We start from the raw sequence: 65596 nt of genomic DNA, 5'->3' as shown, positions 1-65596 counted from the left end.
AGAGCCCAGGCTGGCCTCAAACTTGCTATGTAGCCAAGGAGGACTTCAGACTTCTGATCCTTCTACCTCTACCCACCTAGTGCATGGACAGCCAGGAGGGTACCACTATAACTCTGTGTTCACCATACTGGGATCGAACCCAGGGCTTCCTTCCTGTTAGACAAGCCCTCTACCGAGTTGTATTCCCAGTCCCCAAATCACTCTTTTTCCAGTCCCGACAACTTGTTCTCAAGTCTTTACTTCTTTACTATGTTTTTGTTTTTTGTTTTTTGAGACAGGGTCTCACTATATATAGCTCTGGCTGTTCTGGAACTCACTATGATGACCAGGTTGGCCTAGAGTGCTCAGATTAAAGGTGTATGCCACTACACCAAGCTATTTAACCTGTTTTGAGAGGCAAGGTGTTAAACCTAACCAGTGACAGCACAATAAATCAGATTCTTCTTTTGAAAAATATAAATATGTATTCTGAGGCTTATATGTATCAATTTATTCATTCTTAGAACTAGTTTCTTCTGTAATTAAAATATTCCCCCCCCCTCAGGATACTTGATGGTTCTTCCTTATCTAATGAATTTTAAATCATCAATATTTTTATTGATTAAAACGATAATTGGAAATGTTTAAGGGAGACAATTTGATATCTTGATGTAGATGCACAATGTGGAATTGTTTAAACCCAGCAAACAAATATCTATTGTCTGGTTGATCTATATAATTTTTATGGTAAGACTTTTGAAGTTTACTTTCTTATTTTGAAATGTGTTATCCATTATCATTGACTGTAGTCATTTTTCTGTGTAGTAGATCTTAAAATATTCTCCCTGTTCATCTGAAATCCTATGGTCAACTCTACATCTCCCTGTACCCCGTCCAAATATCTGGAAACCAACATTTTGCTCTCAACTTCATGAGTTCACCTCTGTTACATTACATCTATAACTGTGATCAGACAATATCTTTCTTTTTCGGTATTGTAAACAAAACTGAAACTTTTAATAGATAAATTATTTTTAGAATTTGAAGTATTCCTCATGACAGTTGATTAGAAATTGTGTGTGTGTGGTCATGTGCACAGGTGAGGGTGCACCCTGTGCATGTACATGTGTTTGTGGAGTTCAGAGGGCAGCTTCAAACATCATTCCTCAAGAGTGATCCACCTTGTTTGGGGGACAGAGTCTCTCACTTGGACCTGGTGTTTGCCTTTTAATCTAGTCTGGCTGGCCAGCAAGCCACTGGGATCCGCCTAACGCTGCCTCCCCATGCTGGATTACAAGGGCACACCACGTATTTTGCTTCTTATGTAGGTGTTGAGGATAGAGCTCAGGTCCTTTCACTTTGGTGGCAATTACTTTACCGTCTGAGCCATCTCTCCAGCCTCTTCATATTAATCAAAGGTTAAGAAGGTTTAGCACCGTAAAACATTTCCACATATTTGTTCTAAAAAATGTGTATGGATTTATAACCCCTGAGCAGTGAAATATCTGTTATCAATGAAAACTATTTACCTGTTTGTTAAAGAACAAATCGTTGTTCACTTAAGAATGTGTTTAGTGGTTTGGCTCAGTGTTAGAGTGCTTGGCTAGCATATGAGTTTGATTAAATTTCTATACTTGAGAATTTTGTGTTTTACTTGTTGATAGTGGGATATTTAAAATTTTTGATTTGTATGAGTTTGTATACTTTTTAAAATCATTGCGTTTTCTAATTATTAGATGTTATTATGAAAGATGGATGAAGGACTAAACACCGCAAGTATGGCAGAGGTGATCCAAAGAGAGATCATAGGGATTTCTCATACTGAGACATTTCTGTGTATGAAAGAGAGAAACTATTCATGGATAATCAGATTGGCCACCCTTGGGCTGTAACTCCCTCCATTTGTTACCTTAAGAATTATTACCGTCACTCTTCCAGGTTCTTTTGGTAAGAATCCTTTTATTGCACCAATGGAAATGTTAATACTGTCAATTAAGGAAGGATTATTGGTGGCACTGTCACTCATAATTGCCACGTGAAAATCTTAGTATCTCACGATAGAGTGACAGTCATTGTTTCCTTATTGCTCTTGTGGAACCTGATGCAGTAAGAACATAAGTGACCAAGTAACAGAACTGTGCAGCCAAAGTGGTAGAAGGGTAGCCTCAGGCTCTCTGGTTTACAGAGAAGGCTACTGCCAAAGGCCTAGGCAGGTCACACAGTCAAGTTCACACTTGTGATCCAGTTCGATGTCTCATGAGTTCATAACTTAAAGATAATAACAGGATCTAAGCAATACTTACAAAATTCTTAAAATGGAAAAGCCCATTTTTATAAACTTTTTAATTTGAGAAGAATATAAACAAGTCATCACAAAATCAACACACACACAACGTTCTGAGATAGAATGTTGCCAAGAATGTAGAAACCCCACCTCTATCCCTCATCAGGAATTGGTGCCTCCTCTTTGGGACTAACCACTATCTTGACATTTGGTACAATGGCTACATGACTTTTGAAACATACAACTCAGTTTGTACTGCTCTGTTTCTGGCCTCATTCCCGTGTAGAAGCTGCTTAGGCACTCGACTTGGTTTATAACATCCCTTTGAATGTATGGTGTGTGCATGTACCACAGTTTGTCAGTTCTGTTGTTACTGGATGTCTCAGTTGTTTCTAGGACTCAATGCAATGCTGTTGTGAACATGTGTGTTGGGTGAAAATATACATGTTTTTCCAGTAGGTTGATATCATGTAGGTATAATTGCTGGATTACAGAAATTTATTGAGGTATGTTCAGATTTAGTAAGTACTGCCAAATGGTTTTTCCAAAGTGTTTATACTTAAAGCTTTATTATGTAATGGGGGTGGGATTTCCACCATACCACAACCTCATCAACCCTCTTAGGAGCAACTGGTAGGATCTCATTCTTAAAGTTTGTGTTTCTCATGATTAACAATAAAATTGGTTATTTTTATGTTTATTGGATAATTAAATGTCCTCTCGTGAAATACCTACTTAGCTATCTCACCTGTTTATCAATTGTGTTATATTTTAAAGTTGATATTTAGGAGTAATCTGTATTTTGGCTATCTGCCTTTGTCAATTACTTGTGTTATAACTTTTTTCACTCTTAGTAGTGTGTGTGTGTACAGATCCTCTTAACTTATTTATAGGGTACGGTTTTCAGTGTTTCTTTTAAATGGCTAAAAACTATTAAGTTTTAAAGTATTAAAGATATTCTTTGCATTATCTGCGTACCATTTATATTTATGTTGGAACTAAGCTTGAAATGCATTTCACTCAAGGTTTTAAGGCAGACATTGTGCCAGTGGTCTTAGATTCACACTTCTAGATTTCTATTCATTCTGTTCTTTCTGTTCTCTGTCTCAAAAAAAGGATCTGTTGCATATTTGTAAGTTGGCTTACTACAGTGTTAGAATTTTAATAGTTTTCAGGAACCTGAGTCCACCATGATGGTCTTGCTACTAGATTTGTGACCATTGTTGCTGTCAGCACTCTGGGGGTCTTTTGAGAAAAGCTACTACCAGTGTTGGGTATGGTGGCAAAGGCAAGAGAATCAAGAGTTCAAGACCAGTATATACCACATGGTGAGACCCTGCCTCAAGAAATAAACAGATGAACAAAGAAACCCAACCCCCAATAAAACATATAAACCACATCAGAAGAATTACTACAACCATATTTTTCTATTGTAGGTTTTGTTCTACCATTATCATAAGAATGCCAAACTTGGTACCATTTTAATGTCTATTTTGTGGAATAGCCATTTTTCTATCAGTAAAATTTAAAACATCTTTGTATGTTCCTACTTCTTTTATGATCTTGCATGAAAAAAATATGTGGCTAAATCACTTGAGGAAAAAGAAATCTCTAAATATTTGGATCTTCTGGGATTTCTTTGTTGGTTAATCTTAAAAATTCCCCATAGTCTTGCAGTCATTTACTGGACAAAGTTAGTATTAGAGCCCTGAGGTTATAATGGTTCAGGATATCTACACTTCTATCCTAATCGATAATGATTACATGCCAACTAATACTTTGGAGGGAGAAACACATATGAGAGAGTAATGTAATTTTCTTTATTCTTAGTAGTTAAATTCAGTCTAATGTCACTGCTTCCTACAGCCAAGCCTGTCTATTGCTCCCTCCCATCCTGGGATATGGTGTTTTGTATTCCTTTTTTATTCATTCTTGAGGGAAAAAGCCCACACTTTTTGTTGTTGTTATTTTTATGAATTGGAAAAGAAGTGCTTAATGGGAATATTCAAGCTGACCTAGGCCTCCATTAACTCTTTAGTGGCAACTATAAATTTCACAGACTCTGTCATTTTTTTTTTTGCTTCACAATAAAGAATCTAAGGTCATTAATCATTATTTGCAATCTATAACCAGTATAGGCTACACTAGCTAAAAAATACATAAAATTGAGCTACATGTGGGGCAGTGAAGGTTTCAGAATATCATTTACTAGATAAACTATTACACTATTTTTTCTCTTCTGAGTCTATCTTGAACTCCTCTGAAACTCTGCAGATAGAAGTAGAACTATTTTGAATACTGATCTCAATATGAAATATACAATCCACAGAATACACAAAAGTTTTGATGAAATAACATTCAATAATCAGGTTGCTATGAATCTTACATTAAAATTCAATTACATAGTAAAAATAGAGTAGTTGTAACTAGAAAAAATATCTTCAGAGGCAGCAGAAACCCATAGTGGAAATGAACAGTTCTACATAGAAAATCCAGAAAGTATGCAAACTAGACACCAGGATACTCAGTACATTGAATTTAATCAGCGAGTACACACAGAATATGACATAAAACAGCAGTTTACTAGAATAATTGTCATCTGGAAACACATGAAAATAATTTAGAAAATGGGCTAAAGTCATATTCTCTGGCAGTAGACTTCTTGGAAATACAGACATAGAATCAGACAGATTTCTGTGTCATCTGGCTCCCTTCCCATGTCACCAAGCCAACTTGAGTCAAGAGTGTGGTTTCTATTTAAGCAGTAGACATGTCACTGATCAATAAACTAAATTTCTAGGGAGAATGTTTTATACTAAAGCCATAATTAACTAACTATTGATATTTGGTGCTTCAGATGCAGAAGCACATCCCCTCTACTAGATGGAAACAGCATAGAAGTACTTTGTGGGGCAGTCCCATGATTATTTAAAATAAAAATGCTTGGCTTGTCTTGAGCTCTTCTTCCACCCAGTGACAGATGTGCATTTACACATCTGACACTAGAAGTTTTGAGATGAATCCTGGTAGAATTTTTAGGGACATCCAAATGTTCAGCTGCATTTATGAAAGCAAAACCATGTTAGATTCATTTTTTAAAATTGATTGTACCGACTGGCCTAAGCATGGACTTTCTCCCTTTCAATTATCTGGTTACAAAAACTGTACATTACAAACAGTATAGAAACAAGCAGAAAAGAATGTGCCACACATCCTGGATAATTCTCTATATGCAGTAGAATTTACAGATATAAAAGAAAATACAGCCTACTCCTTTATAGCGCACAGTTATGTTTTTAGATACAATGTATCACTAGCAAGTGGTTGTGGCCACCAACTCTAGTTGTCTCCAGCAGAGAGAATAAGAGCAAGATCTGTTCGGTACAGCTTCCCTCCATCCGACAAGGCCATTATGTTCTTCTTGTATGTAGTAATATTATTAACATCCAGTTCCTGTATAGGACATAGATAGGATTGTAATCCAATTAAATATGGAAATTAGTTAACCACTGGCCAGTGATAAAATGAGAGAAACTGTTTGTTATATCAACTCATTAAGAAAAGATCTGAATTAAATTCTTTTACAAATGGGAATAAACACCAGGTTGTTTCTAACCCAAGCCTGTTTGTCACAGTTTACTGATTTGTGCTGAACTCAATTTGAATTAAGAGTTAAAGTATGCTCTGCTCCTCTGCAAATTCTTTGAGTAGATTTCCACAACAGATGTGTGGCCATTTCTGGGTAGTTCCCTAAAGCCTGATTAGGAAATAAGTTGCATGGCAACTGAATTACCTGTTTGTTCTTCTCACACAGATCTTTCAGTAAAGCATCCAGCTCATTTTCATCTATGTATCCGTTGCCATCCTGAGGGAGGAGAAATAAAATAGTACACATTGGAAGCAACTGCAGTCCTCAGAAAACCCTCCTGGCGAGGGTCCTAATAGGGTGTGTCTTGCCCCTAACACAGCTCTACCACAGCTGCCAAACAGGTGAGTACTTACACTAGTGAAATAGATTGACATTTTCAAAGGATGAAAATGGAAGCATTGGGCTGGTAAGACGGCTCAGGGGCTAAGACAGGCTGTGGTGTGCTTTCCCTCCACAAACAAATAAACAACAAACAAACAAACATGAAAAAGGCAGCAGTTTCTGATTTCAAAATATAGTCCTCAGCTACAGTAACTAAAACAGTATGGTAATTACTTAGAGACTGGTATATAGACTAATGGAATAGAACAGGGAGCTCAGGAATTGGTCCATATGCATAGAATCAACTGATCTTTCACTGGGAAGCTGAGTGTAAGGGCAAGGATAGTCACTTCAACAAAAGATATAGGGAAATTGTGTATCCACATGCAAAAAGGGAAAAATTAACTTTCATATGGACAAAAATTAACTCAATGCAAATATTTAAATCATGAAGATATAAAACTCTTAGAGCCAGGTATAGTGATACACATCTTTAATCTTAGCTCTTGGGAGTCATAAGCAATGGATCTCTATGAGTGCAAGGCCAGTCTGGTTTATATAGTGAGATCCAGGCCATCCAGCATGGGGGCCTGTGTCAAAACCCAAACCCAAACCCAAACCAGACAATATAAACAGAAACTACTCCTAAATATAAAATAGTAAAAGCTTTATGACATTGGTCTTAGCATTGAGCTTGCGGGTTATGAGCCCAGAGCACAGACAACATGAAGACAGCAGAACTCAGCCTAAAAGCTGCAAGAACCATTCAGAGTGAAAGGCAACCTGAAGACTGGGCGAAGACAGCTGTAAACTGTGTATCAGGTAAGGCACTAATGCCTTACGTAAAGGGAATGTGATATTAAAATATGTAAGGATGGGCTAAAATGTAAACAGATACTTTTTCAAGGAAGATATAAATGTCTAATCAGTTTATGAAAAGGTGATCAATGTTATTGACCATCACAGAAATGCAATGAAAACAAATCATTTCACAGCTGAAAGAATCACTATTATTTGACAAAGGAAGGAAGTGTTGGTGAGGATATAAAAAAAATTGGAAACATTTGTACACTGTTGATGTAAAATCAAAATGATACAGCAAGATAGTAATGATGATACCCCAAAAGAATTAAAAATAGAACTAATATATGATATAAAATAATCACAATTCTGTTATTTTTCCTCAAAAGACCAGGATGTTGAAGAGATATTAACACTTCATGTTCATGGCAGTGGTTTCTCAAGAGCTAAGATTTGGAAACAACCTGATGTCCATTGATAAGTAAGTAGAAAAAGGATATGTATAAGGAGATCGTAAATGCACATACAACACAATACTATAATAAAAATGACACTCTGTAACGTGTTATAATATAGTGAACCTTGAGAACATGCAAGGGGAGATAAGCCTGTCAGGAGGGTAGTTATGGGAATACACTTATAAAATGTTTTTAAAATAATGAAACTAGAACAGGTGATGTCAGGGAAGGGAGAGTTGAAGTGCACAGTCACTCGTGGGTGTAAAGTCTCAGTTGTGTGAGGTAAACCAGTTGTACAGATCTTCTATGCAGCCTTGCTTCAACAGTTAATAAATACTATATTTTATACTTAAGGTCTTAAGAGGATAGATTTCCTGTTAAACTGTTTTTGTAAGATTTTTTTTAAAGAAAATAGTTTTACCTGATCATATAACTCAAAAGCCTTATTGAACTCTTTCCCACACATTTTGATTCCCTAGGAGACAGAGAAGAGAGGTTCAGTTAAAACATGATGTGTATTTCAGCCTGTTTTTCTTGACAAATCTCCCACCTTTTGACTTTTTAAGAAAAACATTACTTATTGTAGAGAAAAGCCAACTACCTGGAATTTAAGAAGGAAATTTTCCTGCACGGGTAGCAACCTTTTGAGAGAAAAACATTATGTTAATAGGCTGGAGTTTTAGATGAGAGCCAGTTTATTCTAATACTGTCTGTGTAACCCAGAAACTTACCTGGCCATCTCTGTCAGCTCAAGCTTTCCATCATTATTTGAATCAAACAGTTTCAGCTGAAAGACATTGCCAATGTTTGGGCCATTGAGTTATAAATTATTGAATGAACAGGACAAACATTCAAACATCAAACATCTTGAGTTCCTGCAATACAAGCACTCTAACACTGAATTGCACCCTCAGCCTGTTTTACATCTTTAAAGCAAAAAAAAAAATTCAACAAAAGCAGTAAGTGGATAACATGACTACATTATTTGGAATAATTTCAAATTGTTTAATTTTCCTTCCTTAACAATACTTAACAATACTTCCTAACTGGATACTATACTTACATATCATATACTGAGGTATGCTCACACATAAATATCATTTAGGAAACATTTACATTTTTAGAAAGCAGGAAATATTGCCATAATGAAGATAATGCTAATACTAAATATGCCAAATGTAGCATATCTCTCTCTCTCTCTCTCTCTCTCTCTCTCTCTCTATCATCTATGTATCTATATCTATCATCTATCTATCATCTATCTATCTATATCTATTGTCTCTATCGTATCTATCGTCTCTATCTATCTATTTATCTATCTATCTATCTATATCTATCTATCTATCTATCTATCTAACTCTATCTATCTATCTATCTATCTATCTATCTATCTATCTATCTATCTCTATTTATCTATCTCTATATATATCTGAGAAAAGGGCTATGGTTAAAAAAAAGTTCATAGAAGTTTAGAGAGGTCCTTCAAAGGGAAAAAGAAAGGACATTCTACAGTTTGATATGGTCTAAGAATTCTTTGTGGGAAGCAGATCATTTTTTCAGGGTTCTGTATTGACACGGCACTTTACAATCCATTGACCATGAATTCTAATGTTGTTGTAATGTCTGCCAAGATACTGGACAACTAGATCACAGAGCTTCTTGCCCATAGGGAAATGTTTCCTCCCCTATATATTTAAATTTTAATTAGTTCTTGATTAATTTGCTTCCTGGATTGGAACTGGTTTATGACATTTAATCAGATCTACTAGGCCAGCCCAGCAGGGGGAAGCTCCCATCTGAGTCGTTTTTTGAAAGGCAGCTTCAGATTCCTACCTGGAAAGGCAACCTTACTTTAAATAGAATCCCTTAAGACTGAGACAAACTAGAAAACTGAAATGTGGGTTACTATCCACTTCCCAAAGAAAGGGCCAGAGAGAGCTTAGGTCTTGCCTTCATGACGCAGCAAGAGTGTCATCCCACCTGTTTGCTGCTGCTGCTGCGAATGGAACTGTACTGAGAAGTGAGAAGACCCAAAGCAAACCTCAGTGGCACTGAACAGAACAGGAACTCTAGAAGATTGTTCCTCAGCGTACCTCAAAATCTAATACAGCATAGAAGTAATGTTTTATGACTTATTTACTTAACCCATGGGGTAAGAACTCATAATAACTTCACAGTATGTAGAGAAAATATGAACATATATATATATATATATATATATATATATATTGCTTGTTATCTTGTAATATTAACCCTATAATGAGTTAAGATTCACAAATTACTTTCCTGAGACAGAGTAACTTTATGAATTTTTGTTTTGTCTAGAACCTCATTAATTTATTTGCATTAGGCATTTTTGAGTAAAGATTTTGTGGCTATATTATTCATATTTTATAACAAATCTTGTTTATACAATTATCAAAACATCAAGCTTAAGGTGTGTCTGGGTCTCATTCATAGTGCTGATTCAATATTCCAAGATAATAAAAATAAAAGGGAAAGAAACTCATTTTAAGCAATTTAATGAATAAAGTAACAGTTTTTGTTAAACACCAGAAAAGTCTTTAGTTTTCTAAACAATGGTTAAAAGCAAGTTCAGAATTTCTCAGAACAAAGGGTGAAGTCACTTATACTCTATGTATAACATGTAAAAGCTGTATAACTTAGCAATACAATTACTCTGGCTTTTAAAGAAAAGTCTCTGTGAGAGATAAATGTGATGTAGCTTTATCAGAAATGCTCATCTGTAGTATGTGATATGCAAGCTTGATTTATTTATTTCGTCCTGGGTAGCCTTGAGACTTAGCAAGAACACAGACAATGTGTTTAATGAGCTCTTGGCTAAATCTTTACCAGTTCAGTCTTACCATGAGGTCTGTGTACTCAGCTAGTTTTGTATCATCCACGGTCTTGTTTGCTTTCTCTAGTAGGTCCTTTAGAAAGTTCTGTTGAGAAAAAGAGCACTTAGAAAATTTCATGTCATTGGTAATATGTAGTCTGCAAGAATACACCTGGATGAATGCAAAGAAAACTCCTATGGTAGAACCAGGGGAGGAAAGGACTTTGGAAGTCACATGGGCCTTGTGGCATCCCAATAATGAAATTGCCTTTGCCAGACACAACACCGGACTCTTTCTGAGACCTGATTTGTCACAGTCAGAGCTGTGCTGTGCTCTTAGGATTGCAGTCAATGGAGGATGCTGATTGTGTAATGTGAAAGGATCTGAATTAAAACCTGAAAAAATCAGTCCAATGGATGCTTCTCTTCACCTGTATTCATTTGATCTTCCTGTTAGAAGTGTAAGGCCCCCCTTTTGTACCTCTCCAACGTGTGTGAAAAATGTTCAGCAAGCTAGATGGAAATACATCTCCAATTTAAAATGCAATTCCTGCTGCACCCTGGGCCATGTTTTCCTATTTGCAGCCAGTGCTATGCTGTTCTCCAGATGGCCTGGTGGTTAGCAAAAAGGCATCACAGGATCTATAGGATCTTTGTTCAAGTGCTTCCGCTGACAGCACAGACTACAACAGTTGGTAACATTGAATCCTTGAGGGACATATGAATCACATTAAAACAGAGATTAATGTGGGAAGGGTGAAAAACGATGATTATTAACTCAACAGTTGGAACTTGGAAGTGAGTTTAATTTTTGTTTTACAGAGATAAAAGTTTTACAAAGCCTTGCCATATAAATGTCAGTGTGAATGCTGAGGGTTGTAATAGCCTTTCGTTTTCTCCACTGATGTTCATTTGTAACTCTTTCACTTCCTCAGAAAACGAATTAATGCAGCTAGGGAAACTGAGCAGATCCCATGCCCAGAAAGTCTCGGAGGGTTGAGTTCTTTAGCACTTTTGGCAGTACTCTGTCTCCTTTTTAAAAGCTCTGCTGGGATGACTTGCTTCCGCTTTTTCAAGGAAGGGCCCTTTCTTGGTTTGATACATTTATTTCCACTTTGAACACTCTGCTTCAGATCCAAAGTGAAGCATATATAAAATTCAAAGTTATCTGGTGGGGGTGAGTTTTATTTTTGAGCCTTCTGAAGTTTTTTGTCAGAGATTAATTGGGCTAAAAAGCCTCATCAGACACTGAAATGGTGGTCACAAAAATAGACTTGGAGAAACCTTGGGACACTAGGATTCAAAGTCATGTCTGAGATCAAGCGGTGTTTTACTCTATTATGGATCTTAAAATTAGCTTTCTTTCCTTAAAATTAGCTTTCTTGAAAGATCCATTAAAAAAGAATGCCAACTTATCTTCAAAATTCTCCAGGGAGGAGGACTTCTATTTAGAATTTCCTTTCTGAGAATAGAATTTAGAACAAAGAGAGAGACTGTGAGAATATTTTGAGGTCAGTATTGAAGTGAGCTAAGGTTTTCATTATGTACTGTGATGATTTTTAAAAAATCATTCTTTTAGTCTAAAAGAACAAAACCACAATGGCTTCCCTGTCATCTTGTGGAGTTTAGTTGCAGAGCAGTTTCTAAACGATACTGTTTTCAGGAACTTTATATCAAAAGTGTCGGCATTTTAAAGAGACTGCAGTTGAGTCTGTTACAGCAATTGCTCAGTGGTGCAAATGTACCAGTCCAATCTCTAAAATTCTGTCCTTCTTAAACCATGTCGAACTATGATTAGGAAAACAATGCATCATTCTCCCCACAAAGCAGCTGCAGAAGCAGCTCATATTGAGTGAAGTTTGAGGTACACAATGGAGTAGGAAAAAAGTTATTGATATTGGTGGAAACTCTAGGGCCAAGCCTAGGTTCTCTTCCTAGGCAGGTGAGAAATACCCCAAGCTGTCTGAACTTCTGTCTCCCTACACACTGGGAGCCATATTGAACTGCCTTGCAAATTTCCTGAAGAATAAACGCTGAGATACATTTCAAAGGCAGTACTATGTGACATAGAAGGCACACTTTCAGGTGCTGAGCAGATATTAACTTGCTTCCCTTTTAAAAATTAAAAACATTACTTTGTGAGTGTGTGTATGTGACCGTGCGAGGGTGCACAGATGCTATGACATGCATGTGCAGATCAGAGGACAGTTCTCCTTCCACCACGTGGGGGCCAGGGAAGCAAACTCAAGTAGTTGGGCTTGCTTGTGGGTGCCTTGACCCGTGGAGCCATCTCGCTAGCCCTTGCATCCCATTTAATCCCTCTCTGTTCTGAAGTTAGAAGAAATGGGCCTTTCTGACTAAGCAGTCTTCTGGTTGGCTGGAGGAAATGAGGTGGACGGTGTGTTCCCACTCCTGAATTGAGTGCAACACCATTTGTTATGCTTTGCATTTCATAGAAGGTTGTGCAGAGTCTTAGACTCCGCAGTAGATCCGACACCACAGTGTCGTTACCCTTGCTTTAAAGATGAAAAACGGTAGAATGACACGGTGATTTGTCCTGAGCTTATATTTGATTCAGATTTCTTTTCCTTGTATCCCTCTCCCACATGACCTCATTACTTCTCTGAATTGGTGATTTATTTTCAAAATTTCAGTTTTCCACAATCTAGTTATATAATTTATGTTGTTGACAGGCATATGCTATGTCTAAGGACATGCATGAGTCTAGGATTAAACATTACAGCCCTGTGTCTTATTTCTGTATGGCCTTCAGTAGTTCCTTAAATTTTTGCAGGCTTTTTGTCACTAGGGTAGTGCTTATCCCATATAATATATGCAAGGATAAAATAAATATGCATAAGGAAGAACACATGTCTCTGTCATTTGTGTTTTTTGAAAGAAAAATATATTTAAGCATTCAATTTATAAAGTAAAATTTCAAACTTCAATGGAGAGTAGCCTATCTAGTTGGCATAGTCAGCTCCATTTGTCTATCTGTCTCTGTGTGTATGGGTGTCTATCATCCATCTATCTTATGTAACAATTTAGGTACACCACAGAAAATGCTAATTTCTTGCGCTGATGAGCAGAATCTCAAGAAGGCCTTGAAGTCTGTCTTTCGATCTGGTATTTCGTTAATGATGTGAAGAGTGGGTGCAAATGTGCCACAGCTCAACGTAAGTTTCCTTTGTGGGAGGTTTTTTAAAAAGCTGTGAATCCCTCAGCAGTTCATGATTGCATCTGGAAGGAGCACGCTGGGCCTCAGCTTTGATTCACTCACCTTGAGTTCCTCGGTTTCTATGAAGCCGCTGTGGTCAGTATCGTACTTTCTCCAAGTCTACAAGAAATTCAGAGACAGAAAACCAGATTTAAATCAATCAGTCATGGAACCCACCAACTTCCATACTTTCAGCACCTGTCTTCAGGGCAGATGGTTTTTACCTTCATGAATTCCTCGCAGGACTTCAGTTGCTGGCATCGGAAGAGCAGCAGGAAATTCTCTTCTGTGGGTAAGACATGAGCCAGCTGGAAAGATGGAAAAAAAGAGCTGAAGAGCCTGGAAAGAGGCTGGGCCAACACCTGCTGCTTCAGTTTTGCCTCAACATGCTCTGTGAGTAGCGATATTGACTGAGAGAGCAGTAACAGATAAACATCAGCTGACTAATAGGTTCGGAGAGGACAGCCATAGCTCACTTTCCCTTTCTGGTACTTTGCTCCTGCAAAATACTAAGGTGCTTTCCAATACCTACACCCTGCGGACCTGGCTGCCCAGCCAAAGAGACGGCTGTGGGGACCACTTTTCATCTGCTGCACACACATGCAGATGCACGCTGCATAAGGTCTATGCCATCGATCCCGTCTCGGTTCCAAAGAGACGGCTGTAGGGGACCACTTTTCATCTGCTGCACACACATGCAGATGCACGCTGCATAAGGTCTATGCCATCGATCCGGTCTCGGTTCCAAAGAGACGGCTGTAGGGGACCACTTTTCATCTGCTGCACACACATGCAGATGCATGCTGCATAAGGTCTATGCCATCGATCCCGTCTCGGTTCTTTCAGTGTGCACAGGATGGCACACACTATGGCTCTAAATTTCATGTGAAATGAGAATTTGTGAGGAACATGCATAGAGGTGAAAAGAAGGAAGAAAAAATATACATGTCTAATTCTGGAGAGCAACACAATGGAGATGGACCAAAGGCAACTAACTGCAAAACAATAGCAAGAGATAGAAAGACACACACCGTAAACAGGGGGAATGAGACAGTAACAGGGACACTCAAATCGTGATCTCTGCTCAGAGATGCGTTGCTTCATTGCCTGACTGTGACTTTTCCCCTTAGATCTCATTCCGTAACTTCAACACCTTCCCCTCCCTCTCTCCCCACTTCTCCCTCTGTCCCTCCCTCTCCCCCATCTTTTGAGGGATAAAGAGCCACCGATCCCATTTTAAGACTAATATCATCTATTGCATGTGGAGAAGGAGGGAGCGGGATTGATGGCTTCTCTGCTGATGTGACTTCTATTTCTGGCTCTGCTGCTAATGAGCTGTGGTCCCCAGCAACTTCCCCAACTGCACTGGCCCTTAGCACCTTCATCACTAGAACGAGGTGAAGGAGAAATGAATATCCCTGGCTCAAGATGTGTGCTGTTGGAATTACTGACTCTTCACCGCTAAAGAATGAATCTTCATCTGCAACGTTTGACTAATTTCCAGCAGTGGTTGAATTCCCTAAAGTACAGACACGAACCCTTATCCTTGGTACGTACACTTGAAACCTGTCTAGATCAGATCTACTTAAATTTCTCTTACATATATAGCCTCATTTCTCCTGAGAAAGTTTTATGTGACCCCAGGCATATATATATATATATATAATATAGACAAACAAACATTTACTGATAATAAACAATAACAATCTAGTTTAAAATTATTCTTTTATATAATTTTACCATTTATTAAAGATGAACTCAAATTGTTTGTTTTTATATAAAGATTCAATCTTGGCTGGATGTTTGATACTGTAGGATACAGAACATCTCCAATCTTTTAGAATTGATCTATCTGTGACAATTCCATAAAGTACAGTATAATTGTCACTGCTGTGAACAGTGGCTCACATAAATATGTAACATAAAATGGCACTACCATGTTTTTACACCATTACAGAAATTGTTAAAATTCTATCTTGATCCCAAACTAGAATTAATTTAACAATTTTTTTTGTGAAATTCAATTTGACAACTCTAACAGAAAATTTTAAAATCAAGTATTGTAACATAATACAAAGAATAATTTGCTGCATGCTGAGGAATAACAGGGGGAAAACATTAGAAGTCTCTGTTTTCTACAATTAAGCGAGTACGCTTCTCTAAGATCAGAACACTTCATATGTACAGAAACAGTCTACGATTGGCAGCACACACCAGTCCTAGCTGGGGGTTTCTGGCAGTGTTTGCTGGTGTTGCGTGGTGTGATGCATGTTCAGTGCCAGATGAACATGCGTGCTGAGCACCAAGGGTGTGGTAAAGGTGAGTGCTGCCAGGAACGCCTGGGATTCACTACACTTCTTCATGTGATTTAATTTTTGTTTCATGTGTGCTCAGAAATCTTTTACTGTTACCATGTGGTTTGTGACCCCATATAGGTCACTATCCTCAGTTTAAGAAGCTGGGGTTGAAATTAACATTAAGGTCAGAAGATATCCTAAATGTTAAACTAAATCATGGGAAAGATTATCACGCCTACTTAAAAATTTCCCACCTTTTAGACCCATCCAAGTTTGAGGTTTAATGTAAACCATCACCTCACCCTATGTGCAAGCAACCTCATCTTCCTTATAGCTGTGCAATATGTCCTTTAAAGTATCTTGCTTTTAGATCTTTGAAAAAAAAAAAACCAAGTTACAACAGTTCTGTTCATAGTCTTTACGTATGGGGTTAGTGAAAGGTGAAAGACAAAATAAATAAATCTTGATGAATATTTAATATGATCCAGTCATATCTTTTGTTTTTGTTTTTGTTTTTTGGAGACAGGGTTTCTCTGTGTAGCTTTGGTGCCTGTCATGGATCTCACTCTGTAGACCAGGCTGGCCTCGAACTCACAGAGATCCACCTGGTTCTGCCTCCCAAGTGCTGGGATTAAAGGCATGCGCCACCACCGCCCAGCCTCCAGTCAGATCTTAACTGGAAGCAAACATCTTAACTAGAAGCAAATGCCACTAGTGTGGGTAGATGATAATGCATTTAAAGGTGAAAATAGGGTTTTAGGATTTGCCAGTAATTTTAGAAATTAAATCAGGTTTTGGTCCATAAATACACTTATATCACTGTAGTGTGAGATCTCTCTCTCTCTCTCTCTCTCTCTCTCTCTCTCTCTCTCTCTCTCTCTCTCTCTATATATATATATATATATATATATATATATATATATATATATATTTTTTTTTTTTCAGGTATCTTAGTACTACATTCAAGTCTTGTCTGTATAGTTGATTTCTTTACCCATAAAATTCTGCCCCTCAGAAATAATATAGTTCAATAATAATTCAAAGCACAAACTTTTGAATTGAGGATGCTGAGATTGAGCTATCTGCTCTGGTGACTTGCAGACTCTGAAACTCAGTTAAATGTGATGACTGCTAATAAATTAGGCCTGCACCATGCTCCTTGATTACAGTAGTAGGATGAAGTAGTAGGATGAATTGGCTGCTCCTTCTGTCTTGGAATGCAAATGAAGCAGTTGTTAGTGATTGCTACCAGTGGCTTTGCAAAGCCACGCTTCTTTCTACTCATTGAAATCTAGAACTCATTTTCCCTGTGACCTTTTCTTTCCTTTGCATCTGTATGTGGGCCCCTAGTAGAAAGTTTCTGTAAACAACTTTCTTTATTAAAGAATCATTAGTGAGTCCCAGAGAGCAGCTCTCCACTGAAGCTAAGGGGGAAGAGAAGAAGTGAGAGGGAGAACTTGGCATAGAGATGGTCTTCAAAGAGAGGAGAAACAGCCATTCTCCTAAAGCCCAGTGTAGAGTACTAGAGGCATTCTGGAGAATGCTTCTAAGAGGGAGGAAAGATTTATCCAGGAGAGGACGGGGACAAAGAAGTAACAAAATAGAAATCCTAGGTCTTAAAGGTCTCATCAGTGATGAGACAAGTTGACCAACAGAATTTGATGGTAATGGTACATGTTCAAAGGTTTTGTGTGATTCCAGAAGTCTGTTCATGTTATGTTATGATTAACACAAGCACCTGTTTAGGACTGGAATAGCCAATCTCAACTTTTCCTTTGCCTCTTGGTAAGCAACCTTTAATGCTTGGAGTGGATCTCTTTCAGTCCATTTCAGGAGCTCAGAGAGTTTCTCATCGGCATCATATGCCCATTCAGAATCAATGGAGCCCTGTATGCCAGGTGCCTAGAACACATGCTTATGATTTCTTTTAAAAATAGAAATATTTCATTGAATTGGTCTAGAGTCAACAACTTTACTTATATCATTTTCTATATTACTTGAATTTTATAAAATATCTGTTGCTTTAAACTAAGAAATAATGATTTCTCTTAAAAAGTATACTTCTGAAAATCCATCAACTATTTAAAAATAAAAAAGGAAAAGAATACACTAGAAAGTAATGATTAGATGTAAGATTAGGGAAATTTATCCATCTTTGTTTTGTAAAGTTTATGTAACTCACATAAAGAACAGAGATTTCTATAATGTCAAATATAAAGAGAGTTATAGTCTCCTCCTCTCCTCCTTTTGTTTTTTTTCAAGACAGAGTTTCCCTGTGTAGCCCAGGTTGTCCTGGAATTCACTCTGTAGACCAGGCTAACCTCAACTCAGAGATTTGCTTGTCTCTGTCTCCTAGGTACTGGAATTAAAGGTGTGCACCACCATGCTCACTGTTCTTTATGGATAGTATAGATGTATATTTCCTTGTGCATGCTGTTTTGATCTTAATCATAAAAAATATTGATTGTATCTATATACAAAATGTTCTTTTTAAATCTCATTAAACTATTAATATTATACTCACTATAGTACTAGCTTACTTAAAGAACAAATGAATTTTACTGACATAAAATATCATTGTAAGACCAAAACAGCCATTTAAAAAGCAATGCATGTGTATGGATGATTCGTGACTGGGGTGAATAAAAACACTTCCTTCTCAAGGTGAATTCTACAATGTGGTGGTCCTGTGCTGTCTGTTGGTCCTCTTGTCAATGTATAGGAGTCATTATTCAGTCATTATTTAAATCATTATTCACATGGATGTGGAGATTCTCCATCTGTAGCAGTTAAGACAAGGTCTAGAATGTGCCAAAGGTCTTTCACAGAAGATGCTAGGTAGGACTGCGTTATTCTTAGATTTGCTAAGTCACTGATGTCCATAGAAGTTCCCAGTTCTGGTTTCAAGACTGTTGGTGATTTGTTAGTCAATGGATCATCTGCTTTCCCTTTCTTCAACTCCCCAATCTTTAATGTCAATTGCAGAAAAAAGTAGAGTGAATCAAGGGGGTGAATGGAAGGCAAGACAGACAGCTGTGTGTACAGACAGAATCCCTTAGGTCTTGTGGAATTGGTTGCTTGGCACTGAAAGTGGGGAAGCAAACTTCTTTCTGCTTGCCTCTGTCCTTGAGGATATCATTTACGTTTTCACTACTGTTTCTTTGCCTAGCAACTGCATCAATAAATATTTTACTGGTGCAGTGAATGGTGGTAACTGTTTGTCTAGAGTCAGCTGGAAACACATGGAAGTAAAGTTCCCTTGGACATAATTCAGCTTATTATGGGCTGTGAATAGGGGCTGGGGTGGATAATGGGAGATGCTACCCAGAGCTGTTTCTGGTTCCAGGGGCTTTGCTGTGCACTCAGCTGCCCCTTTGAGGAATTGTATGGGCTGACGATACCTGCACCTCCAAGGTATCTCATGGTTAATCCACACCGGAGTGTGAAAGTCCTACCCTCTTAGTCAAAATCTGGGAAATCTCTGAAGGGCACTCCCACTTCAGAGCTCATTCCAGAGAAAGTTTCTGCTAAAGCTTTGTGGAGGCCCAGCATCCTTCAGAGCTCAGGCCTGCTGTCTTTACTCTCCTTCTGCAGGATATGATGCCCAAGTACTTCCCAACAAAATTCAGGTCTGTTATCAGGGAACTCAATCCTAAAGGATTTTCATTTGCATTCTTTGTCATTTCCTTTCCTTCCCTAGAATAATATGGAACCCCTGCCTTAGCTTTAGAAAGGGTTAAGATCCTACCCATGCCTTATCTGGCCATTGAATTCTAGGCCACTATGTCAACTGCTGGTAATTCATAGTTCCTCCTAGTAAGACTCTTACAGGAAGACAGATAATTTCAAAATTTTTTCCCTTAACAATTTCTATGCAAAGGATAATTACAAAAATAAAACAAAATGATACATGTTAGAGGAGTACCCATGGAGTTTGACTTGATAGAGAGACAAGTACCTAAAACAGATATGTCAACATGCACAAGAACAGAAGTCATCAAATTTAAAGGCAACTATGTGACATGTCACACTTCCTAAGCACATTAGACAAGGATTTATTTTCACATTTGAAAATCGAAGGAGCATTTTTTTTTTCCCGCCAATGAGAAGTGAATCCAGGGAGTGTGGAAGGTAAGTAGTCATGAGCTTAAAAATATTTGAGTTTAATAACTTGAATTTAATAAATTATGTAAGAAGGAGAAAGAAGTTTTTGGCATTTAGAACAATAGAGTAGGGTTTTCAGTAACTCATTTCTGTATTTTGTAACAATGCCAAATATGCATACTAGGTTTTTACAGTGGTCTGTTTGTTTGACATGGATTATCTCATTTGACACTAATGCTCATAACAGGCATAAGAAGTTGTTAGAACATGGTCATGTTTGCTCATAGTCCAGGAAACAGATATTCTGAGACTATTTTTATATAACTTGTAGTTTGAGACAGTGTTGAAGTCAGATGGTCTATTATTGATTTGGAGACATTCATCCCTCGCCACTAGCACCCTTTACTCAAAACAGTGTTTCTAATAGCCCATTTTAAAAAGTCTATCCAGAACAAAATTTCAAACCCATTTTACCATTAATAAGTTTCCTCAATTCTCAAATAAATAAGTACTCTACCAAAAAATTAATAACTTTTCCCCAGGCTAAGTGTATACACTTAAATCCCACTGTGGAAGAGAGGAGGAGACGGCTAGAGAACTTTTTGCTTCCCTTCGATGGCTGGTACAGTTTTTAGGTTAAAATAGCTTTTAGATCTATTTTTTTCTGTGCACGCACTGACCTGGACAGATAGAACACTAAGTCTAGAGAGGTTGATAGGCTCCCACACATTGCCCAAGGGAGCAGAGGGAAAGCTTAAAGATTTGACATCTAGAAAAGGAGGCATCTGTGTACTTCATGTGAGACCTAGCAAAGGGAATTCCATGACCTGCTAAATCATTCAGTCTTCCTCCTTAATTATTTTAGTGGACCTTCTTTACAACAGAACTATACTAGTCTGAACAAATTTAGAACATTTCTGACTGCCATGGTATTTGCTAAGTTGTCTCAGATTTTCAATGCTCCTCTTTTGAATTTATATTAACATTCTTGTTATTACTGAACCATCTTTATGTGAAATTTAAAATCTATTAAAGTCATTAAATTACCAAATTCAGAATATTAGACATAGCAACATTTATTTCCTTTGAATATGTTTAGGTAAAAATACATGTTATAGAAAGTATCAGTTTACTGTATCAGGTCAGAACATTGATAATTAAGTACTGAATTTTCCTTTCTTTTAATTCACTTGGGTGGCCCCCCAGGGAAGCAGATTACTGGATGCATATTAGTTTCCTTTGATTAGACTTCAATGAGTCCTGGGGTCTAACTATTAAGTGAACTTAACACACGAGCCAATTCAACCCCTTTCTTCTTTGAACACTAAGGCATAGTGTACTTGCTAAGATGAAGGGGACTATAATGCATTTGGAAAAAGTGGGGTTTGTGTTCTTTTATAGTTAGCTAGGCCTTTTATATTGGAGTGCCATATTATATGCAGGATTTCTAAGCAAGTAATATCACCCATCAAATTGGACACGGGATGAACTGCATTTAGCACAACTTTCTGGTGATACTAGAGGGTGAGCTGTGAGTTCACACATTCCCCGCTGTCTCCCTGTTTTCTGTAACATTTTACTTCTTTTCCCCAGGCATGCATCAAGACTCATCTTTTCTCGGCTCTTTCTTAGCTACCCTGGACATGCGTTATGAACTCCTGCAGCCATCTCCCTCCTGTTCTTCCATTTTTAAATTCTCTTCTCTTTAGCAAATCTCTTTCAGCTGCCTCCTCCAAAATCTGGGTTAGTAACTGTTATGGGGGCTCACAGCTACACAGTGCACAGTGTCGCTAAGCTATGCTGTTCGGCAGGTTTGCTATTTCCTCTCTCTCTCTTTTTATCCATCTCCTTTTACTCCAATTTTTTCTTTATGAATACACAACCCCTTCCTTCCTAATAGTTCTCAGCTCAAACTTGCAGAGATTTGTGTTTCACCGTATCTTAAAACAACACATCCGCTGAGGGCCAGCTTCTTGCTGACATTGAAGTTGAAATGTTATGTCTAAAATGTTAAGTTAACTCTGTCACACATGGTATAACCTGGATCCATCCATTCTACGTATATAAAAATGTAACATTTTGTGAATAAGTTCCATGCTTATTCATACATAACCCTGTAACACCAAATAAGTGACTTATAATAAGCAACTGAGTCCACTGGAGTGCTTCAAGGTGAAATTGCTAAATACAGGATGGTAATCTTCCTTCAACTAGAATTAAAAAGTGTTCCAAAAGCTGAAATAGCCAGTTTAGAAAAATCACTGATATTAGACTTTCAAACTAGTTTTGAGTAATTATTTATCTCATTTCACTTATATTTATAAACATAATTTTATTATTCTTGTCTGATTAGTCGGCCTCTATGGCACCTGTAAGTTCAGTGACTATTATCTATTTATACAGTAATGAGTTGCACACAGGCAAAAGGGGAAAGGGTATGCTCCAGGGAGAAATTTCAATTACACAGATAATAATAGTATGTCCTTCCTTCACTCTATTTGTAGGAGGTGTTTAAAAATATGTGTGTTTCAAGCTGGCACCACAAGTGTCCTAATAAGACCAATTATTTGAAAACCAGGTTAATTTTCTGAATCAAAATTGAATTATAACAATTTTTGAAGGCCAAGGCACCTCCCAACTGAAGAGACTAAGAATGTTTTATGAACATAATTATGATTGTGATATTTAATATTTCAAAACATGATCTTACTTATTATTCTAGATAAAGCTTTATACTAAGTTTTTTAATAGGTGGCAGAGCTAAACACAGCTGAGATCACCAGTAGGAATAAGGGAAGCAGCAACTATTTTGAAAATTGAGAAAAAAGATGGGTAAATAATTAATTTCCTTTCCTTGATTTATAGGCATAATAAGATGTCTTTAAGAGCAAAAGTCATTGTCAAAAGGCAAGATTTGACATTCACTATTTTAACTTCTAGAGATTCAAATGTGTACCTAGACTGTGAAGTGTTCATTCACTGTAGGAAAGTTATTGTGCCTTTTGATAGGGCCATCTGTCAATCTGAAATAGAATTTCAAAAACCAGGAAGCAGCCTTTTGCCATGATATCTTTACAGCACTGAAAACATTTGATTTTAAAATATTACAGAAAAGTTTACATGGTTAAATGTTAACAAATTAATTGGGTACTCAGCTGCTATGTTGAAAAGAGTGTGGGGTGGGCAATGAGAGTGTGGGATGGGCAATGCAGAGCCCAGGAGAGTGTGGGGTAGGCAATGCAGAGCCCAGGAGTGTGGGGTGGGCAATGCAGAGCCCAGGAGAGTGTGGGGTGGGCAACGAAGAGCCCAGGAGAGTGTGGGGTGGGCAATGCAATGCAGAGTATGCTCACCCAGAAGATCGGATTTGCTTGTTCCAATAGTGTCAGTGACAGGAGTGTGAGAGAGACTTAATGTGTCACTTCTCAGTTTGCTTTATAATGCTTTTAATTTAGGATTGGGACTACATTAAACTCAACAGCCTCTTCTCAAGTTTCTGCCATTTGAATCTGATGTGTTGAGAGAGAAGATGCTATATTGACATTGAATGGCTTCTATGCATGAGTTATGCTTGACTTAAGATGACTCGATAAATTTCAAAGTTGATGTTCATTCATTAAATCAGACAAATGCATAGGTTCCTTACCTCTACAATTCCTATTTTTCCATCATCTCTCTGCCCATACTGATCCACAAAGGTTTTCATCTCAGGTGATAACTCCTAAAATTATAAAAAATTAGGTAAGATGTGTGTAAAGAAAGTTCTTGTAATGTTGTTAATAAATTACTGCAAAGAAAAATGAAAATTGAAATAGAATAGCTGTTAATATACTTTTAAAATGTTGCTTTGTAGAAAGTTTTCTTTTTTTTGTTGCACAGACTTGTCTTATAACATTTCCTTATTTTAATATAATATCTTGTATTGGAGGTAGAGTAGTTATTTTGGCCTGGACAAGTAAAATATGTATATGTAGAAGAGTAGCCCAGTTTGTAGGTAATGAATCTTTCTGGCTTGAAATAGGTGTATATTCATCACATAAAATTAGAAAATTAAACGTTGGGAGAAAAGTGTGAGAGGAGAAAATGGCTTGGCAAATTTGTGTTTCACTAGGAACTGACAATTCTGAAGACCATATTTTAGGGCATGGATTAAACGTGACTGATCTTTGCCTCTCCTAGGACCATAGGAAACAATTTTCCAAGCTGCCCTTGTTTTCACTTTCCTCAAGGTATTCCTTTCCCACATATTTTGTATAGTAAACAGTACTTTGGAACGATAAATGCTATCTTCTTATTTGACTTTCCACACCTCCAATATGGTTATTCTTTTCTTTCTTTTTTTTTTTTTTTTTTTTTTTCGTTTTTCGAGACAGGGTTTCTCTGTGTAGCTTTGCGCCTTTCCTGGAACTCACTTGGTAGCCCAGGCTGGCCTCGAACTCACAGAGATCCACCTGGCTCTGCCTCCCGAGTGCTGGGATTAAAGGCGTGCGCCACCACCGCCCGGCTGGTTATTCTTTTCTATAATCTCTTTACATATCGACATATTAGAAAGCTATGAACTGTAAGCTATCTTAGTTTTTAACACTTGGGGCTCAAGCAAAGCCCAGTTAAAATGTCTCTGTTACATGAACTGATCTATTTAAAATAGGTCAATTCTTACTAATAACCTATTCTATCTCCTTGGGAAAGCAAATTAAGGCCTCAATTTTCACCACACTGAACAAGATGGCAGTGCCAACCTCACTGTAGATTGCTGGCCTAATATAACCTAAGGGCCACATTGAAGCTCTAAAGCATTAATACCAGCATTCACCCTTTAGAAATAATTGTAAATATGTAGTAGAACTAAAGTAGCAAGAAACAATAAGTTAATTTAATTACATGTGGTCCTAAAAGAACCCTTCTACTATAGATAATTTTCAGTTTGCATTTATTAATTTTTGTTACAGAAACAACTATAAGAAAATGAAAGTGTCTAGCTCAATAGTGTCAAGCATGGGAATATCAGTCCCAGATTTTTCACACATATCTTTAAGTGAACAAAAACAAAGTCTTCATTGTTAAGTGTTAAAATTATGCAATCCTGCTAGTTCAAGAAGCAGACTTGATATTTAGCTTGGGAATTTTCTGAGTAGCAACTGGGTTGCAATATATACTTTAAATAATGAGGAGCATGTATAATCAGCACCATCAACTGAAGACTTATAGAGATAAGGTTAAATGTAATGATGAGACATTGTTAAGTGCAGAAGGATAGTGATTTCAGAAATGGTATACTGGGCTATCATATTCACTTGGTGGAAATGTGAAATTTCACATTATTATGATGAACCAAATAAATGTTTCTCTCTGTCCTTCTATGTCAGGAAATGAGAAGAAGTCTGGTTTATCAGGTCAGCATGTGTTTTTTAAAGAAAAGAAATAGGTAAAAATAGGTTTACAGCTGTAGATAACTAGAATAAATGAAATGTGGCCAATATGTATGAATTCTTAATCTAGATCTTAATTCAGATTTTTAGTTATCCAGCCAAAGCCTATTACATAATCTATAAAAATACTCAGGTATCAAGGTATTAACCAACTTGATATGACTGTATGCTTGTGTGAAAGATGAGTCTTATCAAATTATAATTTAATTACAGCCTCTTATAGACCAAAGTTAGGTTCTAGTCCGCAGAAGAAAAATAAGCTTTAAACTCTGTAACTCCCACCTGAACTCTGTTTTGTTTTTGATTTTATCTTTTTAATTATATATATTTACAAAAAGCAAAAATGTTAAAATGAGGAGGAAAAAATCCGTAAAAAACACAGAGCTCATGAATATTTGTATTTAGAGGATGGAAGTAAATCTCAATATTAAAGTGACCTCTGGAAAATTAAAATATGTTCATTTAGCTGTTAGAAGCACCATTCAAGGTTGTAATTATAGTTTCTATGAAAAAAAGACTTTCCATATATATTTAATATATTTTAAGTGAGAAAGAAAATTACTTTAGTATTATCGGCTGAAGACCGGTTGAACCATAGTGATAGTATTACATGGTAATACTATGTAATGTATGGTAATGCACAGGGTAGAAATAGGGCAAAGTGCATAGAAGACATTTTTATTTGATCTCATTCTATTAGATTACACTGTATTAAATCTGAACATAAGAATCCCCAGAGCATGATCTGGTTTAAAGTCAGTCTGGCATGATTTTAGCAACTTCATAATCTGCTTATAATACATCAGAGTACATTTACAGCCCTGTGGGATTCCTTCTAATATGTTGTATAGGGATACTTACTATACAAGTTATATCATAGACAGAACAACAACAAAAACAACAAAAAATAGTCCTATTAGTACATCACCCCCCCAGAACACTAGAAATGGTGGCATGCTGTATAATATCTAGGGATGATACGGATAACATCTTTAATGTAAAAATTTCTTTGTAATCATAGTCTAAAAGACCAAAGACCATTAACATTTAATTACTCCAAATCCAACATTGCTTTCTGAAAGGCAGTCTTACATAAATGCCAACAGACTTATAAAATTCTCAACCTGTTCTCCTTTATACAAACATCTCATATGCTGACTGGATACATTTTATTTTTATGTTGACATCATCCTTTCCCAACAAATAAATGTGGCCCAAAGGAATTAATTTATAACCAATAATTATCATTTGTTTAACCAATGGCTTAAGTCAAAACCATAGCTTACTTTAAAATCACTATTAATAGTTTATCATCAGAATTTTTCTTTCTATAATACCTTGAATTCTTAAATGTTTTGTTTTATTGCTTTCCTAATTTTGGGGGTTTTCTCCAACAAAAAATGAAAAACGTTTCTTGCTAATTTTCCACTCCCACTTACGTTACAAGTTGGTTATCTTTTTTCAGGGATAAGGGTGAAAGCAAGCTGTTTTCTCCTGTCCCCCCCTCCCCCACAGCTACACCGACAACGCAGCAGTAATTGGCGTTAGAATCTGCAGATCTGCTCTTGGCCACCAAGGGGCAGAAATGTATTTCTACCCCTAACTTAGCGTCTAGAAAAGAGAAGTTAGAAATCACCCAACCAACTCAGGGGTAGAGAAGTGGATCTGATAAAGGGTTTTGCACATCGATGTTTCCTTTTAAGACCTATTAAGGAAAGGATCAGTATAGAATATATATGTCCGATTTAAGACAATAGGGATTTTCTCTTTAGACTCCCCCCCCCCGCGCGCGCACACACACACACACATACACACACACACACACACACACACACACACACACACACACACACACTTTTTCTCCTGACGCAATTTGGAAAGATGTTCTTTATCGCCTTTCTTAGTAAGTTTTTACTTTCGCCCATGAAACCTCTTTCATGAAACACAAGAATAGGTATGTTTTAGGGTTGAAAGGTCCTTCACAAACCCAAGCCTACCAATCCAGCCTTCTTTCGCGCCTGCAGGAGCTCCTGGATCAAGTTCTGCAGCTCCTTTCCTTCCAGGTAACCACTTCCTGCAAAGACAAAGAGGCACCCAGGTGTCAGATGTCTCTTTCTAAGTTTCTTCTCGGTTCTTTCCGGGACAGCTGTCCTGGGAGGCGATGTAGCCTGAGCCCTGATTAATCAATCAGCAATGGGTACAGCCGCTGCAGCGTTCCCCTTCCGAGGTGTCAAACTTCAACCACACTGAGGGCCAAGGAGGAGAGTGGGGTTACTGGGGACAGTCTTTGAAACTTTTGGGGGACAGAGTTTCCCCATTTTTGCGCTCTGTCCTACCGTTGCTGTTCCTAGAAAGGTGAACGCTTACAGCGTGGGGGTGCCATACAAGCAATGTAAACTTCCAGGGTGATGGGTCTGCAGCCAGGCAGGGAGGCAAGATTAGGCAGGGTGATGGAAGGAGAAAAGGATGGTTGAGAGGAAGAGGATCAGAGGAGGGAAAGATCAGGGAAGGAATGCGAAAGGGTCTTGAAAGGGTTAAAAAGAAAATAATCACCGTCAGCGTCGAAATGAAGCCAGATCTCGAAAAACTGCGAGGCTGTGATCAGGGATGACTGCAGGTGGGATTCTGCCATGGTGTAGCTGCGAGTCTGGGGCACTGAGCGCGAACCTCGGGGCGAGAGGGCAGCACAGGCTGAGCTGGGCGCGGCGCGGCGGGCGCTGTCCGCGGTGCTGCTCCGTTCGGGCGTCCTCCGGAGTTCTCTGCACCCCGCACCCAGTTCTCAGTATATATCCCGCCGGCCCCAGGCCGGGCCACGCCTCCTCCTGCCTCCCTTTCCTAGCTCCCGCCTCTTGCTCTCACCAACCTTCTTCCCCTCCCCTCCAGATTTCTCTCTTCCGTGGAAATAGCTGGAGCTGGAGTTTCGGAGTCTAGGAAGCAGCAGGTGGTGGGGATCCCTGGCTTAGACTCGTTTCTCCTCACAGTCCCCTGGTCCAGGGAGACTCTTATCCTCACTTACCTGGAAATGATTTGATTCTCAGATGGAAGGGAAAGCTGATGGAGGGTAAACCACGTTGGTGGTGATTATGTCTGCTTATTATTTATCCAGGCAGTTCAGTGTTTGTTTGAACAACAGCAGACTGCTAGGTATTATTTTAATTTGATTAATGTATATAGTGAGTTGGAAAACCTCAACAATTCTTCATCTCATGCTAACGAAGACCGTCATGTGGCTGTTTGAGATCTGAGCTGTCCTTACAGACCAGAAGATGCAGGATTATGCTGCTTTTGCTGTTGTTGCTTTTTTAAGTTTGAAGTAGGATTATTAAAACGCAATAGAAATAACTCATAAAAATTTAAGGTGTTATGAAGGAAGCGTGTTTAGCAACACCATTAACTACTACTCCCTTGACTCTTACAAAGTGCAAATTGAGGGAAAGGTAACACGTGCTCGCCAGGTAAACTGGAAACAGCCTCATTCACTGACTTTACCACCCGCACCTCTTTTATCTCTGGGTGAGGAATTTTCAGAAACTGGAAATCACTAGAGGTGGAGAAAACCACGCAGTTACATGCTACATTTGGTATTTTAATATAACAAATGCTGTATTTGGATTATCATTTATATTAGTATTTCTGGGTTGTCTATCTTTTGAGACCTTATTGTCTGCTGAAAATGTGTCCCAAGTGTCTAGTTACAGTAACACAAAAGCAAAGAAGTGTCATATAAACTTTCAAAACAAGCTTCACATTTTTCACCTGTTATAATTGAGTGTGAAAACGTCCACATGTGTGTTTCTGAGACTGTGAATCTCTCCAGGAGTGGAATTGTGAGATTTTATGAAATCTTTCAAAACCATCATTTCAAGTAGGAGTATTTCACTTGCTCTTCTTCTCCATATGGGTCTTGTGGTCACAATACTCTATAGTTCTATGAACATAAATTATTTTCACTCTCATCACTTGATGAGACTTCCACATAAATCTCAGGCTTACATTATACAAGAGGCAAGTTAAACTCTAAAAGACTAACAACTTTACATTCTTTTATGTAAAAGGGTTATATACATGCCCAATCACTTATACTTTCATTTATTCAGTGAACACATATTAACACCTTTATGTCAAGTACCCTGCTACATGCTTGAAGTAATAAAGTAAAAAGCACTGAGGCTTAGTCTTACTATGATGTAGTCATATAAATAAATGTGACAGGGCATTTTGATACAATGCATGTAAGTTACTTTTGAGCATAAACCTAATTTCCAGGGAAAACTGAAGCTCAACTTAAGCAGCCACATCCTCACACAGGAAAGCCTCTTCCGAGATAGACACTGGGGTCTAAGGAGAAACAGTCATGAGAATGAAACACCAACAGCTTGGACAGGTTTATTTTAGTTCCTAGAAAATTAATTATTAAAATGGTCCCATTTGTTTTTATAGTTGTGGACAAGAGCGTTGTATGAAAAATAGGCTATATAAACTGGGCTAACATGGAAGATAAACTTTGAAGATCACAGAAAAATCACAGCGTTTGTAGAACAACTTGAAGAGTCATTATGATCCTTCCTTATTCTGATAGAGATGATAATGTCTAGACTTTGGATACATTTTAAACCAAAGGCAAATGTTACAAATTAACCAATTAAACAAATATGGCCTGGGCAATGTTTGTATTATTTTCATAACTACAACTAATAATTTATCTGAAAAAAAAACCAAAATCCTCACATGTTGTGGTATATGTCCATTTAAATTTTTAAATATTTAAACTTTTTTAACAAAGAATTTTATCTCAAATTTTAAGTATCAAAAGACAATTTTAGGAAGTTAAAATATTATATAAGAATCACTTTTGTGAACTCATTATATGAAAGCTTTTTTTTTTTTTTTTTTTTTTTTTACTTGTCAGTCACTAGGAGACTTCAGAATTTCCATGCTGGAATGCTTGTGTGCTGTGGCTTGCTGGGAAGTGGGTGGGAAAGAAATACAAAATTTGCTGGGAAGTGCATTCTGTTTCTTTCATGCTGGGTTATTTTTGAGGACACATATAACTGTGGAGATCTGAAGTCCCTTTAAGTTAGTGCTTAGTGCTATCCTGAGGTAATCAACTGTAAACGCCCCATGCTTACACAGACATGTAAATACACACATAGGAGGTTTTGGTTATCTGTTTTTTACAGAAAGGTGTCTATATTCTGTATATCATTTTTTATTTACATACTAATGAAAGGGCACCCCTCCAGTGTTATCATCAATGTCCAACTTGTACTTTTAAAGAGTTGGCTAATAGTTTATTGATTCATCCTAATTGCAGACTTTCCATCTCTTCTAGTGTTCCTCTGTGACAAACAGCTGCAACAAGCATCTGGAGACATTTATTTCAGATACACATGTTTTCTGGTTATAGAGTACTATTGTTGGTTCGAAAGCATGCATAATTTAAAATTTAATTTTAATGAACATTTCCAGGTTAATTCTTCCAATTTGTATCAATTCAAATTAACAAGCAGTAAGCATGGGGTCCTCATCATCTTTAAATGCTATTGTCTTCAATTCCTTAAATTTACATTGTGGTTTTCTAAGGTAATATCTTTTCCTTGAGAATTTTTTTTTTTTAAAGCAGAAGAAATGTAACTTCAAAAAGCATAGTTTTCTTTTAAAGTACTATCGGTCCCAGATTCTCATCTCAAATCAGTATCTCTTTTCAGACATTTTTTGGGGGGGATTTCAAAATTTAATTTATCTTAAGGGCACTAAAAACTGTGCATTTCAGTTCTACAGATCTGAAGTGACTGAAGAACTATTTCTGCCTTCTGCCCCCTGAATTTTTCAGTTCATTAACTAAGGTAGGGAGGGCGTTACTTCTCAAATGTTCAGGAACCTTTCACTTTCTAGGATTCTGGGAGAAGTACATACACTTTGAATAATGAGATTGTTCCATAAGATTAAACTTTCCAAAAGGTTTTCAAAGCACTTTTATAACTTGCTTTATAGGCCTCATTACACAGCAGTAAGGTGAACAGGTTCACGATCCTACATGTCATAAAAGTAGAAAAAATCTTCAGCACAATCGAAATCTTGCGCATTTCATGTTACTGAATTACTGCTTCTCCATTCAGACTCAGACCTCTCTTGGCAGTTCAAATTACTATGCATATGGGAGATCCAGAATCTTCCAGGTTGAACGAATGCTTTCTTAACCTTCATTCAGAAAACTTTCAAAGATATTTTACTATGGGTTCCAGTACATGGAGGATTCCATCACACTGTCTTATGAACCTGTCCACACATAGGAGTTTTTAAATTAAATATATTTATTTTACATCCCTATCTCACTTTCCCCTCCCTCCTGTTCTCCCATTCCTTCCTCTCACAGGCCCCCATCCACTCCTTCTTGTTTTTGTTCAGAAAGGCGTAGACCTCTGACGGATATCAACAAAACATGGCATATCTAGTTGTAGCAAGACTAAGTACTTCCCCTTGTATTAAAGCTGGGCAAGGCAACCCAGTATGAAGAATAGGCTCCCAAGAGTCAGCCAAAGCATTAGGGACAGCCACTGCTCCCACTGTTGGGAGTCCCACAAGAAGGCCAAGTTACACAACCATAACAGATGTGCAGAGGGCCTAGGTCAGTCCTATGTAGGCTCCTTGGTTCAGACTCTGGGAGTTCCTATGAGCCTAGGTTAGTTGATTCTGTGGGTTTTCTTGTGATGTTCTTCACCCCTCTGGCCAGTACAATCCTTACTCCCTCTCTTCAGCAGGATTACCTGAGCTTGGCCTAATGTTTGGCTGTGGGTCTCTGAATCTGTTTCTATCAGTCACTGGATGAAGGCTCTCTGATGACAGTTGGGCTAGGCACCAGTCTATGAGTATAGCAGCATATTGTTAGGCATCACTACATTGATATTTTTTTCTCCAATCATGTTTTGTTCTGTCTTAGGTCTCTGAGCCATCCAGCCTCTGGATCCTGGCACTCCAGGCAGTATAAGGGGTAGGCTCACTCTTGTGGCTTGGGCTTCAGGCTGGACCAGTCATTGGTTGGCCACTCCCACAACCTCTGTGCCATCCTTTCCCCAGCACATTCCATAGGCACAACAGACTGTAGGTCGAAGGTTATGTGGCTGGGTTCTTGTTGTGAAAGTAAGATGTGTTACATTTGTTTATTCTGTGGAACATTTTTTAGTGATGCAAAAGATGTGTTGCATTCTTTTATGTTGCATTTGTTTAGCTCTGTGAAGCTGTGTTACTGTGCCTGTCTAAACCACCTGATGGTCTAATAAAGCACTGAATGAGCAATAGCAAGGCAGGAGAAAAGATAGGCAGGGCTGGCTGGAAGAGAGAATAAATAGAAAGAGAAATCTGGGAGGAAAGAAAAAAGAGCAAGTGAACAAGAAGAGGAGGATGTAGCTTGAGTTTTCCTGCCTGGCCCACAGTCAGGGCAAATCTCTCTCACCTGCCAGTCCCACAGCCACTCAGACCCGACCAAGTAAACACAGAGACTTAAATTGGTTACAAACTGTATGGCCGTGGCAGGCTTCTTGCTAACTGTTCTTACAGTTTAAATTAATTCATTTCCATAAATCTATCCCTTGCCACATGGCTCGTGGCTTACCAGGATCTTCACATGCAGCTTGTCATGGTGGCGGCTGGCAGTGTCTCTCTGACTCAGCCTTTCACTTCCAAGCTTTATTCTCCTCCTTGCCCCGCCTATACTTCCTGCCTAGCCAATGGCCAATCAGTGTTTTATTGATTAATCAGCAACACATTTGCCATACATCCCACAGCACTTCCCCCCCTTTTTTTTCAAAAAGGAATATTTTAACCTTAACAAAGTAAAATTACATATCATTTGGGAATTTGAGCGTAGCTTCTCTTACTACTTCCTGCTGGAGGGGGGCGCTGTATCTTATGGGGATACAAAGAAAATTTTAGAATTATGGAATAGTCCATGAGGCTGTATCTTCTGAGCCAGATGCCTTCAAACCATTCTGGATGTTGGATCATCTGGGCCATGGTGTCATCGGAGATCTTTCAGGGGGTCTTGGCTGGTCAAACCTGATGTATCTTAATCTTGAACAAATCCATAGCCTCTGGATTTCTGTGGGAACAAAAGCAGAAACTCTTTTCCAAAGCAACATATCCTTATATCCAAATTTTGAAGTCAAGGTATCTTTAAAATATACATTTTGGCATAACTCAACAGCTTTTACAATCAAATGTTTTTCTGCAGTTAAAAATCCCAAAGACAACACAATCCAGATTCTCTGTGTAATATCCATTTTTACGTGGCTTATTTTTTTATACTACCTTTACTGTCTCTTTAAAGTCTTTATTTTTTAAAAACTATTTATTTCTTTATATAACTGTATATATTTGTTTTTATTTTCTTTCAAGCCTACATACGTTTTTACACACATTGTAAACTATTACATCTGAATCTGTCATATTGTGAATCTCTTGCTTTAAACTGCAGCAGCTGTGGCTGCTGGCTCCGCCCACCTCAGCTTCCCAACATGGCTGCGTTTACCGCCAGCTCTGGGAGCTATCAGCTATCGTGGGTCTATGCTTTTATCCAAGCAGCGTGTAGCCCAAAAGCTCTTTTTTTGTTTTGTACCTGCAAAGGCTAAATCCACCATGCAGCTTGTCATGGTGGCGGCTGGCAGTGTCTCTCTGACTCAGCCTTCCACTTCCAAGCTTTATTCTCCTCCTTGCTCCGCCTATACTTCCTGCCTAGCCAACGGCCAATCAGTGTTTTATTGATTAATCAGCAACACATTTGCCATACATCCCACAACAGGAGGATGCTAGGGGCCAGCCACCCAGCCACCCAGCCTGCCATGGAGTAAGAGTGAAAGTAAGTTATACAGAAGTAAGAAAAGGAAAAAGCCCAGAGGCAAAAGGTAGATGGGATAATTTAAGTTAAGAAAAGCTGGCTAGCAACAAGTCAAGCTAAGACCGGGAATTTATAATTAGGAATAAGCCACCATGTGTGATTTATTTGGGAGCTGGGTGGCAGGCACCCTCAAAGAGCAAAAACAATCAACAACATTTTGGCATTCCAATGTGGGCCCATAGAAAGATGAACAACAGGTTGATTTCCCAATCTGTCCACTGGAAGTCTTGCCTGGTCGGAGGAGATGGCTAGTTCAGGCTACGTATCCTCTATTGGTAGGAGTCTTAGCTGGGGTCATCTTTGTAGATTCCTGGGAGTTTCCCTTGCACCAGGTTTCTACCTGACCCTGAAATGTCCCCCTTTCTAGTCCTCTCTTTCAGTACTCTCGCCCTCCACAATCCCCACCTGATTACTCATGTTCCCATTCCCACCTGCCCTCAAACCACTCACAAAATACCTTTTATTTCCCCTTCCCAGGGAGATCCATGTGTGTGGTGATATTTTATTTGTGCTGAAATGTGGTGATATTTTATTTATATGTTAATAAATAAAGTTTGCCTGGAGATCAGCAGAAATAGCAAGCCATTTTCTTGCTATTTAAGTAAACAGAAAAGGGTAGCACATGCCCTTAATCTGATCACTTGGCAGGCAGGGTCCCTGTGTGTTCTAGGCCACACTAGGGAACAGAGCCAAGTGTGGTAATACATACCTTTAATCCTAGTACCAACCATAGAGACCTGGAGGTCTGTACAGACAGGCAGTGACAGGAAGTGAGGTGGCTGGGCTAGGAGCCAATGAGAGGGAAGAACAGCAAGGCAATAAAGGCGCGGTAGACAGGAAATAACACACATTTGGAAGCCACAGAGCTGGTGAGCTAAGGTTGGCTGGTGGCTCTCACTATTCCCTGATCTCTAAGGCTTTCAACCCTACATTTGGCTCTGTGTTTTTATTTAATAAGACTGCTTAGAAATTCATCTACACATATGTCCTCCTTGTTACTTGAGTCCTCCTTGTTACTTACTTAGCCTCTCTGGATCTGTGGATTGTAGTATGGTTAATCCCTTACTTAACAGCTGATATTCATTTATGAGTGAGTACATACCATGTTTGTCTTTCTGGGTCTGGGTTACCTCACTCAGGATGATTTTTTTCTCATTCCATCCATTTGCCTGCAAATTTCATGATATCATTGTTTTTGACAGCTGAGTAATACTCCATTGTATAAATGTACTACATTTTCTTTATCAATTCTTCAGTTGAGGGGCATTTAGGTTGTTTTCAGGTTCTGGCTATTACAAATAAAGCTGCTATGAACATAGTTGAGCAAGTGTCTTGTGGTATAATTGAGCATCCTTTGGGTATGTGCCCAAGAGTGGTATACCTGGACCCTCAGGTAGATTGATTCCCAATTTTCTGGGAAACCACCATATTGATTTCCAAAGTGCTGTATGAGTTTGCATTCTCACCAGCAATGGAGGAGTGTTCCCCTTGCTCCACATCCTCTCCAATATAAGTAGTCATTTGTGTTTTTGATCTTAGGCATTCTGACAGGTGTAAGACGGTGTCTCAGAGTCGTTTTGATTTGCATTTCCCTAATGGCTAAAGGTGTGTGACATTTCTTTGTTTCTTGGTCATTTGAGATTCTTCTGTTGAGAATTCTCTCTTTAGATATGTTCCCCAGTTTTAAATTGGGTTATTTGATGTCTAGTTTCTTGAGTTCTTTATATATTTTGGAGATCAGCCCTCTGTCAGATGTGGGGTTGGTGAAGATCTTTTCCCATTCTGTAGCCTGATACTTTGTCTTATTAACAGTGTCCTTTCCCTTACAGAAGCTTTTCAGTTTCATGAGGTCCCATTTATTAATTGTTAATCTTAGTGTCTGTGCTACTGGTGTTATATTCAGGAAGTTGTCTCCTGTGCCAATGCATTCAAGGCTATTTCCCACTTTCTCTTTAGTGTAACTGGATTTATGTGGAGGTCTTTGATCCACCTGGACTTGAGTTTTGTGCAGGGTGATGCATATGGATCAATTTGCATTCTTCTACATGCAGCCATCCAGTTATGCCAGCACCATTTGTTGAAGATGCTTTCTTTTTTCCATTGTATAATTTTGGCTCCGTTGTAGAAAATCAAGTGTCTATAGGTGTGTGGATTTATGTCTGGGTCTTCAATTTGATTCCATTGATTTACTTGTCTGTTTTTATGCTCATCCCATGCTGTTTTTATTACTATAGTTCTATAGTAGAGCTTGAAGTCAGGGATGGTGATACCTCTGGCAGTTCTTTTATTGTACAGAATTGTTTTAGCTATCCTGGGTTTTTGTTTGTTTGTTTATTTTCCCATATAAAGTTGAGTATTGTTCTTTCAAGGTCTGTAAAAAATTGCATTGGGATTTCAATGGTGATTGCATTAATTAAATTTGTAGATTTAAATTTGCAGATTGCTTTTGGTAAGATGGCCATTTTTACTATGTTAATCCTAATGCTCCATGAGCATTGGAGATTGTTACATCTTCTGATACCTTCTTCAATTTCTTTCTTCAAAGACTTGAAGTTCTTGTCATGCAAGTCTTTCACTTGCTGGGTTAGAGTTATCCCAAGATATTTTATATTATTTGTGCCTATTATGAAGGATGTTGTTTCACTGATATCTTTCTCAGTCTGTTTATCATTTGTATATAAGAGAGCTACAGATTTTTTCAGTTAATCTTGTATTTAGCCACTTTGCTGAAAGTGTTTATCAGCTGTAGAAGTTCCCTGGTATAATTTTTTGGTTGCTTGTTTATACCATCCTATCTTCTGCAAAGGGAGATACTTTGACTTCTTCCTTTCCAATTTGTATTCCCTTGATCTCCTTTAGTTGTCTTATTACTCTAGGTAGAACTTCAAGGATTATATTGAATAGATATGGAGAGAGTGGGCAGCTTTGTCTTATTCTTAATTTTATTGGAACTGCTTTGAGTTTCTCTCCATTTAATTTGATGTTGGCTGTTGGATTGCTGTATATTGTTTTTATTATACTTAAGTATGTAGCCCTGGTCTTTCCAAGACTCTTATCATGAAGGGGCATTGGATTTTGTCAAAGGGTTTTTCAGCATCTCATGATCACACACACATAGAATTTTTAATAGATTGATCAAGCCTTCAAGGGGAGAGATTTGTGATGTTCCCGGCCAGTGTTTGGTGCATTGTCTTACAACCCCTTCCCCAACAGCTGAAAGGTTTGTATAGATGTTTTAGAAAGATGACTCTATTCTTGGACTAGCTAGGTGCCAGGGGAAGTATGTTTCACCCAGGGTACAACCATTTTTTAAAGGGATGATCAAATGTTTGTTATAGAGAACAAAGTAAAAATGCTTGGGAACAATAATGTATGGGAAGTTGTGGAATTAGATAGCAAAGTTTGGCTTGGAGGATCTGCCTTCATATATATGGCTTACACAATGAGAGGGAGCTGACTTTATTGGAAGGCAGCTTTTACTCCCTAGAGGCATCTTTTGCTGCTGTTTAAACAGATTTCTCAAGTTTGTAGCTCTTCATAAAGACGGACACTTGTGTATGAGTGGTATATTCCCCCATAGGCCTTCGGGGACACTCACTCATCCAAGCACATTTACTGATCACAATATATCATCCAGGGGGTACAATGGTGAATGAGAGAGAGTGTTTATGCCCTTATTGGCTTGAAGCTTAGCAGAAAGAATGCAGCAGTGGAGGCTACATTGCTTGTTGGCAAGGGACATGTGAAAAGAATACTGACTTGAAGGTGTTTTGACAGTACAACTCTATGACCCTTTCCATCTTTTTAATTCTATGATTTTGTGATTGCTTGTTCTGCTCCATTTTGGGATAAATATCATGAATTTGAACAACAAATTTCTAGTAAGGAGTAATTGTTATAAACTTGAGAGGTAAATTTCTTTTTATTTTTTTAAGGATTTTATTTTTATTTTTGATTGTGTGTGTGTGTGTGTGTGTGTGTGTGTGTGTGTGTGTATTTGTGCATGTGAGCGCATTGCCCACAGTGGAAAGAAAAAGGTGTTGATTTATTGGAGCTGGAATTACAGGTGGTTATGATCCATTGGACATGGGTGCTGGGAACCAAACTCCAGTTGTCTATGAAGCATGTGACTTTAACATCTGAGCCATCTTTCTGTCCCCTAGAAATGAATTTCTTGATGACAAATCAGTACACTTATAGTAATTATGAAACCTTTGGGCTCATTAATTTTTTGAATTACAAAGACTAGTAAATATTACAAATTACAAACTCTTGTATTTTGTTTACTTGTTCATTTGTAGGTTTTTTGCTTGTTTGTTTTTTTGTTTTGTTTGTTTGTTTGTTTTTGAAAGAGTCTCTCTACATAGCTCTGGCTGTCTTGGAACTCACTATGTAGACCAAGCTGGCCTTGAACTCAAAGATATCCACTTGTCTCTCTGCCTCTTGAGTGCTGGGATTAAATGTGTGCACCACCAGGCGTGGCCCAATACCTTAATAGTATGTTCACTGTTTTTTTTTTTTTGTTGTTTTTGTTTTTGTTTTTGTTTTTGTTTTTGTTTTTGTTTTTCGAGACAGGGTTTCTCTGTGTAGCTTTGCGCCTGTCCTGGATCTCGCTCTGTAGACCAGGCTGGCCTCGAACTCACAAAGATCCGCCTGGCTCTGCCTCCCAAGTGCTGGGATTAAAGGCGTGCGCCACCACCGCCCGGCAGTATGTTCACTGTTTAAAAAAGACACAGAATTTCTTTTTTATTTAAAAGAAAAAGATTTCAAAATGAGAGACTTACTATAAAATGTTTTTTTATAATCGTATCTAAAGGCTTTTGCAATTAATACAAATTCTCATCAATTCTGCACCGTGGTTTTTTCACATTTTAATGTTTCTGAAATGATGAATCTAACAGTTATTGTTCTATAGTTATCAGGTCAATATTTGATAATTAGCTGTATTTTAAACATGAGAAAATCTGTTAATTCCTTTTAAAAATTATCAGTGTGGGGTTGCTGAGATGGGGCTCCACCAGTAAAGCTCTTGTTATGCAAGCCTGATAGCCTGAATTTGATTTCCAGGACTCACTTGAAGGTGGAGGGAGAGAACCATAGAAGTTGTCTTCTGATGTACCTTGGCATGTGTGCAAACACACATGATACAAAACTCAATAAAACAATAAATAAAATTCAAGGAATCTCAGTGGTCACTCATTTGCATGAGCGATAGAATTTACATCCTTATTCCTAAATCCAAACAGTTGTATATTTTAATATCATTTCTAACACGGTCCCTGCAATTTCCAACAACAAAATCATCTATATATTTTGAGCATGTTTTTGATCTTCTTTGGGATATCTGGTGGCTCCTCCTTTAGCATGTCCTTGTTGGAGCAGTACTCACACAGCTGTCCATCTTGTCAGGTTCTCTCTAGCTTCTTACTAAGAAATACTATTTCTGTGTTGGTGTAACTTTACCTTCCTGTTCTCTCTCTTTTTTGCCTGACCCGTCAGTTGGAATGTCCAGTTATTTACTAAGTGATTTAAAGAGATAAACGAAAAACAATTAAGTTCACGAATTAAAGTCACGCAGTAATGGTGGGAATTTTATTACATTTTGTTTTTAATCCGATGACATATTAATACCTGACTAAAAGACATTTACTGCATGTTAATATCTTTGAGTTCATAGTTACAGTTTTTTGTAAGCACAAAGGAGACCCGTCTGGTGGAAAGCCCTCATTAAAACATGAAATGAATGGGAATATTAGCCATTTGTTTTGTATCTGTGGTACTAGGTTGAAACCAGGACCTTGTGCACAGTAAACAAGTGTTCTCCTGCTGCACTACAAGCCCAAACCCCTAAATTAGCCCTTTAAACATATAGTAGGAATTGAAAATACGCAGGGAGTATAAACATGTATTTTCCAAAGTCTGGTGTCTGTCTGCCTTCTAGCTTACATCTCAGATGTTTTCTGTGCTGTACCTCTGCTGAAGCTTTTTGGTTCCCAAAGATGCAACTTTGTGTATAGGGCCTTTGCACACACGTTCACTCTTCCTGGCATGTCTTTACGAACTTTGGATCATCATTTGGGAGGAGGGCCAAATATCATTTCTTCAAGAAGTCCTTATTAAATACTTTCTGCTGTGTTACATAATCTTTCTACATACCCAGACAAGATGCTATGTAATTGTCATTAAATACCCATTGCTCTAATTTTCATTTTTTTTGTCTACCAAAATGTAGGTTTATGAAATGACCAAGCCTGTCTTGTCTCTATTGTTGCACAAGTGTCTGACTTAAACTAGATGTTCATTTTTTTTTTTTTTTTTTGCCTTCTGAGACAGGGTCTTACTCATGGTTTTGCTATCTCTCCCTCCTGACTGCTAGGACTGTAGGTGTTCTCCACCATGTGTCATCCCAATATTTGAAAAGTGGTCCAGGGTGTGTGAAAACTCAGATTTAAGCAATCTTAATTAAAGGTCTGAACTTTCAATGCATTACATACTTCATGTACTCTGCTTTTCTGTGATCTAAATTTAATAGTCATGGAGAATAGAGAAGGGTGGAGAGAAAGAGGACCAAGTGAAAATGCATAACAATTCATTCAAAGCAACTGTAAAAGACAATTAAAAAAGATGAGGAGAGATGGCTGAGAGTAACTCAGGGTCTTAAACCTAGAGAAGTCACATCCAAAACTGAACTCATTGTATTCCATTCCTCCCCTTGCCCCCACACCTCACCTCTACGCTTCACATTTTGCTTGATTGGTGATTTAGTTTTTAAATATGTTTTTAACTGAAATTACAGTACTTTCCCACCTCGTTTCCTCTCTACAGTCTCTCTCAGGCACTGTCACTTCAATCCTTCCCACATCTTGTCCCCAATCTCAAGTTGATAGCCTTTTTTCTTTGTTTATTATTTTTATATGCATGTATATATATATGCGTGTACAAATATATATATATACATACACACACACATATATACATATACATATATATGCGTATATATATGAAACCTACAGAGTCTGTTTGTTGTTGTTTGTGTATGCACGGCTTCAGGGCTGACCACTCTGTATTGGATAATAAATTAGGGACCTCACTCCTGGGACAGGTTAATCTCCCATCAGCCAACAGTTGTGTGCAATTTTTTGTCTAGAGGTGGCCAGTTCTGGCATCCTCTCCACTACCGCTAGTAGTCTAATCTGGAGTTGTTGTTGTGGATTCCTGGGAATTTCCCTAGCACTAGATATCTCCCTTATGCCATAATGTCTCCCCCTATCAAGATATCTCTTGATACCTCTTTTATTGCTTTCCCACTCTGTCCCTCCCCAAGCTTGACAATCACATTCCCTCATGTTCTCATCCCCTATCTCCTCCCCTCTATCGCCCGCCCCATCCCCAGTTTACTCATGGTGATCTTCTCTGTTGTAGATTTTTTTCTAAAGTCTATGACTTCACTAGCTCTGGGACCTAGTTAGGTTTTCAGTACCAGGCATGATTTCCCTCCCGTTGAGTGGTCCTTAATAGTCTAATTAGTAGATGGCTCTTTGTTACCACCATTTATTGCATCTTTGTGGATATCTTGCCATGCTGGTTATTGTCATGGTTCATAGTTGTTGCAGCTGGGTAGGACTGTTAGAATGAGTCCCACCCTTGGCAGCTTGTATATTTACCTAAAATTATACATAATACATTTAAGTATAAGTGAGTATATATATATATATATATATATATATATATATATATATATATATATATTATGTATAACTTGAAGGAAGTTAAGCTAGTTGGGCTGACAACGTTCCATATATTAACAAAACCCCCTGTAGCAGGCATGAGAAACCTCCTTTTGAATGTTTTGAATGGTTGGAAAACATTATAAATAGTCCCCAATCTAGACTATCGATATATCCCTTGGCTCTGTACTTCTGTCTCTCAGGGTTTGAGGATGGGCCCTTATTGCTGAAGACACTACACATATGCCACAGAACTTTGAATGATTGGAGCTGGATGTGACTTGGTGGCTGTTTAGTTTCCAAGCCACAAGTCTAGGAGTCTGGATGAAAGAAAAAGCCAAGTAGATTTTGTCCCCAGCTGAGTATAAACATCTCCCTCACCCCACAGCTGCTCTTCAGTCATCTTCAGTCTTGCTAGTTACTGGATAATTGTCGTAGCTCTCACCTGCTCCCTGCCTTGCTCTGGATGCTTTCTCTGATTCATTCTTTTCCTGAAAGTTTTATGGAGGTATAGTCATCATACAACAAATATTGCATACTTAAAGTGTACGTATTGACATGTTTTGATGAGTCATTTGCTATTGTAAAACCATAGCTCAGTCAAGACAGTGGACAAATCTAGCACCCATGATATTTTCATCCCCACCTGCCTTTCCTTACCTCTCCCTGTACTTGGTTAGTCAACCCTTCCCAGCTCCTGGTGAGTACTGAGCCTTAGCTTACTGTTGCTAACAACCAGTTTGCATTTTCTAGGGATTTATGTAAATAGGATCATGCAGTACAACTCTTTTTTTGTTTGGTTTTCTCCATTCTGCATAATTATTTTGAGATTCACTCATGTTGTCTCATGTGTCACGTGTTGATTTTTTAATAAAAGATTCATGTCTATGTCACGTATGTGCATGTTTTTCCCTGGGTGAGTTTAGTGACACCACATGTGTGCAGAATCCTCGGAGGCCAGAAGAGGGCAGTGACCACTGGAGCTGGAGTTACAGGTGGATGTGACAGGGCATCTGGGAACAGAACCTGGGTCCTCCACAAGAGTGTATGTTTTCTTAAAAATAGATGACTCATCTCTCCAAGCCCATCAATTGTTATTTTTTAAAATTACTGAGCAGCATTATGCTTATTTTTTAATTGAAAATGAATACAATATAGTCTCCTTATGGTTCCCCTCCCCCAAATCCTACCCTAGCCTCTGCACCTCCTTACCCACCCAAATCCACACCCCTTTTTGCTTGCTCTCATTAGAAACCAAACAGGAATGTCATTAAGATCTTTCTCTCACACTCTCATCTTAAGCAGCAGAGGAGTTCCCCTGATTCTTTGTTTAAATGTCACCTGTGCTCCTTTGAAAGGAAACTTGTGCTGTGCCCCTGCCGTTCTGTTCCGTGGCTCCCAGTCATGATGTGTGAAGGGCTTTCCAAGTTTACTTTTGCCATTAGTTTTCCCAACCCCCCTTCCCCCTTGGAGCTGAGGACTGAACCCAGGGTGTTCTGCCTGCCAGGCAAGTGCTCTACCACTGAACTGAACCTCCAATCTCCCAATGTTCTTATTTGTGTGTTGTTTTGTTTTTTATTTTAATGTGTTATTTTATGTGTAGTGGTGTTTTGCTTGCATGTATGTCTATGTACCACATGTGTGCCTGGTGCCCACAAAGGCCAGAAGACATGCTTGGATCCTGGGAACTGGAGTTACAAGTGATTATGATCTGCCATTTGGGAGATGAGGATTGAACCTGGGTCTTCTAGAAGAGCAGCCAGTGATCTTAATCTCTGAGTCATCTCTCCAGCCCCACAATGCTGTTTTTTGTTTTTTGTTTTTTTTTAAAGTTTGATTTTAATTTGTTTGCCCAATTTTCCAGCTGTACTGAATTATTTGCTTTACCCAGGCTTTTTCCATTCTGAGTATTTTTGTATGCCATTTCCTCCCGACTAATCTTTCAGGATTAAGAACCACCATGTCTTAAGCTTTCCTTGACCTTTCTTTGTTGCTCAGATGGATCTGTCCGTTTTTTGTATTCGCGCTAACTTTGTGTTTGCTTCCATTATATACTTTATCACACAGTTAACGTTTCTCAGATTGTGCTTCTCCCTGTTCCTCGGTCTGTGAGAACAGAAATGAGTTCTCTATTTTTTTTGTCTCCTTATTGTGAAACACGATGTTGGGAACACAGTGAATGTTCAATTAATTGCGGAATAGATGAGCAGAGCTGCGGTGTGAGATTAGCGCTCCATGTCAGCAGGGCTTTATAGAAGGGCGAGTGCTTGCTGCAGGGCCCCGACACCATAGCTGCCTATTAGAATTAATCACAAAGCCCCTAGAATCCTTCGGTGCTTAGACACTAAGAACATTAAATCAGAATCTCAAAGAATGCACCCCAGACATGAATATATTTAAAAACTTACCATGATGATTTAAATATGTAAACCAAGTTGAACAATAATTTTAATTTATGAGTTTTGTTTGATTTATTTTGAGTTTTATTTATTCAGTTTTTGTGTATTTGTAACACAGTCTAACTAGGAAGCCCTGGATGGCCTGGAAGTTTTTGTGGGAACTCTTCCTATTTTAGAATCTACTGACTTCTTGTGGTCTCTGCCAACTTCAGTTTTCTGGAAACTTTGTATAAATGGAATCATGTAATATGTAATCTATTGCTAAGGTGTGTCCATGTTGTAGCATGTACCAGCATTCTTTACTTATAGAAAACTAGCTGGTAACATATGCTTGAGTCTTTTTCAGTGAGCTCTCTGTTTTGCTGTGGTCTGTGTGTCTATTTTATGCCAGGGCTATCCTGTTTTAATTACTATAGCTTTGAAGAATTTGAAACCTGGAAACATGATGCTGTTAACTGTTTTTCTTATCAAGATTGATTTGGCTAATCAGGCTCTTCTGTGGCTCTATGTATAGTTAGGTGTTGGGCTTTTATGTACACATGTGGAAAATACTATTGGATTTGAAAAGATTGTGTTTTCTTTAGATGGTTTTGACATTTAAACAATGTTGTTGTTTTTCCCTATTCGTTAGTCTGGAGTATCTTCCCATTCACTTGTGCCATTCACCAATGTTTTATAATTTTCAGTGTGTAAATTTTTCATCTCTCTGATTTAATTTATTCTTAAGGATTTTATTAGTTTTGAGGATATTATGAGTAGTATTGTTTTCCTTTTTGGTTTGGTCATTTTTGTTAGAAAGAAATTCAGGTGATTTTTGAATATTGGTGTTGTAGAATATTAAGATGTGTTACATTCTTTTATGCTGTGAGATATTTGTTTAATGATGCAAAGATATGTTGCATTCTTTTATGTTGCATTTGTTTAACTTTGTAAAGCTGTGTTACTTTGCCTGCCTAAAACACCTGATTGGTTTAATAAAGAGCTGAACGGCAAGTAGCTAGGCAGGGGAGGGCTAGGCAGGGCTGGCAGGCAGAGAGAATAAATAGAAGGAGAAATCTAGGCAAGAGGGTGAGGAACAAGAGAGGGAGAGGCAGATGCCAGGGGCCAGCCACCCAGCCATACAACCAGCCACAGAGTAAGAAGGAAAGAAAGCTATATAGAATAAAGAAAGATAAAAAGCCCAGAGGCAAAACATAATTAAAGAGAAACAGGACAGTTTAAGTTAGAAAAGTTGGCTTGAAATAAGCCAAGCTAAGGCCAGGCATTCGTAAGTAAGAATAAGTCTCCATCTATTTATTTGGGATCTGGGTAGCAGGCCCCCAAAGAGTAAAAAAGCCAACTACAATTGGTTTTGTATCCTGCAATTTTACTGAATTTGTTAGCTCTAACATTTTTAAAATGATTTTAAGACTTTCTTTATATAGAATCTTGCTATGTACAAACAATGGTGATTTTTATTTCTTTCTTAGTTAGAATTTTTTTTTTGCATTCAGATGACTTGAATTATTTTATTTTTCTAGAGTGAGTGTTCTTATTACTAATTTACATTCCCACCAAGAGCGTGAAGGGCTCTCTTTCTCCACATCCTTGCTTCTACATACTGTTTTTTGTCCTTTTGGTACTTCTAGGTTTTAACTGATACTTAGTTGCATGAAGCCTCCAGGAACCTGTCCTTTACAGTTCAGGTATTTCCATTCTGGGTCTGCTTCCCACAGAGGTCTCTGCGAGTTACTTCTGTCCAGGTCACTTTGGGATGTCTCTGTTTATTTGTGTGTCTCTCTCATCTTCAGGCAGAGGTTTGTCCCATGACTTTATATATTTTACAGATGCAAAAGAACCACTGACTTTTCAGCCAAACTAGCCTTTTACTGTTATTTTAGAGTGACAACTTTAAAACTCCTTTAGAAACCAATAGTAGGATTTCAGAAAAGGGGGCACTTAGGCTGTTTTAGGGTGGGTTCTTCTGGGGCTCCCAACCACCTGCTCTGCATTATTCTCAGACACTGTACTTGCTATTCGGAAAAGGTTTTAAGACAAATTCACCAGTGTCCCCTTCAACTAGACAAGCCCACATAAAAATTGAATGCAGCCAGAGTATCCAAGTATGCTTCACGAGAATGCTTTTATCCATCTTAATGACTACTTACATCTAGCTTCTCTTTATATTTCCCAAACATTTCTAGAAGAAACAAGTGTTTATGTGTGTGTCAACAGAAGAAAAAGAAAAAATGTTGACTTCATGTTATTACATTATGGGAACAGAAATCCATCTGCCTTCATATTTTTAAATTTTCTACTAAAGCTGAGTCTGCAAGTGTTCACACAGAACAAGGTGCTCTGCGGTGAACATTTCCTGTACAGAGAGAGTAAGGAGATCAAAATCTGAGGATGTTTTGCTTCCTTAGTTTCACTTTCATCTAGTGTTTTATGGATAGAGAAGAAACAGTAGACTATGAATGTGTTTAATTGTGTTCTATATAGTGGTAAAGAATGCATGTTTTGACCTTAGACACGTGGAAAAGGAGCTAGGACAACATTAATAAGTGATATTCACAAAGCTTTCAAAGCACCTGTTCTTTTGAGTGGTGAATTATTGTTTTTATTTAAATGTTTCCATTCAATAAATTTTGAAAGGCTGGGTAGTGGTGGTGCACACCTTTAGTCCCAGCACTCAGGAGGGAGGCAGAGGCAGGCAAATTTCTGAAAGTTCGAGGCCAGCGTGGACTACAGAGTGAGTTCCAGGAAAGGTGCAAATCTTCACAGAGAAACCCTGTCTCAAAAAACAAGACAAAACAAAACAAAACAAAAAACCCAAAAACAAAAAAAAACCCAAAAAACCCCAAAACAAAACAAAAATCAATAAATTTTGATCACATTCTTTCTTTCCCACCTTCCTACCCACTCAACTTCATGTTCTTACTTTCTCTCTTTGGGTGGTGAGTTATAAAAGATTTGGCATGTTTTAATGTTATTCTATCATATATTCATTGATAACAGATATCTTGATTATGGATCCTTTCTCAGTAGGAAAAACATGAAGTTGGCAGTTACGGTGACTTATTTAAAAATCCTCATTTTGCTACTTTCTAATTTGGCCAAAAACAGTTTTGTCATCTGCAAAATGGTGACATCTACCTCATGGTACAGTAAAGATTAATGAGGACTAACAAGGGATCTAACCATATGTATCATGCTTGGCTGTGATTGCCAGGTCAAGTAGTGATTGATGCTGTTATAACAAGCGTCTATTAATGTCCACATATTATAGCTCGATTTAGATTCAGAATCTTAAGATGTGTATAAGCCTGAACTGAAAGTGACTGATGAAATGATTCCCATGCATTGTATAATAGCAAAATTCCATGGTGATTTTACTGGTGTTGAATATTAGGTAATGTTAATTTTCATTCATGTTTTGTTATGATTCATTAACTAGAGGTATTTATCTGAATGAGCTTTTGGCATCTACGTCACACACATAAAAGTGTCAGCATAAAGTAAAGTGCAATCTGTTGATCATGACAATAATTTTTTACTCTTTTGAGATGCAGTCATATATCCCTTCATAGGGTCTGAGAGAAGCACCCTTAGGCAATTCCATTATTTTGAATATCGTAGAATACGTTTGTCTGAACTAAGATGGCTACTTCATTGGGCAATTTAATCTGTTGCATATACAGTGTGTTGACTGAATCATTTTCATGGGGCATATGAGTATCATCTTACAGAAACATTAAGCATATTTTCTCTTGGGCTGCAGAGATAGATCTGTGGTTAAGAGCATGTACTTTTTGTAGAGAATCTGAGTTCAATTTCCAGCATCCACTTGGGATGTCTCGCAACCACCTTCAACTCCAGTTCCAGGAGATCTTCTGGCCTCCACAGGCACCTGTTCTCTCTCTCTCTCTCTCTCTCTCTCTCTCTCTCTCTCTCTCTCTCTCTCTCTCTCTCTCTCACACACACACACACACCCCAAATATAATCAATCTTTTAAAAAAGTAGCTTTCTTTTTTTAAAATAATGTTTTCTGTTAATCAGGGAAGATTTGAAAATTGGATTCTTTTCTATTTTGATTTTGGAATAATGAAGATTTTGTACACTAAGTTGAATCAGGGTGAAAGATTTTATAATATACCTTTAATTCTAAGGAAATAACATTTTTAAATCTTTTCTCTTTAAGCAAATGCGCCCAGGGAGACAAATGATAAACACAAAACCAACTACCTCATGGGATAATGAGAATCAATTAGAATCAGACACCGCACTCCACACAGAGGAATACAGTGCCATGGGAATTTAAATGAATGAAAACATGATGATTATAATGTTAACAACGATGAACACTGTTTAACAGTTATTTGAATTAAGTAGACTGAGCTTGCCTACTGATAGATAAGTGTTCAATAAGTACATAAACATAGCCAGAGCCATTTTATAACTTTATGAAACACATTTATACTAATGAAGTTGCAGACAAGCTGACTGTTCCATAAGTGAGTCATATTTTCTGGCATATCCCACTTACATAATTTGAAATGTTTCTATTCAACAGTGTCAAAGGTCCTTGTGTGTTACCCAGTGAATGTAAACTAAGGACACAGTACTAAACCATGTACTATTTTCCAGGGGGCCACAGTCTTCAAACCATGATTTGCGATCTCATTTTGAGACAACATAACTGAACATGGGGGTTATGAAAAGTTTTGCAACAGTAGAAAGTTTCTGAATATGCAATGACGAAAAATTAATTCCAATTATGTAATGAATCTAAAGTGTTTCTGACAGTCTATACCTGAGTGGCAGCTCATGGCTTCACCTTGGCCTTGGTTCTGAGCATACAGCATCCACTTTTCACTATTCATGTTGCCACACAACACCAATAGCCACTGCCTGAAGCACCTCAGCTCAGACTTGAGACCACACATATTATAAATTGTAGTGGAAACAAAGTGGTTTAATTATGGAAAACAAATATATCAAATCAGTATGTCTTTGTATTGTACTGCATTAGAATGTTTGACTTTAAAACTTGTTGCAACACCTGAGTTGAGTTTCATAAAAAAGAAAACATTAAGTGAATTTTGGCTTTGGATTATAATAGAATTTCCAGCAACTACTGAGATAGCCCTAAACATACATCTGCCATTTTGTACTATGCATATATATGTATAGGCACATACATACACATGCGCATGTGCAAAGTGACATCCTCAGCATTAATGGTTCTAAAATTGAAGTATCAATCCATTCAGGAAAACTATAAAGATGTTCTACATCTTTGTACTAAATATTCAGCCAAGAACTAATCTTTTATTTAAAAAAATCAACAAGCACATCTATCTCATTAGTATGCAAATTTGCTGTCATTTTTTTAATGAAAGACAAAATTATACACATACCAAAGAAATGCTTGTAAATAAATGTCTTTATGATTTCTGACCAGTAAGTGTTTAATTTGTGCATCCATTTTATAAGCTGTGAAAAGGGGTTACTAATGGGAAAAGGTTAAGGAATCCTTTGCTAGGGATTTCTCCTTGGCTGCAGACTCGGGAGTGGACAAGGAATTTCAGCACGATGTAACATGTGCCATTGAAAGATAAAGTGAGCACTAACGAGTGTACACAAAGACATGAAAGCAGGGATGAAGATGCTGGGGAGCACACAGATGATGGTGGAAGCCCCGAAAATGGTGATGTCCGTGGCATTTGAGGAAACACCACACACCAAAGCACAGAGGCAAGAGGGGCACAGTGTGCTCATAGACCTGCACATTTTAATTGTCGCTGAAAGATTAAATGTCGCACAGTTAAGAGATGTTGATGGTGAGATATGTGGTGGGAGTCAAACCGTGAGTAAATCTATAACTTAGGGAGCTGGTGTTCGGTGACGTGCTGTAAACTCCTCTCCGAGTGAAATGCTGTAGTTTGTAGTGCTTTCCCATTTCTGTGCGGTAAATATTCCCACAGGTCTGGCTTCATGCTACCAATAATCAAGTGAGAGGCTTGCAAAAATTCTTGGATATCTGTGAATTGGCTCTTGGGTTTAGTGAGACTATGGATCTTATTTTAAATCCGATGATGTAGTAGAGTTCCTCTGACATGGTGCCAGAGACCAAAGAAGCATGCAGCCTCCTTATTGTTCTGATGGGGGAGGGGGAAGTACAGGTCTTCACTCAGCTTCCATGGAAACTGGAGAGTAGTAGAAGGTCTTGTTATTACTGCATGTGCATTGGAATTCAAACTTCCAATTATCCTGCTCTGACAGCACCCAGGTTGGGGCGGGGGAAGCTTTCTGTTCCTGTATGTGATCCTCTGATACCACTCTGGACGGTGGTTACTGTCAAATATGGATGGGAATCCTGCCTTCCTGCTCCATGTTCCCTGACACTCCAGCAGAAGGCAGACCTGTGACAACCAGGAGGAAGCATATTCTAGTTGCCTCTTCACTTTTGCTGGGAGGTTTGGGGCATTACCATAGTTTTCTCTGTTATGTATGGTTGGTGGTAGTTTTCCTGTTTTGTTAGGCTACCACTCTGGGGGGACTTCAGCTAGAGATACACTTTCTTGTTGCTCACAGCACTCAATTATTTCAAGTCGTTGGATTCTTTGGTGCTTTAAATGTTAGATTCTACAAATATTCTTACCTTTCGTGAAAAGGTTACCTAGAAAGCCAACAGGTAGGAATGCAGAGTTTTTAATTTCAAAATTTGAGAAAAAAAAAACCAAAAGTAAGAACAGCTCACAGATGTATTCTTGGGAGTTGGGTTGTTGTCAGAGGCCAGCTCCCACCTGTTGAAGAGTTCTTGGAGGGAGGAGAGAAGAATGAGGAAGTATTAGATAGAAACATAGTCCTAGATGAAGAGAAAAACAGAGACACAGGATAGCTTGGGGAGGGACATGGGTCAATACCCAGTTACCCTGAGTTTAATTATGATGGGCTTTTTATACATCAGCAAGGGGAGGAGCAAAAGACCTCCCCTTTCAAGGTAGGGGTTTAAAGTATCAACAAATGTAGACACTTCAAAATATCTGGTAACAACACCCTTGGCCAAATCATCCCATTATGCATCCCTGCTGGGTAAAGCAAGCTCAGACTTTCTGACCTTGAGTAAGGCCTAACTAGGGAGCCCCTGTGGGCCCCCACAGGTTGTCCTGTCAATGTGGTGCTGCTGACAAAATTCAAGATGCATGAAGGGGTTAGGACCAGCATTTAAGGCCTCCTCCCACACTGTAGGTTTTGAGGCAAGCATCACACTATTCACTGTGAGTTTGCCTCTAGCTTACAGTTTTCCTACTTCGGCCTACTGAGTGCTGAGATTACAAACATGCATCGTCCTGCATCACCAGACACTGAAGTTCTTACAACATTCTGAAAACAGCGGCTTCAGATACCTTCTCCAGGGAAGAGCACCGTGGATGCGAAGTGCAGCAGGTTTGAACATGGATCTCAGGATTCTTCCACTGCAAAGGGTCTGCTCATCCGCTAGTCCCCTTAAGAAAAGACGTGGGTGTGTGTGCAAGTGGAAGAAGATGTGAGGATGTCACTTACTGCACATACAGAACGCATCTATTGAAGTAGCTTGGGCACATTTACATTGTGCCCAGCACCCTGTGAATTCCATCATCAGCTATACATAAAATTGCTTGAATATTTAGCCCAAACAATTTTTGTATATTTTTGAAAGTTCTCAGGAAAAAGAAGGCGTTGTCTTTATTTAGGCAAGATTTGTGGACTTGCTAATTTATAACATAAGGCACTTAAAATAGAATTTTTTTTAAATTAAATTTTCAGGTTAGCAAACAAAGCAATGGGTTTCATTTCATTTTGATATGTGCCGTTATCTGCTGCTCTTCCTGGTTCCTTTCTCTCACTGTCCTCCCCATCCTCCTCTGGCTACTTCCTTTCCTGTCTTCCTCCACATTGTTCCTTCTTTTACTTTCATGACATACATATTACATTTTTTTCTCTTTTTAGAATTTTAAGAACAATTTGAAACTCAAGTAATGAAATACAAAATTTGCCCACACGTATTTTAATCTAACTCCACTGTGCACTTGTCTATATACAAGAAGTCATAATTATTCCTTGAGAAAAACATTCATTTTAGAAACATGTTGGTGCTGGGGAGAGCCTTAATAAGCAGTAGCAGCCCTGAAATGAATCCTGGAAATTACAAAATGTATAATTCTACATGGTTTTATTATAGAGATAGGTCGATTGCATATGACTCAAAAGCAAATACATTTTGGGAGGGGCATCTCAATAAAGTTTTATATGGAAAAAAACTATATGAAAATATACATCCTGAAAAGGTTAACTAGTTCATCACTTGGCCCCTGTGAACCTGGAGTGGAACAGGTCTATTCTGCTGTAGGGAGGGGGTGATGAGGGAACTAGGCAGCATAACTGGAAGCTTCTGGTACAAACTTGTTTCTCAGTGGGGAATCACGCAGATGAAATTGACTCATTATGTCTTCATCTACTTATGCTCTTGGCTAGTTCCACTGGGGGCTCCAGCAACAACAAAAACCAATGTAATGTTTGTTCCCAAGCACTGTTTTCATTAACATTGGTGGGTGTGAACTGTAAACAGTGAAGGGGAAATCATTTTCCTTCGTACTTTCCAGAAAGTGCAAACTGAGGGAATTATGAAATAGAAATGTTTCTTTGCTTCGAAGGACGTGTTGCTTATTATTCCTGGGAAGATTTTCACTTATGGGTTAATGGCTAAAGACTCGATCTTTTAATATTCATTTATATTCAAACTGAGTCACATACTTTTTGCTGGTAGCAGTTGGTGTAGGTGAAAATGAAATGACACACAGAGACACACTGTTAGGAAGTCTCTTGGCTAATAAGACAAGATTAAACATATAAGAAAGATTGACGCTTGGTGAGGGTTCGAATGAACATCTACCCACCTGTTTAATTTGTACAATGCCTGAGACAAAATTAACTCTTTTGGCTTAAACTTGATGCGCAAATTTGATACTTGTTTCTTTAAACCTTAAGTCCCTTCTTCTTTGTGTCGGATCCCAAATCTGTGCAAGCCCTGCTGCTAGCTAGGGGAAGTTCAGAACACCGAGAGGAGAGGGAAGTGGTGGCTCTGATGGTACCAAAGGAGTGACACTCAAGCCACGGGAGGAGGGAGAGGGCAGACATGCAGCACTGATACTTTCTACAATTGCAGTGCATTGAGATTCCAGCTTCATCCGCTCTCCTGCCCCACTCAGACTCCTCCAACCAAAAGTACCAGGTTGTTTTCTCTGTTCATTTTTGTTTTTAATTTTGTAAACCATTTTAGTGAAAACTGTGTTTCTAAGGTGGAAAAATTTAGACCTGGTGCCTGAGTTTTGATTTCCATGGCAGCCAAATTCATGGTATGGTCTCAAACAGTTATCTTACCCTGCCATCTTTTTTTCCTTGCCTACAGGGAGAAGTGGCCCGTGTTTTAACTGGTTAATGTAGACTAAGAACTTTCAGATTTATAGGAATTGATGTCCTTGAATGTTAACTGAATCTTTCCAGGAGACAGAAATTCTGTTTTCTACACAGAGCCCAACTTTGTTCTTTTTTGACCTTTTGCCGTATTCCGGCATTTAATGACCTTCATTTGCAATGAGATTTTCCTTGTAAATAGAATCTAAGCTGCTTTCAGCCTGTTCCTGCTCCACTAGAGAGAAGAAACACGCAGATACGATTCTCCACTGCATAACTGAACCCTCACCCCACTGTGTAGAAAAGATCAGATGCTTGCAAGTCTTAAAATACTCAGTGCTATTTCAATGTTGTGGTACAATTTAAGGCAAACGATGCTTATTAAAAAATAATTCAAGCTTATCAGCTGTTGAGAAAAAGATTATTTGGTAGACTACCATCTTTAAATTTTTAATCATGTTTGTTTAAGCTCCATGCAAGCTACAAACTGGCAATTTTCAGCCATCTTTCTCATCAGCAGATGCAAGTCAGCAGGTGGAGGTCTCAGCCTGAGATTTCATAGATATGGGGAATCTGAGATTTGATTGTTTGGACACCAGGGAGAATATTTGGAGACAAAAGGAAGCTGGGATATTATGGAATGCTATTCTTTCTTTCAAGTTCAAAATGAACCAGTATGCTGATTGCACCCAGAGTGAAGGAAACCTTCCTTGTGACTAGCTTCAGAAATGCTTATGCTACCAGGGCACTGATGGCCTGGGTAGGCAGAACTGATTGGAATCCAGAAGAGATCCATATGGTTAAACCAGTCCCTCAAACTTCCCTCCTTTTCACATGAAGTGGTGGTGACTTTTGAGCAACATTATTAGAAAAACAAAACAAAACAAAAAACACAAGCAAAAAATCAACTCACTATAGAGACATTTTGTTTAGGATGTTACCCAAAGGTCAAAATTAGTTCAGTCTTCCTCTTAGTTCCTGATCAAGATAGAGATGGGAGTTAAATGTGCCTTGCACAGCACTCTTTCCTGCTGAGGAACTGAGTTGGCTGTCGCCAGGCAGTCCTGTCCAGCTCACCCTGCCTATTCTGAATTTGAAACAACTACCTGACATTGAAAATGGGTTCCATTCTCACATTTCTTTTGTCACCATAGAGAATTAAAAAGATAATTTGTATTCATATTTTAGATGCTGGTCTGCTTCTAGTTAACAAGGAATCTGAAATCTACTGTCTGCACTGGTTTTTAAAACAGAACTATTCATATGTAACATTTAAAATGGGCCCAAAGAGAAAGTGATTACATATCGCCTAAAGTGTCTATACTTAAGAGACAAGGCTGAATATTGTGGAGATAGGATGGAGAAGTAGGGGGAAACCTGGCTTGGGGCTAGAAGCTTACTTAGTGCTCGAGTCAATGTTTATTACCTTTATGACTTTGGAAAAGTGACGCTCATTGTTCTATGCTTGTGACCTCATTTGTAATATGGGGGAAGTAAGGTTTAACTTAGCTGCTGCATGATTTAAATTGGAAAGAGCATGTGCTCTGATTGGCGTTCTTGTCTGTTTATCCCGTCACCTTTGTCATTAATGACTAACCTAACATTTATTGGGCGCTCTAGTCCTAAGCAGCACCGCTCAACACACCCAACACTACAGCTGTGCCCTGGGAGGTGACTAGACACTTAGCCAAAGCTAAAGAAATTTGACAGCAAAAGTGCATGCAAGTCCTTGATTGCTTTTGTTTTTAAAATAAAATAGCTATTTAACCTCCATTTTCATCCAATTGGCTGCTGCTGCACTGTTAAATCAGAATGATACATAGGTTATGCAGTAGAGGTAAGTGTTTGGAATAATGCTTATAAAACTTATATTAAAACTTTAGGTTACTTCCCCAAATTAGTTTACTAAACAAAGGGAAGGCATATATTAATAATTTGCTTATACAACTTGTTTATCATGTAAAATGAGTTTGTAGTCCTACAGCTTCTACATAAAATATTCTGTATATTAGCTCTTAGAGAATCTGTTTTAAATAAACATTCCCTATTTTTTCCACACAAATTTTGTTTGTGAACCTGCTGTGATGAAACTTGTGAGTCATTTCAACGGTAGTTACACAACTTTTAAGACTGTACACACTACACACTTCACACAGTGCTGTTTTCATAACCGACAGTACTTAGAGGAGTAAATACATGTCTGCAACATAAAAAGCATTTTCACTACTAGGCAGAGAACACCCGTTTGAGAGATTCACTTGGCTGGTTAACTGGATTTCATAGGCTCATGCTGTGTCCTGGGTAATACACACTGAGTCAAAGGTACTCCTTTGTGTCAGAAAAATATTCTACATGTTTTATCTATAATCTCACCATATACAACATTAGAGTGTAGTGAAAATATTTTGGTGTTTTAATAATGGTAGTTTTGAGCAGGCTTACAAAGACAACATATGCAGTTGGTAAAAACCGTGCTCTTTTTATGCATGCTGGTAACTTTTCAAGAAAGATCCTTACCATCTTTTGATCAATGTGATGAAAACTCAGATCCCTTTGAGCTTATAAATGACCTCCTTAGCTAGATAGAATGTATAAATAAGCAAACAAATTGCTGGATCCAAATTAGCTGAAATGTTTAAGACTACGACCAATCACTGTGTACAAGAACTGTCACCAATCTCATTTTAATTTCTTCTGAGTTTTGTTCTTCATTAACCTTCAAAAAGGAAGGAAAATAACCTTGAATTTTAAAAATTCTGTGTATTTAGTATCTTTGCTAAGCATTGTCAAGGATCTTGGAGTTGTTGGTATTGTTCTGTGAGTGGCATTGTTTCTCAAAAACCATTTAAACTCAGCTACATGTGGATTTAATAGAAAAAAAATGTGCATTACTCCTTCAAGTAACAACTGTATTCATGAACTCTAAAAAATAACCCTCTGTCTCCTGGTGGAGTAGTCTGGAGACAACGTTCAGAAATGACACCTCAGATGGAGGAGGAGAAGAAGGACGAACAAGTCACCAGCAGCCTTGGACCTCAAGTGGCTGAAGGAGTCGCTATTCGGTGTCTGCCACATCTTTGCATCCTTTAATGGCACCTTTGTCTACTGAACGGATCTTTCCAGCAGGGAAACCATCTACCGAGTGACTGGTGGAACGAAGGTAAAGAAAGCCTGACCGAGGTGAGTCCTCTCCATATGCAGTCAGGTTGGCTGCCCAGAATGTGGGCCAGAGGTGTAAGGAGCCGCCTTACATGAAGGTAAAGAAAGGCTGACGGAGGTGAGTCCTCTCCATATGCAGCCATATTGGCTGCCCAGAATGTGGGCCAGAGGTGTAAGGAGCTGCCCTACATATCAAACTCCGAACCACAGGAGGAAACAGGACCAAGACCCCCTGGACCTGGAGCCCAGTCAGCCCTCAGAGCTCCTGTTCACTCAGGGATGAAGATTGGGAGGATTGGGGATGTCACCTCCAACCCCTCTGATAGCATTCAAGGGAAGGGGGAGTTGCTGTGGTCACCGTCTATGAACAGGACTTTTCAAATTATTTTCCGTTAATAAATTGCTTTGGGTAAGAAAAAAAAACTCACAAAAAACAAAGCAAACCCTCTACTACTGTATGACTGCTTGTGGATAATATGAGCATTTATTAAGACCAACAATTTTATCAAAAAGTCATGGAATAAAAATAGAAATCAAAAGAACCCTTGCCCAAGTGCTAAAACTTGCAATTTTTTTTTTTACTCATTTTTGTTTCAAATGAAGATAGTTTCTGGATAATTCAAATCAATACAAAATTCAACCGCCAAATTTAAAGTTTCCTATAATTTCACCTCATAGGCTATTTACTCTTATTGTTTTGGAATATTTATCCTGATCTTTAAATTCTGAATATGAAAGTACATTTAATCATAGTTTGAATTTAAGATATGCATTTTACTTAGTTTGTGGATCACTTTCCATGGTAATGTAAAAGAGTGCTAGCTCTATTACTCCTGGGCTTATGTCAAGGTAATGAAGTCTGTATGCAAAAGAAATGTGCTCATCTTCAATGTTATACTCACTATTCACAAGAGCTAAGTCAAGGAATCAGCCTAGATGACAAGCAACAGGTGAATGGGTGAAGAAAACACGGTAGATAAACCTAATGGGCTGTCATTTATTCATACAAGGAATGAGATTAGATTGTTTGTATGAATGTCAATGAAACCAGAGATTATGGTTAGTAAAATAAGCCACACTCAAAGCAACAATTATTGCATGTTTTCTCATTAAATAAATGAAATAGCCAAGTAGTGGTGGCACACACCTTTAATCCCAGCACTCAGGAGGCAGAGCCAGGATCTCTATGAGTTCGAGGCCAGCCTGGTCTACAGATTGAGTTCCAGGACAAGCTCCAAAGCTAAAGAGAAACACTGTCTCAAAAAAACGAAAAAAGAAAAGAGAGAGAGAGAGGTTTGCTAATAGGGAAGCAAAAAATAATTAGGTAGGGAGAAAAATGGAAGGTAAGGGAGGAGAGAAGACAGAGTGAACACAGCTAAACCATGATTCGCACATGTGCGGAAATGTCACAGGGCAATGCCTTGTGTGCAGTTGAGATGCTAGTAATTAGGACTGAAGAGCATTTAGGACACATAATTCCAGTGCTTGATCTTTCTGAGACCAAATTTAATGTTTTCCACAAGGACATTCCTTTAATGTTCTTTGCTGTGATGCTTCAGTAAACATCTTTGCACACACCTTTGTCCCATTATTCTGTTAAGTGTGTTTTCAGAAAAAAAAAAGTCCCTGGCCCTGACACTCTGTAAGTCTGAAAGATATTCCTGAGAATTTCCAAACTTTATTTTCATAAAAATACACCAAGTTTTCTTTTTTTTTACATCTTTATTAGCAAGATACATCTTAAAATTTCTAAACTAGGCTGTGGATATAGCTTGGTTAGTAGACTGTTTGCCTGGCATTCACAACTTCCTGGATTCAGCCACAGCAGCATATAAACCTGGCATGGTGGTACACTCCTATGATCCCTGAACTCAGTGGCGGAAGAAAGATCAGAAATTCAAGGTCATCCTTAGCTACTGTCAAATTGGAGGTCAGCTTGGGCTACAGGAGACCCTGTCTCAAAAATAAAACCAAAATAAAACAACTCATCCCAAACAACTTTTAAAAACTTTGGCAATTGGTTAGGTTCATAGATAATAGAATATTTAACTGTCTTACTTTACCTTCATAATAATTAATGAAGATTTGTTCATACTTTTATTTCTTAAATTATTTATTCTTAAGCTTTGTTTATTTTCTGATTATAGTTTATAGATTTATTATTACCTGAGAAATAGTCACGTGGCTTTTGTCAGTATAGAAGTGGTAATGTTCCTTATGAAAATAATTTTTATGTTAAAATTTTAAATATTAATATATTTGAATTTTGGGAAAGCTGCACAAAACTTATTTTTCCTAAATGACCAGCCAGCTATATTTAAACCATTATATTTAGCCTGTTCTTTTCCCCATTGCCTTGAGGTGCCATGTTAGTAATGTGGAAGTTTTTTATATTTATGAGTTTTTATCTTATTTTTTATTTATCCCAGTGACATATATATATATATATATATATATATATATATATATATATATATAGTTTTTTTGAGACAGGGTTTCTCCATGTAATTTTGGTTCCTGTCCTGGAACTCGCTCTGTAGACCAGGCTGGCCTCAAACCCACAGAGATCCACCTTTCTCTGCCCCCTGAGTGCTGGGATTAAAGGCATGCACCACCACTGCTGCCCAGTATGACATCACTGTAACCTGTGATCAATATTACTGTCCAGTAGAACAATTTCCCCTTGCTGTGTCTTTTCTTGGTCATCCTCATATTTTTTATTTTTAAATTTCAATATTTTAATCTTTATTTTAAAGGATTGTGCATGTATGTGTTCATGTGGGCATGCATGCACATGTACGTGTGTGTGAGTGTGTGTGTGTGTGTATGTGTGTGTGTATGTGTGCCCATGGAGCTTAAAAGAGAACTTGCTTGCTGTCAGCTCTTTCCACCTGTGGGTTCTGAGGATTGAGGTCAGTCAGGTCCTCAGGCTTGGCAACAATGCTTTTCCCTGGCAAGCCATCTCTCTGGACCCTTGAACTTATTCTTTCTTATGAATTTAGCAGCTAGTTTGTCAAATCTCATATCTCTCATAATTTACATAAAGAATTTAATTGCCAGTGAATTACATCTGAAAATTATTTTGTGCAAATCTGACATCTTACAACTATGTTGAGTTTTCCTTTCAAGAACGTGGCATAATGAATTTGAAAGAGAGCTGGTTGCGGGGATTGGAGGGTTTAGAGGGAGGAAAGGGAAGAGAGAAATGAACTAAAGTATAATCTTAAAAATAAACAAAAAAAGAGAAAGGAATCTGGCCTATCATACACTTTAGTTAGGAAGTCTTTTCAGAAACTTCAGCAAACTTTCTCAGTTCTTTACAGAGATTTTATGTGGTTCTTCGGCTTGTCTTTAGGAGTAACATAGGCCTTATTTTAAGAGCATGGTGAGTAGTGCTGTTCCCCTTCAGCATGTGCTTTCTTCTTTGAATTGTCTTGAAGTCTTTAGTGTGGTTGGATGACGGAAAGACCTCTGTGATGCTTGTCTCCTCTGCGTCATAACTGTATCAAGCTGGCTACGTACCGCTCAAGTGTTGGATTCCATGATTTTTCTTTCCCCTTTCTTTCAAATTTAGATGGAAATATGTGAAAATTCCTATGTTCATGGTTTTCTTTCTTTTTTATTATTTTATTCAATATTAAGATTTTGTTTTCTAAAGTGTATCATTTTTACAAAACAGAACAACAACAACAACAAAAGCAAGTGTTAAACCCAGGAAAGTTTGCACAACCTCTGCCTTTCACACTTAAGCCTGTGCTTATGACACCGGTATCTTTTGCCAATACTGATGGCAGACTGACTTCCCTGCTGACCACAGGCGCTCGGGTTCTATTTGAGAAGCAACTTTATAACAATATCTTTTTATTATACCAGCTGTTTTCTGAGAAGTGATTGGATCTGTTCGACAAAGTAAACATGCTTTACTGTCTGACATTTTTGTTTTTTAAAAAACACGGAGCTGAAACACATCACTAGTAGTTCTTTTATTTGTGGGTGGTCCAGACAGCAACGGTCCGCTTCATTTTGTGTGTCACACGTATGAAATGCCCGGGGATACTGGTGCTGTCAGCACACCTGTTATCTGACCCTAGTGCTTTTCCAAGATAAATTGTAACCAGGCAGCATTTCAGACTCTTCACAATCATCCAAGTTTTAATCAGTTAGTCAGGCTCGAAGAAGCCCCCAGTCTAAAGATGCAGCCACTTTCTGGGAACTTTTGCTTCTACTTATCACATTGCCTGTAAAGATATGGTTTTATGCATCTCAAAATTCTAGCACACACAAGTGAGGGAAAATGTGATATTTGTTTTTCTGAGATTGACTTAATTTGTTAATATGATTGTCTCTATTTGTATCAGTTTTCTTGTAATCAACATAACTTTATTCTTCTTTAAGGCTGAAGAAAGTTTTATTGTAAGCATAATCCCCATTTTCTTATGCATGCCTCTATTAATGAACACCAAGGTTGGCTCCATAACTTAACAATTGTGAATAGTGCTATAGCACTCAAGAAATAGCTCTACCATTGACAAGGAGGACTTCATGAAATTAAAAGCTTCTGCACAGCAAATGAAACAACCAAGGGAAGAGACAGCAAAAGAATGGAAGAAAATCTTTGCTAGCTCTACACTTGACATAGGACTAACATCTAGAACTTACAAATAAATAAAAAAGCTAAACATCAACTCAGTCAACAAATGGGCTAGTGAAATGATGAGACAGTTACCAAAAGATGAAGGCCAAATAGCCAATTAACTCATGAAAAGATGTTCAGTATCACTACCCATTACAGAAATGATACTCATGAAGAAAACACATAAGCAAATGGAAAAAAAATGCTGTTGAAAATGTGGAGAAAAAAAAGGCAAACCCCTTATACATTGCTGGTGGAAGTGTGACTAGTCCACAGCCACAGTGCAAATCAGTAAGATGGGTCCTAAATAGTAAAGCCAGTCCCATCATGTGGCCAGCTATATGACTCCTCAATATTTACCCCAAAGTCTCCAAGTTAGTGTGTCATAGAAAGGTCCTCTCTTGGCTTCATGATTCCCCAGCTTTGCTGAGCATCTATAGGCAGTAATACAATATTGCCCTCCAAGCAGCCCCTCTGCTTCCCTGTAATTTAGCCCTGTGTTTGTGAGATAAAGTTTACTTCTGAGGTTTGATCAGATTTTTATTTCCTTTTAAAATACATTTTACATTTACCACATAAAGAGGGACCTTTTATTGGTTTTAGTGCAGCTGAAAGAACTCTGGGGTCTTCTTATTTGAATGATTGTTGATGAGACATCTTTTACATACCAAAGCCTCTTACAGATGACCTACGTTTGGCCTTTGCAGTTTCCAGGAAGGAACAGTATGGATATTTTAGGCACTTAGAGTAAGATTTATTTGGTAGAGAAGAAGGAAAGAAACTCACTGAGGTTGTACCAGGTGCCAGGCATGGCTGGATTATCTGACCATCTCTGAAACCCTGAACGATAGCCATCATGAGCTCGTAACTCTTGATTATCTTTAGCATTCGAGGAGAAAAGAGCTTAGAATGTTTACTTTGTTCTTTCTGTGCAGTTAACTAGTCACAGGACTTAGAAAACATAGATCTGTCTGTTTCTTAAATCCACAAGTTTTCCTACAACATTACAGCAACTTTTGTAGTGATTTTATTGAGTAACTGTAATTCCTTATTGCATACTTAACGAGAACCTGGCTAAACAATGACTAAGAGCTTGCTGGAACATAATTACTTTTAATAATGTCTTGTTATTTTAGATTTTCAGTCAGAAATACTAATCAAATTCATTTGTTCCTTCCATCCTCTCTCCCTCCCTTCCCCACTCTCTCCTCCTCTTCCCTCCCTCTCACCTCTAGTGGAGGGTAACCTCATATTCATTATGTAGCCAAAGATGACTGTTAAATTCTGATTCTCCTGCCTTAACCTGCTCGGTGCTGAGATTGAAGATGTATACCATCACACTTGTTTTACATGGTGCTGGGGATGGAACCTGGGGCTTCATGCAGACAAGGCAAGTGCTTGATCAGCTGAGTTACCTCTCCAGCTCCAAGTTCATTTCTTGATTCCACCTCCTAGCACTGAAATACTTTTAAACTGATAGGGTATTGTGGAAATTATAAGCTTTGACCTTCAAAAACATTACACTACATAAAATTTTGTATGCAATTTAAGGAGACTCCATGCATTTCTCTGATACTGTCAGTGGAACTCAGGATAGTATTATATTAGAAGATATTTGATCGGTCATTTTCCCACAACACTGCTTTTCTTGAGACTTGAGCTTATCGATATACTATGCATTATGAACTTAAGAGATGATATTGTTAGCCAAGAGGAAATATGACTTCCTAAGACCTACGAGTCTGTGTTTGTGTGTGTGTGTCTACCATCTAATCTCATCTGTCTTTCTGGAATAGTTATTATACTTTACCCACTGTACTTTGCTTTACTTAACTTTTGTTCTCTAAGCTTCATTATGCAGTCTTTCCTTTGAGTTTTATTTTCTGAGTCATACTAACTCTCTATATTTCTATGTTAAATTACAAAGGAGATTGATGACCTTCCACACAGCTCATTATGACTCAATAATTTAGTTGTTAATTTGAATCACTAGAAAATAATTTCAAGGGGCTAAGTCGTTATAAACTAATTTTTTTTGGGAACAGAAATGTCTGATATTCTTTATCCATGGATCTGGGCTTGTAAAATCTATTGGATATGACTTATAATAAAGCATTCTTCAAGTTGTTGTTGACAATATGTGATGAAAAATAATTGATTTCCATGGAAGAAGAACATGTTGATCATTATTGTATCCAGTTGTGAGGCAGATTATATAGAACACAATTGAAATACTGTTCCTTACTAAAATTCCTTTAGCACATTAAAACCTTTCATTAGCTACTGATGATAGTGATTAATGTACTGTTGATATTGCTGTATGTATCCATTGGTTCACTATTTGAATGACAGCAATGTTATTGCTGGATAATGGCCATGCAATTGATTTTTTCGAGGATTTCTCAGATTAGGCTCTATAGCTAAATCTGAGGTTAGTTAGATTTAGGGCAGTTAGACAAGGACTGAATTAATTACTCTGATATGAAAGCCCATGTCATCACAATCCAGTCATGATGTAAATGCAGTTCTGTCTTGCTTCGTTTGGACTGAATAGCATTTGAATATAGTTTGAATTCTCAAACATGTAAAAATTTAACAGTTCTGCAGAAAATCCAGGCGTTTGCTTTCTATTCAGAAAATTAGAATTCTAGTGTAACTAGGCCTTCCATTTGGAAAATTAGAATTCTAGTATCACTAGGCCTCAGCAGTCTGAACCTCAGCTGCCCAAATCATTTATACCCATTGTTTTCTTTCACAGAGACAAAGATGAATGATTTCTGGTACATCTTATCAAACTAGGGAAAATAAATGATAAGCTGAGAGGATGGTACATGTGGAAGAGAGCACATTTCCTTCTAAAACTGAAGGTTATTCTTGTGTATATGTAAAATGTATTTCTGTCCCCAAGCAGCAACTTAAAAATATCATTATGTAAACAATCATATTAAGAAATATCATTGATAAGTAGAAAACTTGTCCAATGAGTAACATAACAACCTGAGAAAAAGATCCATTCTTTAGAAAACAGCCAGGCAGTGGTGGCGCACGCCTCTAATCCCAGAACTAGGAGGCAGAGGCAGGTGGGTCTCTCTGAGTTCAAAGCCAGCCTGGTCTACAGAGTGAGTTCCAGGATAGCCATGGCTACACAGAGAAACCCTTTTTGAAAAAACAAAACAAAATAAAAAAGAAAACTGAGTCCTATTTTTTGAATTAAAAACTCTGAGTAATATCATAGTTAAGCAGTAGCTGCAAATATTTCATTAGTATTAGAAATATGCTTTTGTTCAATTTTTTGAGACATGGTCTCCCACTGCACCCAACAATGGCCTAGGTCGTCTCACTGTGTATCCAAGGAGGAATTGTGCATTCTTATTCCTTTGACCTCTGGAGTTCTAGAATTATATGCATGAACAACTTGTTCTAGAAACATTTTTAAATTGATGAAGAGTTTATAAAAGAATGTTTATATTAAAAATAGAAAGAATTGTATGTCCTAACAGGAAATAATAAATTGGCAAATTTAATTTCAACCAGGATTATTAGCTTAGAATATTGAAGAAACATCTGAGAACCTCATGAATAGTTTGATAAAGGACTTAAAAAACAGTCAGGTTCTATTGTAACTGATGAAAAGCCATATACAAATACCATCAGGATAGCTACATCTATGTACAATATAAATAATATCAATGATATTGAAGAAGTTTTGAGTATAGAGGTTGTAGGAGGTACACCAGAAAAGAAACTATCTGTGTTGAGGAGCCTTGAGATACTTAAGGAAAACCTTCAGGAAATATTAGGGTATGGCTAGAGATAGTGCCTGCATAGAAGTACATATTAACATCAAATTGCTTGTGACATCTCAGGTGGTGAAATCTATGGGGACACGTTGCCATTTGTCAGCTACTAATTTGTACCAAGTGGTTAGCAAAGATGGCTTCTGTCTTGGAGTAAGCAAAACTTCCAGCTGAA

The 65596-nt window shown here is 38.0% G+C and overlaps 1 protein-coding gene and 1 pseudogene across 1 annotated transcript; one reads left to right on the top strand and one right to left on the bottom strand.

Moving 5' to 3' along the window:
- Positions 1-4849: 4849 nt before the first annotated feature.
- Positions 4850-28111, bottom strand: Calb1 (calbindin 1). Its single transcript, XM_059255654.1, has 11 exons — positions 27929-28111; positions 27373-27449; positions 23593-23667; positions 13773-13856; positions 13612-13668; positions 10360-10437; positions 8224-8279; positions 8094-8133; positions 7914-7967; positions 6057-6128; positions 4850-5716 (listed from the first exon to the last, which is right to left on the bottom strand). The coding sequence occupies exons 1-11, from the start codon at positions 28005-28007 to the stop codon at positions 5603-5605; spliced, it is 786 nt and encodes a 261-aa protein (XP_059111637.1). The 5' UTR covers positions 28008-28111; the 3' UTR covers positions 4850-5602.
- Positions 28112-56796: 28685 nt separating this feature from the next.
- LOC131904470 (small ribosomal subunit protein uS11-like) lies at positions 56797-57387 on the top strand (annotated as a pseudogene).
- The last annotated feature ends 8209 nt before the right edge of the window (positions 57388-65596 follow it).

Source organism: Peromyscus eremicus, chromosome 2 (assembly GCF_949786415.1).
Source record: "Peromyscus eremicus chromosome 2, PerEre_H2_v1, whole genome shotgun sequence".
NCBI classification, from domain to species: domain Eukaryota; kingdom Metazoa; phylum Chordata; class Mammalia; order Rodentia; family Cricetidae; genus Peromyscus; species Peromyscus eremicus.
This window is presented reverse-complemented; position numbering and strand designations above follow the sequence as displayed.

Excerpts from the sequence above, each read along its gene's own strand:
- Calb1 (XM_059255654.1), bottom strand. The coding sequence starts at position 28,007 with ATGGCAGAATCCCACCTGCAGTCATCCCTGATCACAGCCTCGCAGTTT. Across the intron at positions 13,857-23,592 it reads GAAAAATAGGAATTGTAGAG|CTGGCTCATGTCTTACCCAC; the intron begins GTAAGGAACCTA and ends CCATCTTTCCAG. Across the intron at positions 5,717-6,056 it reads TGTGTGAGAAGAACAAACAG|GAACTGGATGTTAATAATAT; the intron begins GTAATTCAGTTG and ends TGTCCTATACAG.